Here is a 65,450-nt window from a genome sequence, read left to right on the forward strand (position 1 = left end):
AGCTTCAAGGAAGAATGCAACTTCCACTGACATCTTGATCTTGGGCCAAAGACACCTATTTTGGACTTCTGGTCTCCAGAACTCTAAGATAATAAATTTATATTGTTTTAAGCCACTGAATTGTGGCACTGGGAAACTAATACAACCACATTTAGTATTTCCTTTTTCCAAACACTACCTATTGTTAGTATGAAGCATTATTTTAAATGCTAAGAAGATAAGACTATGTCTTCACCTTCTACCTTGTGCACAAGCCTCCTGACTGTCTCAGGTGCAATCTGGGACCAGTCAGGCTGGTGGACTTTAGTTTGGAGAGGTCCCTGAACCAACAGAATCTATGTCACCTGAGAATTTTCTGCAAATTCTTAGCCACACCCTAAATCAGGAGCTCTGGGACCCAGTAATTTTACCAAGCCCACCACATGATTCTGACACTTGCGCAAGCTTGAAAAGCACTGTTCTAGGTGGGAGCACTATTCTACATTGAAGGAGACCAAAAAGATGCAGAAACTCGTCACTGCATAATTCTGAACTGAATATTTTTTTTTCCAAAGGACATTACTGGACAATTAAAGAAACTTGGACAGGGTCAGGACATTGGATGGTCATACTTAGTCAATGTTAATTTTCTGATTTTGTGATGGTGTTGTAGAAGATCCTTGCTTGTACAAAATATACACTAAAAGTCTTCAAAGGTGATAGGGTACCTTGTCAGCCACTTAGTTTTCAAATAGTTCAGGAAGAGAAGAAGTCTTACATTGTACTTTCCATTCTTCTTTGAGACAGTTTTCAAGATAAAAAAAAAAACAGTAGAGGGGTGCCTGGGTGGCTCAGCGGGCTAAGCCTCTGCCTTCAGCTCAGGTCATGGTCTCAGGGTCCTGGGATTGAGCCCCACGTCTGGTTCTCTGCTTGGTGGGGAGCCTGTTTCCTCCTCTCTCTCTGCCTGCCTCTCTGCCTACTTGTGATCTCTCTCAGTGTGTCAAATACATAAATAAAATCTTTAAAAAAAAAACAGTAGATACCATTTTTCAAATATCAGCCTGTCAAAGATGAAAAATGTCGATAGTACCTAGTGTGGGTGAAGGTGTTCTACCCCGTACTGTCGGAAGTATACGTTTTGCGATATTTTTGGACAGCAAGTGGATGCTATCAAAAATTTAAGGCAGGGACGCCTGGGTGGCTCAGTTGGTTAAGCGGCTGCCTTCGGCTCAGGTCATGATCCTAGCATCCTGGGATCGAGTCCCACATCGGGCTCCTTGCTCGGCAGGGAGCCTGCTTCTCCCTCTGCCTCTGCCTGCCTCTCTGTCTGCCTGTGCTCACTAGCTCGCTCTCTCTCTAACAAATAAATAAATTAAAAAAAAAATTAAGGCAAATTTTGACTCAAGAACTCTGTCTCTAAAAAAAAAAAAAAAAAAAGAACTCTGTCTCTAGAAATGTAACCTTCAAACATAGCCAATGATATTGTAAGAGTGTTTTGTGGTGATACTTGCAGTAAGCATATCGTAAGGTATAAACTTGTCAAATCATTATGTTGTAACCTCAAACTAATGTAACATTGTGTGTCAACTATATTCAGATTTTTAAAAAAAATTTTAAACCGGGGGCGCCTGGGTGGCTCAGCGGGTTAAGCCTCTGCCTTCGGCTCAGGTCATGATCTCAGGGTCCTGGGATCGAGCCCCACATTGGGCTCTTCTCAGCAGGGAGCCTGCTTCCTCCTCTCTCTCTGCCTGCCTCTCTGCCTACTTGTGATCTCGCTCTGTCAAATAAATAAATAAAATCTTAAAAAAAAAAATTCTAAACCGAAAAAGGAGATTAATTTTTATGATTCTAAAAAAAGAAAAAAATAAATGTATCCTTCAGACAAATTTCTGTAAAGGTGAGAAAATATATTTTATTGCAAAACTGCTTATACTAGCAAAAAGAAAGAACACAAACAAACAAACAAAAAAAAACTGGAAAAAACCCAAATATTTATCACTAGGGACTGGATAAATTATGGTATAACTACACAGTAAGTTACTAGGAAGCCTTTAGAGACAATGCAAAAGATGTCTGCGTCCTTTCGCAGAAAGGAGAACCACCACATTAATGCATGTATGGTAAGGTTCCTTTCTGTGAAAAATCAGAAGTGAATGTTTGGAAGCAACAGTACAAGCGCTATTTCAAGTTCACTTCCCTTCATGTGCTCCCTGGTGCTGCTGGGTCCAGTTCTACCAGCGAGAGCCTCTTGTCTGTACAGAATCTTGAAAGTATAAATGCACAGCTTTTTGGTTTGGATTCCAAAACAGATTGAGTTTAAAATGGCTGTGTCCTGACAAGAAAAAATGTGCTCCAGATCTGGTCAGCTCTTTGGTCAGAACCTAGCTGCTCAGGGATCCTGGGCACTGCGGTGAACATCCCTGTGAGGTACTGAATCCTGCCCAGATGCTGTCTTGCTTCTGATAAGATTTTGAAGCTGGTTAACTAAACAAGGAGCTTATTCTAACCCTACTATGGGTGTATGTTTGTGGTACATTTACACCAGTCTGCAGCCCACCCGAAATACTGCAGTTTGGGAATGGCTAAAGAGGTGAGTGGGGATCCCCAGATGGGGGCCTCATTTAGTCCTCAAGACTGTGTTCTGTGCAGAAGGTCTAGGATGGTGTTTATCTGCTGTCCCTTCCCCCTGACTGATCAGGCACTGAGGCACTGTTAGTTTTCAGACCGGTCTACGTCAAGGGCTGGTGTGCCCAACAGCAGATCTCCCCACAGGCCATGGGAGGGTCAGTCAACCTCAGAGAGGGCTAAGGGGCTGGGGAAGAAGGCCCTGAGTTTGCTCCTCAAGGCCCCGCTAGTCAGCATATCCCCAGACAAAATAAACTAGGTAACCACCAAGATTCTAGATTGGGGAGGGGAGGAGTGAGAGCAGAACTGGGAAATGATGTAACTCTTCCCATTAAATTGGCTAAAAAACCTTTTTTTGATGGGGGAGGAGGGAGGTAAGGTCACAGAAAGAAATGCTAGTCAGAGTATTGCTATTATAGTATTTCTGTTGTAACATGTTTTTATATTTATTTTTTTGGGGGGGGACTTCCTGATAAAGAAGCTGGGACCTGGGAGCTCTGAGGTTTGTGTTCACTGAAGTGTTTTGTTTTAATTGTATCTTCAGAGGACAGGCTCTAAGAAAAAAAAAAATTTTTTTTGGAAGAAGTGACTTCTGACTGAAAAATTTTAAATACGTAATTGAGATAGCTTCAGGATGACTTAACTATTAGTAAATAACTAACATATGTGTCTCAGATATTGTTTTGTGGAAGGGGAAGATGAACTTGCGTGATAACAGGCCAACTGAAACAAAATTGGGGGGATGGCAGTGTGCCCCCCAAAAAATGTTCCCCCAAAATTATTTACTAAGGGTAGGAGTCTTTGAGAAGGGATTCTTTTTTCCAGTTTGTGTTCACTTTAGACCCCTGGCTTTAGACCACAAATTCTGTAACTCCTTAATCAAGTTTCCTTTTGCTAAAAGTTAACAAAACATAAAGAGGAGCTGGAGGTAGTGAAAAAAAAAAAATTGTAGAAAGTGGTAAGGCCCAGGGTTGAGAGCTTGGCAGATAGCAGTGTATCAGTCAGATTCCAAGCAGGAAAACAGAAACCACTCTAAGTATTTGGGCAGAGGGAATCTAATGCAGGGAACTTGTGACACACAAAGAGACCAGCAGCAAGGGAAGCCCCTGCTAGATGTCATCAGATACAGCTTTTAAAATAATGTTTTAGAAAAATAAAGACATGTTTGGCATACTATAAAAAAGGAAACAAATGGAAAGTCTCCAGCTGAAAAACAGAATATTGACTTAATGGCAGATTACACAGCCAATGAGAGACTTAGTGAACTGAAATATAAGTTGTATCCAGAATGAAGCCTGGGCAGGGAGGGGGGACAAAGGGATGAAAACGAGTGGGTAAGGTTACTACTTAACCATAGGGGTTACGGTGATAAGGTGTAATATGCCTTTGCTGGAGTCACAGAAGGAAAGAGAAAGAGAATGAGGGCACCCAAATGGCTGAGAATTTACCAAAACTGAAGATACAAATCCACGAATTTAAAAGCCCAAAGGATCTGAAGCAGCATTACTATTAAAAAAAAAAAAAAATCCACACCCAAACCCAAAATCATGGTAAAACTGGAATAATCCAAAGACACAGAGGAAAAAAAAACTTAAAAGAAGGCATTAAACAGGAAGATGAACCACTCACCAACCAGTATGGAAGTCAGGAATTGGTGGCTTGATGCCTCCATTGGGACAAAAGATGCTCAACCTAGAATTCTATTCCTAGGAAAAAATATCTTTTAAGAATGAGGTGGAATAAAGCTATTTTTAGGCAAACAAAAATTGGAAGGTGTTACCTCTAATAGGACAGATTGTCCTACAGGATGTTTTTCAGACAAAAGGAAGGAAAATGGCCCCATATGGAAAGTTGAGGAGACAGAGAAGTAAGTAGTAAAGAGGAAGATAAATCTCAATAAATATTTGGTATAGAAAACAATAATACTGTATTTCCATGCATAGCCGTATACCTTTATATGCACATAATTAAAGTTCACAAAAACGACGGCATGTAAGATAACAGGCACGTGAAGCTGAAGTGTTCTAAGACCCTTCAATGGTGTAGTACAAAGATAAAACTGCCAGTTAACATCAGGCTTTGGTAAATCAAGAATGGATCTTTTAAGTCCTTGGCCAGTAAAGGAGGAGAGAAAGCAATATAACTTCCAAACCAGCAGAGAGAAAAGTAGAATAATAGAATCCTAACGGAAGAATTCTAACCCAATCTGAAAGAAGCCAAGAAAAGAGATAACAGGGATGCCTGGGTGGCTTAGTCAGTTAAGCGTCTGCCTTCAGCTCAGGTCATGATCCCAGGGTCCTGGGATGGAGCCCTGTGTCGGGCTCCCTGCTTGGCGAGAAGCCTGCTTCTCCCTCTTTCTGCCCTTCCCTCTCTGCTCGTGCTCTGTCTCTTCTTTCTCTCTCTCTCAAATAAATGAATAAAATCTTGGAAAAAAAGAGAGAGCGCAAACATAACTTATACCAGGAAAGCAGTGAATAATATATAAGCCCAAACATAGTGGAAATTATACATGGAAAGCCTAATGTTCCTGTTAAAAGACGTTACCACATGCTATTTCCAAAAGACACATCTCCAAGAGACACATCTAAGCACATCTTTGGGCTTTTATTTTACTTACTTATGTATTTTTTAAAATTTATTTGACAGAGAGAAACGCAACTAGAGAGGGAATACAACAGGGGCAGTGAGAGAGGGAGAAGCAGGCTTCCTGCCGAGCAGGGACCCCAGGACCATGACCCGAGCCGAAGGCAGATGCTTAATGTCTGAGTCACCCAGGCGCCCTATTCTTTGGGCTTTTAAATCTAGTGAAAGAATGAAAAGAATATGCCATGTAACAGTAATTAAAAAGAAGCTGATGTTATTAATATCAGAAAAAAATAGACTTTAAGCGAAAGGCATCACGACAGAGAAGAGGCTTTCTTCTTACAATTTCAATTCACCAGGAGGATATAATAATTCTATATCTACATGCATCTAATAACACAGCCACCAATATACAAAGCAAACTGCACAGATCTATTAAGTCGAAATGGGGAACTCCACAATTACCTTGTTCATTGACAGAAAAAGCAGCTAAAAATCCATTGAAAGCAGAGAGGATCTGAACAATGCATTACGAAGGTGATCTAATGTGTCATCTAAAGGAGTGTACCCAGCATCAGCAGAACACAGATTCCTTCCCCAGCGCCCATGGAAACTTCACGAGATCAAACACGGGCTGGACCATAAGCAGATCCCAAGAGATGTCAAAGGGTAGCAATCACGTGGGATGTATTTTCTGACCACAATGCAATAATAAAATATAACTAGGAAGTCCTTGTACATTTTAAAAGCATACTTCTAAATAATCTATGGGATCTGCTGTGATTATTTGTGATTTTTGTTCTTTCTTTATTACACCAGAGGTTTGCCAATTTTAATACTCTTTCCAAAATAACCAACCTTGATTTTTGATCCTTTCTGTGGTGTCATTTTGTTTCATTAATCTTTGCTCTTATTTTTATCTCTTTCTTTTAACTTTAAAAAACAAGACCATTCACTAGTCAATTTAACAATGATGTTCATATGGAGATTTTCAAAATACAAAATGCTTTTTCATGAATCTTTAAAGCAACCTTGTGAGTTGGGTCATTTCCCTTTTTCTAGATGGGGAAACTATAAACAGGAAAAGAAATTCATAGTTGTTGCATTCCCTGAAATGCTGACCCTAAGGTTTGCATCCAAGACCAGAGGAACCTCTGCTTCCCTCCAGGGCTTTGCCCTGCCAACCCCTGGATCTTCTCTTATCCTTTGAGATCCTAAGGGACTCTCCCCCCTCAAACAACCATGGTTAAGATGGTGGAGGCTTGGCTCCCGCCAATCCTTTCTGTATTAATTTCCAGCCTATCTATTGCCAGGAAAACGGGGAGAGGGAGAGAAGCAAAATGCATATAGTACGAGTGGGCAGGCTGCCTAAGCTGTGAAGTAGCGTTGGTCCCAGGCAACACTTTACTGGAGTAGAGCTCGAAGCTTCTTCTGCGGACCCTTTTTCCAGCCTGAAAAAGCAAAGCATTTTCGTTTAGAAACAACGGATTGCTTGCTTAGAAGCAAGATACTGCTGAGTAGCCAGATTCAGACAATCATTTTTCTTGAATCTCATCTTCAGTTGTATCTGTGTGTAGGGTGGTCATTCAGCTATTTTCTTGGCTTTCAGATGGGACTGCCTTCTACCACCTGACTGTCGGGTCGCTAGAGTCCTGGGACATGGACCACCACATGGTGAGACTCACTTCACACACTTTTATGCTAAAGCTTCTCATTCCAGGCACACTTCTAAGGGCTCTAATAACCCAACTTCTCCAACTCACTTCTATTATTATTCCAGTAAGAGACCGCTGAGGACACACAGCATAAAACAGAAGATTTAATTACTTGTCTGAAGTCATCTGGGGTAAGTGAAACAGCTCTTATTTGCATCTGGGCTTTGTGGTGGAAAGACCATGTTTTGGCCACTATACTTTCTAGTCTGTCTACGTGGGATTCACACAAACTGAGCATAACCAACAAGCTCCACACCCTGAGAAGAACTGCCAGGTCTAAATAGAAACACCCTGTAGAAAGAATTGAGTTAAAATTTGTGACTTCTTTCTCTGAGTCTCCAAGCTGAGGCTGGAGAAACTTCCCAACCCAAGTAATCCCTTGGAAGCGGTTATACCCAATTTTTTAAGGTCCTGATGCAGACGGACTGCAGGTCCCCACTGTCCGTCCTCAGCTAACTGGTCCTCAGTGGACCCTCTCTTGTTTTTGAAACCCATGATGGAAAAGTTCTCTCACATTGCACGACTGGTACTCAGTACCTCTTCACTTCTAGAGTGTCCATACATAAACACAGATGAAATTCTTTTTCAGAGGGGCGCCTGGGTGACTTAGTGGGTTAAGCCTCTGCCTTAGGCTCAGGTCATGATCCCAGGGTCCTGGGATCTAGTCCTGCATCGGGCTCTCTGCTAAGCAGGGAGCCTGCTTCCTCCTGCCTCTCTGCCTACTTGTGATCCATCTGTCAAATAAATAAATAAAATCTTAAAAAAAAATTATTTTTCGGTTTTCACTTTCAAATTCATTAATAGAGAGTGCTATGGAAGGCTTTTCCATACTCACTGTTGATTAAGGTTTTGCCTTTCTGCTTTTTTCCCTCCCTCCTCTCTCCTCTGTCCTCTTGCTTCTCCATCAAGTTCCCTAAGGACTGTAACTCACTCCATTATCTTTCCCATACACTCCACATCTTTAAGATGGGAGACCCTTAGTAAGTTTTGGTAAGTTACACTTTTCTAGGATTTTTAAAATTTCAAATAACATTTCTGACTTATTGTAATAAAATTGTAACATCTTACTGCTTTAATACCTCTAGCATTTGTAACATCAAACATTAGAAATCGCTGAGACTTCAACTCCAAGGGACAGGGTGCTTTATTCAAATGGTTGCAACAAGGGAAGTTCTCAAAGGAACTGTCTCTCCAAACATGAGGAATGAGATGGGGTTTGTAGGGGAAATAAACGAAAGCCACAGTGTTCACTGCGGTTTTGGTGGGCTTTGGTCGTGTCGGTACTGTAATCTTGCAGAAATGGATTGTGTTTCTTTGTGACTTGGCTCACTTATTTTACAGCCTGGTCTCAGAATTGTTGCTCAAGGAATTTGGAGGGGGTGGGTAGTTCTCTCAGTAGCAGGGAGTGGGGAGGTCAGTGCCTGTTCACAGAGTGGAAAATTTCACAGTTCTCCTTATTCTGACTTTGGTGTTCTTTTTTCTTCGATCAATCTCACCAGAGGCTTGTCAGTTTAATTAGTCTTTTCCAAAATACACACACACATTTGGTTTTGTTGATTCTTTATATTGTGTTTGTTTTCCTATTTCATAAAAGTCTACCTTTTATTACTTTATTTTAACTTCTTTGGGATTTATTTTGATTGTTCTAACTTTTTGAGACGGTACTTAGATGATTAATTACTAGGTTTTCTGATTTTCTAAAATATCTTTTTTAGGCTATAAATGTCTCTCTAAGCACTGCTTAAGCAATATCCCACTGGTCTTGATTACAGTATTCAGTTCAAAATATTTTCTTCCTTGACCATGATTAAGAAAAGTATTTGTAAATTTCTGAATATAATGGGGATGGCCTAAGTATCTTTTTATTATTCATTTCTAACTTAATTGCATAGTCAAGATAACATACTCTGTATGATTTTAATTCTTTAAAATTTGTTAAGGTTTACTTTATGATCCGGCATATGGTCAGTTTCTTCCCCAGCTTCATTGAGATATAATTGACATCTCACATTGTATAGGTCAGTTTTTGAAAATGTCTCATGTGTGCTTGGAAAAAAAATTGTATCCTTAATACAATGGTGCATGGTTCCATGTATTAGATTGCTTGCTAAATTATAGTGTTCAAATCTGTAACTTTACTAATATTTAATATTCTTGTCCCACTAATTACTGAAAGGTATCAAAAGTCTCCCATCATGATTTTGGATTTTATATTTCTCCTTTGAGCTCTGCATATATTTGCCGACTCTTGAGCTATGTTATTAGGTAGATACTAACTTAAAACTTTTATATCTTTCCAGTATATTCTCTTCCCTGGACCTTTTGTCTTAATATAATGAAGTTTTAGTTGTTTTATCCCTTTACCTGTAGGAATAGTTTATGACTTAAAGTATTTATTTCATCTAATATTAGTAGAGCTACACCAGCTTCTAATGGTTACTATTGGCTTCAAATAACTTTTTTCCCATTCTTTCACTTTCAAAATTTTGAATGTCCTCATTATTTAAGGTGATTCTCTTGTACATAGTATACAGTAGAGTTTTATATTTTTGTCCTGTTACAGTGTGAATGTTCATATTCCCCCCAAATTCACATGTTGGAATCTTAATGCCCAGGGTGATAGTGTTAGGAAGTTGGGATTTGGGAAGTGATTAAGTCATGAGAGTGGAGCCCTGATGAATGGGACCAGTGTTATTGAGACCCCAAAGAACTTTCCAGCCCTTTCCACCACATGAGGGTACAATTAGAAATCTGCAACCTGGAAGAGAGCCCTCACCCAACCATACTGATCTCTAACCACTCTGACCTTCAACTTCCAGGCTCCAGAACTGTGGGAAATACAGTTCTGTTGTTGATAAGCCACCCAGTCTATGGTATTTTGTTATAGTGGCCTGAATTGACGAAGACATTGTGTGACAATCTTTGTCATTTAAAAAGAAATACTGGTATTTTTGGCTTAAGATCTACCACTGTTTTTCCTTCTCCTTCTCTTGTTTTTTTCTTATGTTTTTTATTGATCTTTTAAAAATTCATTTTTTCCAGGGTGCCTGGGTGGCTCAGTGGGTTAAAACCTCTGTCTTCAGCTCAGGTCATGATTCCCGGGTCCTGGGATCGAGCCCCGCATCGGGATCTCTGCTTAGAGGGGAGCCTGCTTCCCCCTCTCTCCCCCTGCCTGTCTCTCTGCCTACTTGTGATCTCTGTCAAATAAATAAATAAAATCTTAAAAAAAAAATTCATTTTTCCTCTACTAGTATTAAAAATATACATTCTATTTCATGATACCCCTAGATTTTACAACGTGTGTGATATTAACCAAACCTTTACCTCATATTATACTTGAATCCTTTTTTACTCTCTCTTGACAGATATTGTTGTCTGGTATTTTGAGTCTGTCTTAACAACTTTAAATCTTTATTGTTTTGTACAAAAAATGTTCATTTACATTTGCCTACATAGTTCTTACTCTTTGCTCTTCCTTTTTGCATTTCAGAACATCGTCTGGGATCACTCTCTTTCTGTATTAAAATGCCTTCTTTAGAATTGCTCTTAGTGAGGGTCGGCAGGGGAAAACGAAAACAAGTTCCGTTCTAAAATGTATTTATTTTGTCCTCACTCTTGAGAGGTATTTTCACTGGGTGTGAATGTTCGGGGGGTGCTCGCTTCGGCAGCACATATACTAAAATTGAATGTTCGGGGGGACGGTCATTGTCTACCTTTACACTCATGTTTTCATTCCACTTTCTTCTGTTGTTGCTGAGAAGTCTCCTGCCCTTTGAAGGTAATTTCTCTTTAGCTGTTAATTTTTTTCTTCTTTTTCCGCAGTTACACTATGATGTGTGTAGATGTGATTTTCTTTTAAAGATTTTATTTATTTGACAGACAGAGATCACAAGCAGGCAGAGAGAGAGGAGGAATTAGGCTCCCTGACGAGCAGAGAGCCCGATGCGGGGCTCAATCCCAGGACCCTGAGATCATGACCTGAGCCTAAGGCAGAGGCTTAACCACTGAGCCACCCAGGCGCCCCGAGATGTGATTTTTGTAAATGCATTCTTTGGGCTTTACAATCTGCGGACTTTTGTTTTTCATCAGCTCTGGAAAATTCCCAGTCCCCGTCCCTTTGGCCCTCTTTTTTCTGTCCTTGCATTCTGAGACTTTAACTTTACATATATTTGTATGTAAAACTTTCCACGGAAACCTTCCCTTCCCTATTTCCCATATTTTTCTAACCCTGTACCATGTTCTGGATAATTTCTTCACCTTCACCTTTCAGTTCACCAACTGTTTTTAATTTTGTCACAATCTGTAGCCAAATACATCTTTAAATATTTTAAGCATTTTTTTTAAACAAAAGAGCCCCCCCCCAAAAAAACCCAAAATAGAACAAAAAAAATTTTTTTTTTTTAAAGATTTTATTTATTTATTTGACAGACAGAGATCATAAGTAGGCAGAGAGAGAGAGGAGGAAGCAGGCTCCCTGCGGAGCAGAGAGCCCGATGTGGGGCTCAATCCCAGGACCCTGAGATCATGACCTGAGCCGAAGGCAGAGGCTTTAACCCACTGAGCCACCCAGGCGCCCCTAGAACAAAAATTTTTAAAAAGTAACTGATAGTATGTGAAGTCTATGTAAATCTGTTCTTTTCTGGTTTTGTCATATTGCCTTTTCCCCTTGTGCCTGATTATCTTCGCTTACTTATTAACTGCTCCTGAAAAATGACCTTTAAAACGTTCCCTGCGGTCCAGTTGAAGAAGTCCTCTTCCAAAGATGCCTTGTGTTGCTTTGGCTGGGGCTCAGGTTGTGTTTACCTGGGTCATAAGGGTTGGTCGGTGACCACAAGGTGTTGGGGAGATTTTCTTTCCCCTTTCTTTTCTACTGCTCTGCTCAGGCACACAGCCACTTTCTCTACAGCCCCCTGGGACGGAGGGATGGTTTCTCTGGAGGATGTGGCACTTTGGGAACCTAGCTTAACTTCAGAAAGTTCTTGTATAAGACTCTCCAACGTGGGTGGGCCTGGCCCTGACCTTGTCTCTCTCACTCCCTGTGACTGGTTAACCCCAGGGTTACCCTGGGGCTGGTTAAGTGGGACCCAGCTCTGCAGCATCAGCTAACAGTTTAGGACAGAAGTTGCTTTGGTGTTCCCCTCTCTGGTGATCTCATTTTTAAACTGCCCTGTTTAAGTCTTTTTATCCTCAATGCTCTCTTGAGAGGAAGGGTGGCACGCCATCTACATTTTTAAAAATGTAGACTTTCATGGTTGTTGGTATGAAACTGACCCAACTAACCTAGCCTACCTTTTCCAGAAGGTACTGCCCTGCATTTTCAGTGTTGTTTTATTCTCTTTCCAGACTTTGAGGTTCTCCAGCCCAGATCTTTAAATCGTACACTTGACTTCTATCCTTCTGGTTTGCCCATAACATTTTACCACACATAGTTAATGTAACAAAATGCAGGGCTTAGAGCATCTTGACCTCCTCAGAAATAATACAAGCACTTTAGGCCACTTTCATGCAGATCTTCCAGCTTCCAATTTAACCTACTATGGTCCAACATTTCTTTTTTTTTTTTTTTTTTAAGATTTTATTTATTTATTTGTCTGAGAGAGAGGATAAGCAGGGGGAGTGGCAGGCAGAGCCAGCAGAGGGAGAAGCAGGGCCCCGCCGAGCAAGGAGCCCCATGTGGGACTCGATCCCATGACCTGAGTTGAAGGCAGCAGCTTAACTGAGCCACCCTGGCATCCCCAACATTTCAATTCTATGTTTAGTCCTTTGCATTAGACTCTTTGCCTTTTAAGAGTGTTTTGATTTACCTACATGTTGGCAAGTTTTTCTTCTTGCACATCAGGCATTTTCTCCAGAAAGAGGTGGTGGATGGTGCTCCTGAAACATGCTCCAGTCTGAACAGCTCATTGAATCTGTGCCACAAAGTCCACCTGGCACAAGTGGAAATCATCTGAGATCAGCGTGAGCAGCATGTTACTGGCCCTAGGGGGACTGGAGGCCCAGGCCAAGAGGCCCTGAGGCCCATCTCCTGTGGGTCAGTCAGTGGAAGCCTCAGCAGGAGCATGTCCTAGTGCTTGGCAGGCGGGAGCACTCAGAATTCCCATTTGAGTGGTAGCCATCCTTTCCCTTATTTCATCTGTTTCCCCATTGTAGGTGGCACATTGGGTCCAGGTAGAGCTCAAGTACATGGGTGTGTGTGTGCATGAAGGAGGGATGTTCAAGCCGCTGGTGGCCTCGAATAAATGAAAGATGGAGACCTGGTGACTCCTTGTAATTGGTATTCTATGGCTTCCTTTCTGCCCATTACACACCAACCCTGAATGACCAGCCCCTTTTGAAGATGTGTAAGCTTTTCTGATGAGGCCTTTAATCAAACCATCCTATTTCCCGCTCCTTCCTCTTTAAAAACCCAACTGTCCCACCCAGATATCACCCCTGCCTCCCTCTTCCCCTTTGGTGGTGGTCACTCTCCGCTCAACACTGCACAGTTCAGTTCAGTAACCATTAGTGTGGTTTTCTTGTGGACTTTCTCCCTTACCTACCCTTTACTTACTCCTGCCGCCTAGCTCCTAGGAGATGGGATTGTGCCTAGCAGGTCCTCAGCGAGTAATTGCTGAATCCATTAATCCAAGTCTGTGGAGAGGGTCAGTGTTCCAAGACGGACATAACAAGTGTGGCAGTGACCTAAGTGGAGCTGAGTGGCAGAAATACTCTTCCCCTCTTCCTTTCCTAGCTCTGTCCCTCCCCTTCTATCAAAACTTACTGGTGGAGGCTGGAGACAATGTTAAAGAATTATACACCTAGAGAGGGTCAGGGAAACCAAGGGAGACTAGAATGTGGCTAGAGACAAATCCTAGAAAGCCAGGAAACTATCAGTTAGAGAAGACTGCTCTCTGGTAAGGAGAACGGATTTTGGAGCCCCAGACAAGACCAGGATTCAGCCTCTACAGACAGGCGCTATCTGAAGTATTCTTGGACAGCTTACTTAACTCTTACTTAACTTTATCCTTTGAGTCACCTAGTTAACAGCCTTAACACATAAACCACATTTTGTTAAGTTCTGTTCCCAAAGGAAGTATTTGTGTGAGGTGACAGATCAGCCCCATAGCCTGCCCACTCCCAGGAGCTATGACCCAGGCCCATATGAGGATCAGTCTATTCTGCACGTCTCCTGGTAGAGACGCCACGTAATTTCTTGTGAAACCTGAGCTACTAGCCCTGTGGGATAAGTTCCCTGCTGCCCTCCCTGCCTCACATCTGGTCTCACTTACCTCACAAAGATGTGACACACAAACTGTTTGCTCTGTGTACCGTTCCATCTAAAGTCAGTCAGAGCCTGTTTACTTTTGAGGAGTTTCTTTATTGGACTTCCACCTTACCTCACCACAACTATCTATCTGGCTTTTCATGGCCAAGACAGAGTGAGCCCTGAACAAAGTATTCATAACATTTTACAACAGACAATACACACATGTAGTGCATGAAATCTTTACAATAACACATTCCAAAACAACAAACATTTAACAGGATTATTAAGAATCATGAATTTCCTCCAATCCCTCAATTATCAATAGGTACTTAGCTTTCTAGCTTTTCCAATAAAATCTCTTTCTCAGCATTCCTATTCACAGGAATCCCTGAATCAAATATTTTTGTGTAGGTGCAAATTCATGTTGAAGACGTGTTCCATTAGTTATTTAATGTGCTGAATTTCTGGCTATGGTAAAACCTTGTATTTGTAGCATAATGTGTGATGTTTTCACTCACCACACTTCGTCATTCATTGAGGGGGTTCATTTGAAAATTTTTAAAAAGTTTTGCCCTTTCAGAGTATTACATTACAACCGTATAGTCCAATCAACTTACATTTTTTAAATTACTATTTCCTGCTAGATTCATGTCTATACTTTTTATTCTTCCTACAACAAATCCAATTTTGTTTCAAAATTTATCATCACCCCTCACAAATTACTCAATTATATGAAATTTATACTTTACTATCACCATTATCAAATAAATTTTTATTTCCTGAAGCCTATCTCTCTCCTGAATTTGCCTGTTGGGAGGCCCTCCTTGTATTTTTCCCACCGACCAATGTATAATTAGGATTCAAAGCTATACCTGAATTTCCCCTATTTCTATTCACAAAATTTACCCAAATATGAACTTTCTGATGGTAATTATATGACCTTAAGTTCTTTTCTCATCCATGTGTTTTATGTCCAGAAATGTCTGCTTGTTTGGAAGGTTTTTAAATCACTGTTACTTGGATCGGTTTTATCCCCAGGATAAAACTGTGTCCCATACAGGCTCAACTACCTTGACACTGTAGGCTTCCTTGCTGGCTATGATGCAGATCACCCCAAAGAGCACTGGCAGTCTCATGTACACTATGTAAATTACAAATGAACAAAGAGCTCAGATGTTCATACATTCATAAGGTTTTTCTTCCATTTGAGCTGAGACCTGGTAAGCTCGGCCGCCTACAGATATGCTCATGTTGGTCATATCCAGAGTACTCCCTCCCTCGTAAGTTCTCTTCTGTGATGTGTCACTGTGACTTCCCACAGCGGTCACACTGAAAGACTCCTCTCCAGTATGGATTCTTTTGTGCTTGGTGAGATTCGATCGGATATTAAAAGCCTTCCCACACTCATTACATCGGTATGGCTTCTTTCCAGTGTGGATCCTTTTGTGTTGGTCAAGAACTGATCTGTAATTGAAGGACTTCCCACACTCGCAATTATAGGGCTGCTGCCCACGATGGACACTTTTATGGTTAATGAGACTTGAGTGTGAGATGTATGCCTTCCCACACTCATCACATTCATAGGGTTTCTCGCCTGTGTGAATCCTTTTATGTACTGTGAGGCCTGAGCTGTTCCTGAATGCCTTCCCACACCTATCACATATATAAGGTTTTTCCCCTGTGTGGATCCTCTTGTGTTGAGAAAGAAGTGAACTGTAATTGAAAGATTTCCCACACTCGATACATTTGAAGGGCTTCTCCCCAAGATGGACTCTTTTATGGCTTAGAAGAGTTCTGCTTGAGAAAAAAGCTTTTCCACATTCATCGCACGTGAAAGGTGTCTTGCCAGGGTGGGTACTTTTATGGTTAATAAGGCTTGAGTGTGAGATGTAGGCTTTTCCACATACATCACACTCATAGGGCTTCTCCCCAGTATGGATTCTTTTATGCACTTTAAGGCTCGAGTTGTTTCTGAAGACCTTCTCACATCTGTCACATTCATAAGGTTTCTCTCTAGTGTGGACCCTTTTGTGTTGAGAAAGGAGTGAAGTGTAATTAAAAGATTTCTCACATACATCACATTTGTAGGGCTTCTCCCCAAGATGGATTTTTTTGTGGTTTATAAGGGTTCGATATGTGATGAAGGCTTTTTCACACTCGTCACACTTATAGGGCTTTTCCCCAGGGTGTACACTTTTATGATTTATAAGGCTTGAGAGTGAGATGTAGGCTTTCCCACATTCTTCACATTTGTAAGGTCTCTCCCCAGTGTGGATCCGTTTATGTACTTTAAGGCCTGAATTATTTCTGAAGGCTTTTCCACACTCATCACACCCAAAAGGTTTCTCCCTTGTATGAATTCTTTTATGTTGTTCAAGGGCAGAGCTGTAATTGAAAGACTTCTCACAATAGGTACATTTATAGGGCTTTTCCCCAAGATGGATTCCTTTGTGGTTTTTAAGGCTAGAGCGTGAGATATAGGCTTTCCCACACACGTCACACTTATATGGTTTTTCCCCAGTATGGAGCCTCCTGTGGACCTTTAGGCCTGAATTGTTCCTGAAAGTTTTCCCACATAAGTCACATACATAAGGTCTCTCTCCAGTATGAATGGTTTTATGCTGAAGCAGAAGTGAGTTATAGCTGAAGGATTTTCCACACTCCTTACACTCATGAGCTTTCTTCCCGGGGTGAATGCTTTTATGAACTGCAAGGCCTGAGCTATAGCTGAACGCTTTGCCACAGACATCACACTTGTAAGGTTTCTCTCCTGTGTGGATCCTTTTGTGCACTATAAGGCCTGAGCTGTTCCTGAAGGCCTTCCCACATTCGTCACATTCATAAGGCTTCTCTCCAGTGTGGATCACTTTATGCTGAATGAGGAGAGAGCTGTAATTAAACGATTTCTCACATTCATCACATTTGTAAGGTTTATCTCCAAAGTGGATGCTTTTATGGTTTAGGAGTGTTCTGCAAGTAATGAAGGCCTTCCCACACTCATCGCATTCATAAGGTTTCTCACCTGTGTGGATCCTCTTATGGACCCTAAGGCCAGAGCTATTACTGAAAGTTTTCCCACAGATGTCACATTCGTAGGGCTTCTCCCCTGTGTGAATCCTTTTGTGGACTCTGAGACCAGAGCTGTTCCTGAAAGCCTTCCCACACTCACCACATTCATAGGGCTTTTCTCCTGTGTGGATCCTCTTATGCTGGTCCAAAACAGAGCTATAATTGAAGGATTTTCCACACTCATCACACTTACAGTTCTTTTCCCCAGAATGGGTGCTCTTGTGGTTTATAAGGCTGGAGTAGGACATGTAGGCTTTCCCACACTCCTCACACTTATAGGGCTTCTCCCCAGTATGGATCCTTTTGTGGACTCGAAGGCTGGAGCTGCTCCGGAAAGTCCCTCCGCAGTCATCACACTCGTAGCGTTTTTCCCCAGTGTGCATAATTTTATGTTGAACAAGGCGGGAATTATATTTGAATGATTTCCCACACTCATCACACTTGTGTGACTTCTTAACAGCACTGGTTTTCTGCTGCAGACCAGGGTGAGAGGTTCCATTAAAGTTCTCCACACATGTGTCTTGTTCACGGCTTATCTGTTCTACAGAGACAGTGTGGTGTATAACGTGTTTTGAACTTGGATGTAAGCTTTTCTCAGATGCCTCGTCTTCCCGTTCCGTCTTTATACTCGCGGTGTTCTTGGCTTTGTCGATCTTTTCCCTGATGCCACTTTTGTCTTCCTTCATTCTTTTTCCCTCAGGATTTTGCAGCCGATTCTCTACCTTGCTATTCCAATCACAAGTTTCACCAACCTTATACTCCTGTATACGATCCTTGTGAAGACCTTCCACTTCTGGCCACATAGATTCTGCATTTCCAACATTTTCATCCTCAGCTGATTTCTCATCCTCAGTGCCCCTCGTCTTCAAATGTGACACTAAAGCAAGAAAATGAAAATGATACCTGTTCACTTTGTTTAGAGGAAACTGGAAGAATTACAACCAAATTTACTCATTCACTTGACAAATGTTTATTGACTGCATGCTGTGTGATTAAGTACCATTTTTAACTGCAGGGGATATAAGATGGGACATGCCAAAATTTTTGCCCCTTTGGAGTTAATGTTAAAATGTTAGAGCCCTGGATTTTCAATGGAACAAAGAGTTTTTCTATTCTTGCATAACCGTTTAGCATAAGGGCAAGTTGAAATGATGCACAGAACCAAGGACAACATTGATCAGTTTTTGAGAATGATCACCTAGTCGTGAAAAAACAAAAAGCAGAAGAAATCTCTGAATAAGAAGCAGAAAAATAATAAATAAGACAAAAGAGACATAATTAGCAGAACTAAAGAGGCAAAGCTAAAAGGAAGCAATCGGTACCTAAGAGGTGGCATTGGGGCGATGGGGATGAAACCATGAAGAGAGTCATGACAGACATGAGAAAGAAAGCAAACTGCAGCTTCCTGGAGTTGGTCTGGCCTCCTGGACTTCCCCTGCAAGGGAAACCTGATCCTGGAGACTGGGCAGTCGGGGGGAAATCTGTATGCAACAGCATGCTCCGGCGTGCCAGGCAGAGGCTTCCATTCCCACTTTATGAACAAGCTAACTGCAATCAGAGCATATCAAAGATTAGAAGCTAAAATATAAATCGCCAAGCAAAGGAAACACTACCGCCTGGGTTCAAATACCCAGCTGCGTGACCTTGAGAAAGTTATTTAAAGTGTTGTGAACAATGCCTACTACTTGGTGAGTGCTAGATGCCTAGTTATTACTATTCATTATTTGAGGATGGGTTATCTGATCCAGGTTGGAACATAGGTATAAAGCACAGGACTCAGGAAAGGTAAACTCCTTCCTAAAACAGATTTTAGGGCTCAGGCAGGAATTCTTTGTCCCCCCTGAAAGTACTCCACTTGTCCACGTTGCTTAAATGTGAGGGCTACTGGGCAGGCAGTGGAATTCCATAACCATACACAGCAACATGCCTTTTATCTGTGCTCTGAATCCTGCTCCCACACACATCAGGGTCCACGCTCCATTAATTCCCTTTGGCCTTGGCCCCTCCACCTCTATTCATCCTTGGCCCTCAGGAGAGAAAGATGTTCAAGTTCCTACACCCATAAAACCAAATCCTCTAAAATAAATATACAAGGGGTGCCTGGCTGGCTTAGTCAGTGGAGCACAGGACTCACAGTCTCAGGATCTTCGAGTACAAGGTCCATGCTGGGCCTGAAGCCTACTTAAAATTAAAAAAATAAAACACAAAAAAATTACTAGAGAGAAACATAAAAGGGCTGTGAGTGGGGACTAGCCCCATTAGGTATTAAAATATACCACAAAGCCTCTACAACAAAAGCAGCATGGTACCAGTGTACAGACCAAAGGAAAAGAACAGAAGGTCCAGAAGTAATCCTAATCGCACACAGAAATCAAGCAATGATAAAGATGATGTATCAACTTCTCGGAGCAAAGATGGTCTTACCTGGAAAAAGACAAAATTATATCATTCTTCACACCACACTCAAGAATGTTACTCCAAATGGAGCAGAGCTCTAAATATAAAAACGTGCTGCCATACAAATACTGGAAGAAAACATGAGAGAATGCCTCTATAACCTGTGTACAGAAAAAGCTTTCAAACTATGACTCACATGCAATAAGAAAGAATGGATAAATTTGACTGTATAAATATAAATTACACGGCAAAAATGCTATAAGCAAAATTGAGAAATGACAAATGAAAAAACATTTGCAACGTGCATCATATATAAGCACTAATATCTCTTATATAAAAACTTTTCAAAAGTTGAAAAAATATACTAAAATTCCTATAGAAAAATGTGCAAGACAAAAACAGACAATTCACAAAAAGAAATATTAAAATGTCCCTTAAACATGTTTTAATTCCACTCATAAGAGAAATGCAAATAAGAACTACACTAAGATACCACTTCTCATCTGTCATATTAAAAAGCATGACAACACACATTGTTGGGGAGGCTATGGCGGAAACAGGCACTCTCATATATTAATGGCACGGTAAAGCAGCATAACTTCCTTGAGGGGCATCTGCCAATAGCTAAGTGAACTAGTATGTATTTACACTTCAATCCAGAAATCCCATCTAGGAATTTATACTGAAGATCTACTTCCAACAATACAAAAAAGTACATGTGCACAAAGCTATTCATGGTAGTACTGTTTGTAACTAGAGAATCCAGAAAACTACCCGAGTGGCCTAGCATAGAAGACCAGTTAAATAAACTATGGCACATATATACAATGGAGTACTAAGAAGAAAGAGGAACAACTCTATCAATTGACTGAGAGGGAGCAAATTCCAGGATACCGTGTAAAGAGAAAAAGAGCATATATGCTCTGCTTTTCCATAGAAAGAAAAATATGAAAACAAAGATTTAACTGCTTATCTTTATAGTAATGAGAGAAACGAGAAATGAAGAAAGCCCCATTCTCTGTAAGTGGTGAAGTGGGGAGAATAGAACAGAGGGACAGTACAGCTTTCTGCATAGTTTTTACTACGGAAGCATGATAATGTTCTGCCTATTCAAAGAATAAAATTAAATCAATGAGAAATAGAAAAAGGAAAAGCAGCTAAACCACAAAGCAAACGGCAACAAATGAACTCAATTGTGTTTCACATGGATACTGTAACCATAGGAAGGGAACAAAAAGAAACAAAGAACTAACCCATAATTTAGACATATAAAATCACAGAACATGTAACCATACACATATTCTCTCAGTCCTGGGAAGGACGGAGAGGGTGGTGGTGAATGCCTGAAAACAAATGAATTTTTAAGCAGCTTTGTCTTCTGCAGAGATATGAACAAAGTAATTTGAAACAATTTTAGATGTGTTGGGGGACTGAGTAAATGTGTTGATTTAGTTGCAAGCCAGGGCTCTTCTGGAGGAAGAATCAAATTCCAAATATGGAATAGGGGAGGGCAAGAAAGAACCCTGTGGGGATGAATCAGATATATCGGTGTGAATTCATGATTTCTAAATTACCTGTGTGCGGACACACATCTATGCATTCATGTGTGTGTATATTTGTATGTGTATATATGTACGCATATTCCCTAGCTGTCCGCTGAAAAGCTAAGAAGCAAAAAACACCATCCAGCACCCTGTTCCTGGTCTCTACTCCCATTGCCTACTAAAAGGAACCAGAGATCTTCAGAGAAATGGCATATTCTAGGCTGGAGCATAATACACACAAGGTGAACAGCATCTTGTTACTTCAACAAGTAAGGAGATAGTTAAAAATGAAGGGGCATGTCACAAGACCACAAGCCAGCTTGACCACCCAATTTAGGCTCCATAATAATTACGTACAGTAAGAATTATAAACCACTGAAAATACGATTTTGTGAATCCATACATATACAAACAGGGGAGAAAGAGAGGCCGCTTATTTACAGCAGAATGCCAGGGCTAGCTGGTAAATGTGGGGAGAGCAGCAGAGTTGAAAAAAGAAAAAAACAAAATCAGCATTCTGTAACTATCTGAGCAGACTGGATCAGGGGAGAGCGATCACTGGATTCTAAGTGTGGGGGGAAATTTTGAGAACGGGCAGTATATACACATGAGCTTGAAATATTCCCCCCAGAATGAAAGGGGAAAAAACAGTAATTACACAGTGGAAAAATTAGACAATGCCTTGGCCAAATGTTCTAAATTAAGATCAGCCATGGTGGCAGAGGCACATCACACGCTCCAGAAGTGACATCCTGAGGACATATCACCTATGAGAATGCACAGCTTCAGAATCACAAGCAAACATCAGGTAATCCAAAATGTAGACTATTCTACTCAAAGTAGTATTTGTAGTACTCTTCAACAAAAGTATCACTTTCATAAAAGACAAGAGAGGCTATAGAAATGTTCCAGATTAAAGAAGGCTAAAGACTAGACCACTACACTTAATACCTGACCTGCAGTGGCTCTGTACTGGAAGGAAAATTATAAAAGAATAATTGTGCCAACTGACAGAACTGGAATACTGACTGCAAAGTATCAACTTTAAATGTGCTGAAGTTGACAGTTGTATTGTACTCAGGAAAGAGAATATCCCTATCCTTAGTAAATGTATGCTGAAATATTTAGGGGCAGGAGGCCATAACCTATATTATCTTCAAATGGTTTGGAAAAAAAATTACATTTATGAAAGAGCAAAAGAGAGAAGACAAAATGAAGTAAAATGTCAGCTATCAGTGAATATGAGTAAAGGCTATCTTTTTACCATTCTTATTCTTGACTTATTTCTATATATATTTAAGACAATTTTCAAATAAAAAGTTTTAAAAAAGTCAAAAAGTAAATGTGAAGTTCCTTTAACTATACCTTCCCCTCCAGGTACCGCTTTTACCATCTGCCTCCTGCTTAGTCATCTCTTGAAAAAGTGGTCTTCATGTTCCATCTCCCCTTATGCCTCATCTACTCAATCTGACTTCTCGCACTCAGACCGCACCACATTAGCTTCTTTGGGGCCAGACACTCACTCCCCCACCTGCTGTCTCTTAGATATTCCTGGCCTCCCTGTTCCACTTTAAACCTTTCCCCTTCTGACTCTACATATTCTCCCTAAGCATTTGGATCTATATGGGTGGTTCCTACCATTCCTACAAGCCACCTCTCAGATCACCTCTGGTCCAGACTGCTCTCTTCAATTATAGACCCTCATGTTCACCCATCTTCCCCTTTGCCTAAATTAGAAATGGGTTCTTCTCTTCCCCTCACCCTTCCGCATCCAAAAGAGCCCACAACACCAGCTGATTCTGTTACCTCAACAGTTCTCAAGTCCCTACCCCTAATTCTATTCCCACTGCTAATGGCCTTAGTTTAAGCCTTCCTAAATTATCCTTCTGAACTTTTGCCATAGTCTCCCTATCTTAAGTATTGAAAACTGCACACCTGGTCACTCCCCAATATCAAGTCTTCCCAGGTTACTTAGTTGGCACTTGAAGCTTTCTGTATCTGGCCACCTCAGGTGACTTGCTGGACACCAAATAGGCCACGCTAACCCACCCCTACTACTGCATTCACTGATCCTTGGCCTGGCTGGACCCTTCCCCTGACCTTCTCTCATAGATAGGCTAATTCTTCATCTAATTCACACTCCCTGGGATTCCTTGTGTGGCTGCTGACTGGCCTGGGTTAGTCTGCACCACACGTATTTCACTGTTTATCGTTCTGATCTAGGCAGACACCAGGAGTCTCCCTGTTAAAAAAAAAAAAATAAATAACCCCCTGTTTGGATGGAGGCACAGTGTACTATATCACCCGATATAGTTCACCCAACCTCTTAATGACTGAAGTCAAAGCAAATTAATATAAATGTGCCTCTTCACTGAAAACTGATCATTTGCAATGAGATTCATATTAATCAATGCTGAGTCTAAGAAAAGGTCAGTCAAAACATAGGCAGAGATGTGCCAAGACATGACAAGTCAGAAACAGGGTAAATGCTACTGCTTTGGTCCTAATGTTTGTGTCTCCTCCTCCCAAATTCATGTTACAATTGTAACCCTCAAAGATTATGGTTTGGGGGCAAGGGCTATGAGAGGTGCTTAGGTCATGAGAGCAGAATCTTCACAAATGGGATTAGTGTTCTTATAGAAAAGTCATCCCAGAAATGACTTGGCACCTTGATCTTGAACTTCCCAGCCTCCAGAACTATAAGAAATAAATTTCTGCTGTTTATATACCATCCAGCGTGTACTCTGTTATAATAGCCCAGATGGATTAAGATATCTGCTAAAATATAAAGACAATCAAGAGTTTCTAATAAAATATTAAGTTATCTTTACAAACAATAAAATGTATTCTAGTATCTGTTATCTTTGAGGCTTAGTATTGCCCAAGAATTTAGAGTATGATCCATATCCTGCTTTTTTACCCCAGATACTGGGCTGGTGCTAGGGATATAGAGATAGGTAAGATCTTGTCATCAAGGAGCTGGCAGACTAGCAGGTTTGTAGGAAATAAAAAACTGGCAACAACAACAACAACAACAAAAAACTAACACATGATAAAAATGGCAAAGGACACACATGAGAGAGGAGAGGGAAGGGGCCGGCTCTGCCTTGAAGGACTAGGAAAGCTTCAGAAACAGAGTAGTTCCAGCAGAGGGAAGAACATGTACAAAGGAACCAGTGGTCACTGCTCTGAAGCAGAGGGTGGTGGACACAGCTGAACAGGTGGGCAAAAGTAAGGGCGGCACCAGGGTCTGCCCTTCACACTAAGGAGTCCAGTCTTGATCCTGAGGAGTTTTAGGCAAAGGAATAGCAAACTCAGATATGCATTTTGGAAGATCACATATTCTTTTGAATCAGGGGTTGGTAACCTTTTCTGCAAAGGAAGAAAAGGAAAATATTTTAGGCTTTGTAGGCCACATACGACTCTGTCACTAACTTTTGTTTGCTTTTAAATATCCTTTTATTTTTTAATTTTTTCAGAGACATCAAGTGTGAGGGGCTGGGTGACAGGCAGGGGGAGAGGGAGAAAGGGAATCTTAAGCTGGCTCCACGCCCAGTATGAGCCCAATATGGGGCTCGATCTAATGACCCTGAGATCATTACCTGAGAAGGAATCAAGAGTTGGTCGCTCAACCAACTGAGCCACCCAGGCACCCCTAAATATCCTTTTAAAAATGTAAAAACAATTCTTAGCTTGCAGGTCATACAAAAACAGCTATAGGCCCAGTAGTTTGCCAACCTTTGAATCTGAATTCTGAATCAAGGAATCAGAATTAATTTAGGATGATGTGACAAGGGCACTGTGGCTATGTTAGAAGTTTCTATTTTTTTTCCTTCTTTTTTGGTAGACTGAAGTATGCCAGGATGAAATGGCATGATGTCTGAAATTTCCTTTAAAATACTTTAATAAAGGGGTGCCTGGGTAGCCCAGTCAGTTAAGCATCTGCCTTCTGCTCAGGTCATGATCATATGGTTCCTGGATCGAGCCCCACATCGGGCTCCCTGCTCAGCAGGCAGTCTGCTTCCCCCACTCCCTCTGCTTCTTCCCCTGGCTCACATTCACTCATGCGTGCGCTCGCTCTCTCTGTGTCAAATAAATAAGTAAATAAGTAAAATCTTTAAAAAAAATTTTTAAATACTTTAATAAAGAAAAAATAAAAAGGGAAAGGTGAGACAAATGCAGCAGAATCATAATAATTATTGAACCTGAGCTATGGGTGTATGGGGTTCATTGTATTATTTTACTTTCCTGTGTGTTTAAATTTTTTCATAATAAAAAATAAAAGAAATAAAGATCACTCATACTAGCTGCAGTGAAATGAATTGAAGAGAAAACTGAGTCCTGGAGTCTGGAGGAGGTTATTATAAGCCAATCAAGACTGACGTGCCCTATCAAAATACCAGCAGCATTTTTCACAGAGCTACAACAAATAATCCTAAAATTTGTACGGAACCAGAAAAGACCCTGAATAAACAAAGCAACCTTGAAAAAGCAAAGCAAAGCTGGAGGCATCACAATTCCGGACTTCAAGGTATATTAAAAACCTCCAAGAAATAAAACAGTATGGTACTGGCACAAAAACACAGACACATAGACCAATGGACCAGAATACAAAACCCAGAAATGAACCCAAAATTACATGGTCAATTAATCTTTGACAAAGCAGGAAAGAATATCCAATGGGAAAAGACAGTCTCTTCAACAAATGGTATTGGGAAAACTAGCCAGCAACATGCAAAGAATGAAACTGGACCACTTTCTTACTACATAAACAAAAATAAATTCAAAATGGATGGGGCATCTGGATGGCTCAGGTGGTTAAGCATCTTGATTCTTGATTTTGGCTCAGGTCATGATCTCAGGGTCATGAGATGGAACCCCGTGTCAGGCTCCCTGCTCAGCTCCCTACTCAGGGAGTCTGCCTGAGATTCTCTCTTCCTCTGCCCCTCCCTGCTCTTATGTGCGTGCTCTCTCTCTCTAAAATAAATAAATCTTTTTTAAAAAATGGATAAAAGACCTAAATATGAGACCTGAAACCATAACAATCCTAGATGAGAACACACATAGTAACTTCTTTGACATCCGCCAGAGCAACTTCTTTCTCAGTATGTCTCCCAAGGCTAGGGAGACAAAAGCAGAAAGAAATAACTGGGACTTCATCAAAATAAAAACCTTCTGCACAGGGATGGAAATAATAAAATTAAAAGGCAACCTACAGAATGAAAGAAGACATCTGCAAATGACATATCTGATAAAGGGTTAGTATCCAAAATATATTAAGAACTTATAAAATTCAACACCCCAAAAACGAATAATCCAATTAGAAAATGGGCAGAAGAGATGAACAGACATTTTTCCAAAGGAGACAGATGGCCAACAGACACACAAAAAAATGCTCAACATCACTCATCAACAGGGAAAGACAAATCAACAGTACAATGAGATACCACCCTACACCTGTCAGAATGGCTAAAATTAACAATACAAGAAACAATAGGTGCTGGTGAGGATACAGAAAAAGGGGAACCCTCCTCCTGCACTGTTGGTGGGGATGCAAGCTGGTACAGCCAGTCTGGAAAACAGGATGGAGGTTCCTCAAAAAGGTAAAAGTAGAGCTACCCAATGACCCAGCAATTGCAATGCTAGGTATTTACCCCAAAGACACAAAAACAGTGATTTGAAGGGGCACATGCACCGCAATGTTTATGGTAGTATCATTTACCACAGCTGAGATACAGAAACAGTTCAAGTGTCTGTCAACTGATGAACAAAGAAGTGGTGTATATATATATATATATATATATATATATATGCGCATCTATGTACGCACGCACACACACACACCGTGGAATATTACTCAGCCATAAAAAAGAATGAAATCTTGTCATTTGCAAGGACATAGATGGACCTATAGTATTACGCTAAGTGAAATAAGTCAGTCAGAGAGGGGTGCCTGGGTGGCTCAGTGGGTTAAAGCCCTCTGCCTTCAGCTCAGGTCATGGTCCTAGGGTCCCAGGATCAAGCCCCGCATCAGCCTCTCTGCTCTGCAGGAAGCCTGCTACCTCCTCTCTCTCTCTGCCTGCCTGTCTGCCTACTTGTGATCTCTGTCTGTCAAATAAATAAATAAAATCTTAAAAAAAAAAAAAGTCAGTCAGAGAAAGACAAATACCATATGAATTCACTCGTATGTAGAATTTAAGAAAGAGAACAAATGAGTAAAAGGAAAAAAAAAAAAAAAGAGAAGCAAACCAAAAAACAGACTCTTAACTCCAGAGAACAAACTGATGTTTCCAGAGGGAAAGTAGCTGTGGAATGGAGGGGGGCAATAGGTGATGGGGATTAAGGAAAGCGCTGGTTGTGATGAGCACCAGGCTTTGTATGGAAGTGCTATACTTCACTATACTGTGCACCTGAAACTAGTATTATACTGTATGTCAACTCACTGGAATTTTATTTTTTATTATGTTATGTTAGTCACCATACAGTACAGCATTAGTTTTTGATGTAGTGTTCCATGATTCATCGTTTGCGTATAACTAACTGGAATTTAAAAAACAACTTAAACAAAAAGGGGGGGGGTGCCTGGGTGGCTCAGTTAGTTAAGTGTCTGCCTGCCACTCAGTTCATGATCCCAGGGTCATGGGTTCCAGCCCCACATCAGACTCCCTGCTCCGCAGGAAGCCTGCTTCTCCCTCTCAGGCTGCCCTTGCTTGTGTTCCCTTTCACACTATCTTTCTTTGTCAAACAAATAAAATCTTTAAAAAGAAAAAAAAAAAAAAACCTGATGTGTTGGCTAAGTCACACATCCCCGATGACACAAGAAAACAATCACTCCGAAAGCACAACTTCTGTATAGTGCCGACTGGAAAGGTTTAATTTCTTAGAAGTTCTACAAGCTGGATGGGAAACTGCTCTTAACTCCTCTCTAGTTGTCAGTAGGAAGCACGACTCAACAGCCAGCTTTAGAATGCCATCCACTCCTTCCAAATTACACATGTCCCACCACCTCTGGACACCTCTGTGCCTGCTGTTCATGTTCTACTATCAACGCTCCAAAAGCCTGTGTACAGAGTAAGAACCTGCCCCTCATTCTTGCTGTCCCTGCCCCAGGAGTCAGGAGCCAATTCTCCCGAGCATGGACAATCCCCAGAAGAGCTGTGGCTCATTGTGGCGGAAAAGCCCTGCCCGTTCACAGGCTGCAACAAGCAACACACGGGCAGCTGCTCCGTTCCAGACTACCAAACACACTCCACAAGTCAACCTGCCGACAAGGGTGACCCCTGGATTCTGTACCGTAAGTCCTTGGATGTTCCGTTTGAACTGGAAGCGACCAGAGAAAGAAAACGAAAAAACAGGGCGTGTGGGCACACAACGCTTACTAATTCAGAAAGAAGGATACCGAGGACGTTGGAGGATGAGACAGATGAAAGACGGAACCAAGAAATGAGAGATGTACAGATGGACAGGGCGAGAACACCGTGTGGGCTGTAGGTATTACTGCACCTAGCTCACGAATACACTAGAAATGGTTAACAGGACTGGGTTCTATTGCTTAAAAGTAGAAATAAGGACTACAGGTGATTTTCCCTTATAGTAAAAAACGGAAACAGAACATTCCCATACCTGGTAGCGGTGAAGAGATTTCTAGTCATCCTGGGGGAAAACGTAAGCAAAGGACACTCAGAAAGGGAGGCTGGGGGATTTTCGGAAGCTAAAGGGGCAGAGAAGGGCGGGAAGGCGGTCAGTCCCAGAGTCAGTCGACGAGGCTCGCCCACCCGCTCGGCATACGAACGCAAGAGCTGGGACGGAGAACCCACTCGGCTCTGCTGGTTCTTGGAACACTCGGGGAGCTGCCGCGGTCACGACCGGGCCTACTGACCAGCCCATCAGTCACTGGCTGAGCTGGGGCAGGACACACACGGCCCTGGTCGACCCCCTCTGCACAAACCCTTGCTGACGCATCCCCTAGGGGAACGCCGCCGAGCCAGCCCCTGCTGAAGTAACAGCAAACGGGAAACGGCCCGAAAGGCTCCGAACGGAGCTGAAAACTCATGCAACATTCGAAACATCCAAACAATAGCCAGGCCGCTACCCCGGCGCTGTTTTGGGGTCTGTCTGCTCGTTTTCGAAAGCTGCGTGTGTTCGGAGGCTCCTAAACACAGCGAGAGAAAGGCAGGCAGGGGACGGAGTCCGGGGCGCACCCGCCGCCCGCGCGGAGAACCGGGCGCTCGCCGCACTGCCGCTGGCCGGGGCCGGCGTCGGCGGGCCGGCTGCCCGCGACCACAGGGGACCGTCCGGGGGTCGGGCTTGGGACACGAGCGGGGGCCAGCCTCGCTCTGCACAGGCATCCGCTTCTGTGTTTCAAACATCTGCGCCGCGGAACTACCGAACAGGTGAGCCCGCAGACTTGGAAATCCCCTAACGCAGCACAAGCCTCGCGCCCTCCGAAGGAGAGCCCGGGCCACCGGGTCCAGGGCCGGGGAGCGCGCCGCGCACGCAGCCGCGCACCTCCCCACCGGCCCCGCGTCTCGCGCGCTCCCCACCGAGGCCGCTCAGCCGGCGGGTCCTCCGCTGCTCCCCCCGGCCAACGCCTGGCAGCGGCTCCCCGGGGCTCCGAGCCTCGGCACACCATGCCCGCAACCGGCGGGGAGAAGGGAGAGAGGCGGGCGGCTCGCATCAGGTCAGCCCCCGGGGTCCCTGTAACGCCCACCACTGTCCAGCCCTAGGGCCGAAATTCACGGCAGGGGCGCCCCGACGGCGAATCCGCAGCGCTCCCGCCCGGCGCTCGCCCCCGACCCGGGAAGCCGCGAACAGCGGAGACGGGACAAGCGCCAGGCCCCAGCCCGTCTCCGGACACCGGGCGGCCGCAGCCCGGCCCCGGCCGCTCCCGGACGGCCCGAGCGGGGGCCCACAGCGAGCCCGGTCCGCACCCGGGGCCCGCCCCGCACCCCTCGGCCGGCCCGAGGTCCTCCCTCCGCTCCGCTCCCCCGAACGTGCCTCCTGAGTGCGCAGGACGACGGGGGACGCTACCCCCCGTATCCCGCCCGAGACCCGAGGGGCAGCCGGAGCCGGCCACCAAGGGAAGGGCGTGACAGGCGAGGGCCGGGGGCGGGAGCGCGGGCGGCCGCGGACTCACGTACTGGCTGTGGCGGGGCCGCGGGAGCCCGGCCGCCGGAGGGACAAAAGCGCGGACGGCCCGGCCGGAAGGGCCCGCGCCAGCTGCAGGGCACTTCCGAGTCCTCTCTGGGAGGTCGGAGGACGGACTCGATGATCGTTCCCGGTCTGGGCACGTGACCCGCGGCGCGCGGGGAGGGCGTGGGCGAGGAGGGACGTCGGCCCGTGTGCAACGTGCCGGCCCGGCCTGGTGTCTGGCTTCGGGCCGCTGCCCGGGACGTGCGGGCGAGGCGTCCGGGTTGCGGGGACTTTATAGTCCGGGGTGGGGCGCACAGCAAGGCACAGTGGCGGGTGGAGTAACACCGAGCAGCCCAACACTGCAGAGTGAGGCCGTGGGGCGCGCGCGGGAGGAGGAAGCGGAGCGCGGGGTGCTGTGGGCCCGGCCGGCCCCTCCGAGAACCCGGCCACCCCAGGCGGCGGAGGGCGCCCAGAGAAGAGCCCGGGGTGCGGGAGCGCCCCGGGTCCAGACTGCACCCCCGGCCTTGGCGCCCCAACCCCCCGCCTGGAAGGACGTTAAAAGTGATTTTTTTTTTTTTTTAAATGAAATAACATCTAGATTTTTCTGCTCTTAAGTCTTAAGCCATTGCAAAGAATCTGTTTGGGCAGCTGTGAATGCTGACCTCTATTTTTTATTTTTAAACTTTATTTTTTCAGTGTTCCAGAATTCATTGTTTATGCACCATACCCAGTGCTCCATGCAATCCGTGCCCTCCATGATACCCACCACCAGGCTCACCCAACCTCCCAGCCCCCGCCCCTCCAAAACCCTCAGTTTGTTTCTCAGAGTCCACAGTCTCAGAGGGTTCGTCTCCCCCTCCAATTTCCCTCAACTCCCTTCTTCTCTCCATCTCCCCATGTCCTCCGTGTTATTTCTTATGCTCCACAAGGAAGTGAAACCATGAGATAGTTGACTCTGCTTGACTTACTTCACTCAGCATCTCTTCCAGTCCCATCCATGTTGATACAAAAGTTGGGTATTCATCCTTTCTGATGGAGGCATAATACTCCATAGTGTATATGAACCACATCTTCCTTATCTGTTCGTCCCTTGAAGGGCATCTTGGTTCTTTCCACAGTTTGGAGACCGTGGCCATTGCTGCTATAAACATTGGGGTACAGATGGTCCTTCTTTTCACTACATCTGTATCTTTGGGGTAAATACCCAGTAGTGCAATTGCAGGGTCATAGGGAAGCTCTAGTTTTAATTTCTTAAGGAATCTCCACACTGTTTTCCAAAGTGGCTGCACCAACTTGCATTCTCACCAACAGTGTAAGAGGGTTCCCCTTTCTCCATATTCTCTCCAACACGCATTGTTTCCTGTTTTGTTAATTGTGGCCATTCTAACAGGTGTAAGGTGGTATCTCAATGTGGTTTTGATTTGAATTTCCCTGATGGCTAATGATGATGAACGTTTTTTCATGTGTCTGTTAGCCATTTTTATGTCTTCTTTGGAGAAGTGTCTGTTCATGTCTTCTGCTCATTTTTGGACATGATTATCTTTTTTGTTTGTTTATTTAAGATTTTATTTATTTATTTGACAGACAGAGATCACAAGCAGGCAGAGAGAGAGAGGAGGAAACAGGCTCCCTGCTGAGCAGAGAGACCAATGTGGGGCTCAATCCCAGGATCCTGGGATCATGACCTGAGCTGAAGGCAGAGGCTTTAACCCACTGAGCTACCCAGGCACCCCATGTTTTTTGAGTCTTGAGTTTGAGGAGTTCTTTATAGATCTTGGATATCAGCTCTTTGTCTGTAGTGTCATTTGTGAGTATCTTCTCCCATTCCGTGGGTTGCCTCTTGGTTTTGTTGACTGTTTCCTTTGCTGTGCAGAAGCTTTTGACCTTGATGATGTTCCAAAAATTCATTTTTGCTTTTGTTTCCTTTGCCTTTGGAGACATGTCTTGAAAGAGGTTGCTGTGGCCGATGTCAATTACCTCTTTCAAGACATGTCTCTGAATGCTGACATTTAAACAAAACTGCTTATTTCAAACTTATACAATGGACTCTAAATCCACAACTTAATACTATCTTTTGCTTTTTTTTTTTTTTTAGACTTTATTTATTTATTTGACAGAGATCACAAGTAAGCAGAGAGGCAGGCAGAAAGGGGGGGGGGGGGAAGCAGGCTCCCTGCTGAGCAGAAAGCCCAATGCAGGGCTCGATCCCAGGACCCTGAGATCATGACCTGAGCTGAAGGCAGAGGCTCAACCCACTGAGCCACCCAGGGATCCCTATAATTTGCTTTTGACAGAGATTTTACACCATTTGGATTTGAAATGCTGTAAATTTGAAACTTTTTCTTTTATGTCCCTCAAATATTTTCATTCTCACTGAATGTTAACCTAATGTAAAATAGTTTAATGTCTTAAGTTTTATTGTTTAGGATATGTCTCTGTAATGAAATTAGAAGTTTCCTTTTTTTTCTCACTTGAATGTTCTTTTCTGGATTTCTAGCAAAATTACATATAATTGCTAAATTTTAATATCAGGCCTTAGACAAAGATGAAATGTTTGGGAGCAAACTTTTAATAAGATGTATTTTTAAAAACAGTTCAAGTTATGCAAAGTACTTGGGTGGATTTCACTTCTCGCTGGAGTGAGGCCATGCTCAGCATTAATTCTGTGTCTAATTTTCGCTTTTTATACATGTAGGTGCAGGGTAAATAGAGGGGATAGAAGGGGTTTCCTTGGAGCTATGGGTTCTTGATCACATTTGGCTCATGCCAGAACTCCAGACATCTCAGAGTGAGTCTGAGCCAATGTGAGGAGGGGTGTCCTGTGTTAGAGGAGACCAAGACAGCTGGGAGACCCTAGGAAGAAGCGAGACCCAGGCCCTTCTCAAGCCTTGCAGTTTTAGGCAAAAGCACATGCAGGGATTGAAGTTTGGACATGGATTCCCTTAGAGCTTCCCCAACAGGTACTCTGGCCAACATGTAACTAGACAGAGCCCTTGAAATGTGACTAATGCAGTTCTATTCAAATATGCACATGGAGTGGTGCCTGGGTGGTGGCTCAATCCCTTAAGCGTCGGACTCTTGATTTTGCTTGGGGTCATGATCTCAGGGTTGTGAGATCGAGCCCTGCATGGGGCTCCCTGCTCATTCCTGGAGTCTGCTTCCCCTCTCCCTTTCCCTTCCCCCACACCGTGCATTCTCTCTCTCTAAAATAAATAAGTCTTAAATAAATAAATAGGCACATGTAGGTAATGCCCTCCATACAGTGCTTCTAGCACAGCTCTAGAAGTTGCTTCAGGCAGTCCTCATGACATGCTGCCGGAAGAATTCACATGATGAAAGGCTGTAGTGTTAGTTGCCACTTATGGCAGAGAAGACTGGGTTTTTCTTTTTAGGCAGCAAGGTGCCTAATGCTTATGTCCAGATTGGGAAGTTTTCCTTACTGAAAGGTTGTATGTGTGTGGGAGGGATCAATGGGAAGCCACATAAATCTTAATTAAAGTGATTTTTATTCTAGATGGTAGTTTTTCCTCCATGAGCGTTGTCATACTTCAGGCACCTTTGTTTGGTCTTGTCTCTACACAGACAGGCTAGCCTTCTCCAATACCTGTCTCTTCTAGATAGCTACAAATCAGAGCAAAGTGTCTAGCCCTGCACTGATCAGTATGCAAGCCATTTTTTACATGTGGGTATTAAGCACATGAAACGAGAAAAAAAAAGCACATAAAATTTGCCTAGTCTAAATTGAGATGTGCTGCAAATATAAAATCCACATCTGATATCTAAGACTTAGTGGAAAAAGAGATTGTAAAATAATATTTTAAAATGTTGACTACATGCTGAAATAATAATATTTGGGGTTTTATAGGGTTAAATAAAATATATCATTAAAATGAATTTTACATGTTTCTTTTTATTTTAGGTGTGTTTACCAAAAAATTAGAAATTGTTTATAAGGCTCACATTACATTCTGTTAGATGGTACAGCTCTAAGAGCCCAACAGGTACAGCAATGGCTTTGTCCTGAATTTGCTCTTCATTTAGAGCTCATCTACCTCCTTTGAAGTAGTTCAAGTACAGATTAATGTTAAGCGCCAAAGGGGCTTAATACCAACTCCACTTTTAGTCATCAAATTTGGTCAGTATTATTAAAAATCCCCCTCCACTCTAACATATGTATCAAGCTCATTATGTAAAAATTGGAAGAGAAAGAAAAATTAGAAACACTAACCACTTTTAATCCTGTTACCTAGTGACAACTACTGTTAACATCTTAATAAACTTCCTTGTCTGCCACCAATTTGCAGATGTTTTTCAGATGGTTGTAATAGCACTACATCTGCAATTCTTATAGACTCTTTTTACAAATATTATACAAATATCATTTTCATTTAACAACTCTTTGTGATATTCCATTGAATCTCCTTAACTCTTCTGTGGTTGGTCTTTGAGGTTCTTTCCAATTGGGTCTCAATCAGTAAATCAATGCTGTGATAAATAGTATACAAGAGCTTTTTCTGTGCTTTCTTTGGAACAGTTGGCAAGAAGAATGGAGAATCAGACAAGGATGTAACCCATCACTACCATTATTTCCTACTGCAGCTGGATAAGGGGGGGGAAGCAGAATATAAATAATGGAAAGCAGGAGTATAATTATCCTATTTGTAGATTAAAGGGTTTTATTTAGGGGCGCTTGGGTGGCTCAGTGGGTTAAGCCTCTGCCTTCAGCTCAGGTCATGGTGCCAGGGTCTTGGGATCGAGCCCCACATCGGGCTCCCTGCTCAGCAGGAAGCCTGCTTCCCCCTCTGTCTCTCTGCCTGCCTCTCTGCCTACTTGTGATCTCTGTCTCTGAAATAAATAAGTAAAATATTTTTTTTAAAAAGGGTTTTATTTATGGAAAGCCCATAAGACTCATCCAAAAAAAAAAAAATACCTAGAATAAACAATAAAAGAATTCTGTAAGGGGTGTGGTTTCAAAATTATCATGAGAAATCAATATTTTCCTTATGTACAAGCTACAATTAAAGTAATGGAAGGAAAGATTACATTTACAACAGAAGTGAACAAGCAAAAGACCAAATACCCAGGAATCAAGAAGACCTATGTGAAGAAAAGTTGCAGTGCTCTAGGAATCACAAAAGATGAACTAAGCTTATGGAAACATTCTTGGATGCACAATTTGCATGAATGGAAAGAGTTGTTATCAGAATGATGTCATCTCTTTCTAAGTTAATCTATAACTAATAATAGCAACGAAATCTTCAGCAACACACAATTGATTCTAAAATTCATGGGGAAAAATGAAGATTATTTGTTTTTAGCTAGAAAATGCCTTAAAAAATTACAAGTGATGGGGTTGGGGCACTATTATAGCATATTAACAAGCTGGTGTAATTCTGAGACACAAAGTCTAAAAATAAACCTGTCAGGTATGTAGTATTTGACAAAGGTAGCCTTTCAAATCAGTGGGGGAACAGAGGGTGTAAGGACAACTATGAAGAATTAAGGAAATATAAGGTTGGATTCAAACCTCACTCTTTATATCAGGATAAACTCCAGACGTATTGAAGACATAAACTCTATCCACATTATGGGGCGCCTGGGTGGCTCAGGTTATGAGCCAGGGTCCTGGGAACAAGCCCCACACTGGGCTCCCTTCTCAGCGGGGGACCTGCTTCTCCCTCTCTCTCTCTCTTCTCCTTCCCTGATGCTCACATGCTCATGTGATCTCTCATGAGTCAATAAGCAATTTTTAAAAAATGTGCCCACATTAATGATCCATAAGAGTAAAAACATACTGTTGCTTCTACCACCTCCATAAAAGAATTAGGGGAAAAAGAACCAGAGACACACATACACAGGAGATTTCTTTGATCATTTTGGAGTGGGGAAGTTTTTGTTTTCTTTTCTTCCCTGCTATAAACACAAAATCCAGAAACCATAAAAGTAAAAACTAATTAATTCATATGCATAAAAATAAAATGTTTTTGTATGGCAAAACCACCATAAGTTTAAAAAAAAAAAAGAATAACTAGGAAAAAACATTTGGGTCTTATATCGAAAAGGGTAAATTAAAGAGTTTGGGAAGATGTCGGACTAGGAGGACCCTGAGCTCACCTCTGCCCACATTTAGAACTAGAGATCATCCAAATCCAAGTCAATCAACCAGAAAGCAATCTGAAGACTAGCAGAATAAACTCCACAACTAAGTATCAAGAAGATGCTGCAGCTGAAAGGTTAGAAAGGTCAGTGATGTAGAGGGAGGCTGCCTGCAGGAGGGAGGGAGCTGCGTGCATGGAGAGGGCAGAGAAATGGGCCCCAGCAGCTGGCAGCTCGCATGGGTTAGATTACTCCCTGTAATGTTTGGCTGTAAAAACCAGAGGGGCTGAATTCCTTGAGTTTGTAAAAACAGTGGGACTTGGAACAGGGAACTGTAAAAAGCTCACTCAGCACTGGGCAGGCGGGGAGGGTGAGTGACAGCTGGGTCACCACTCTTTAAGAGACAGCAGAATGTGTGGAGAGGCCTTTGCAAGAAGCCAGGGGCAAACAGGAGACAGATCAGAGAGTCCGGAGACTTCTCCAAAAACTGAGGGAACTGGCAGGTGCCACTCTCCTCTCAGTCCCCAGCACAAACACAGAGCCATCTAAGGGAGGCAGGGCTGCGGACGCGTGCTTCCTAGCTTGCCAGCAGTGCACCAAGCCCACCCATTCTCCTAAAGACTCACCCAGTCAGCCCCGGGCTCTGGGTAACTTTTTTTAAAGCTGTGCCAGCATCCGGACCTGTCACCTGGTGCACAGCTGCTATGCCCAGCATGCCCTGCCCAGCTTCCATGCCTCACCCAGCTGGGCCTCCCCAGCCACCACCCTGCACCATGCCCAGCCATGCATGTGCCCCACACCCAGCCCTAGCACACAGCCTCCACCCACTGTAGTGCTTTGGGGGATCTGGCACAGGACTAGGGACCCAACTCAAATTTTGCTAACACTGTGGCCCCTCTCCCAAATTCCCCAGCAACCGTGCCCCCTCAGAGCTGGCCTGCCTGAGTCCTCCTAACGCCACAGAAAGCAAGCACAGCCCCCAACAGGAAGACAGTACAGAGAAGGGCACTGAAAAGAAAAGTGACTCGGGCACATCAGCAGGGGGTAAGCAACACACACAGGCTCTTCTCCTGAAATGCCAGGTTCTGGGGGACAGGGCACACCGCACACCAGAGCACTCTAGGACCACTTCTTCATAAAGTCATCACTTTCAAGAGTGGAGACCTAGCTGACTTTTTTTTCTTTTTAAGATTTTACTTATTTGTCAGAAGGAGAGAGAGAAAGTGAGCACAAGCAGGTGGAACAGCAGGCAGAGGGAGAAGCAGGCTCCCTGCTGAGCAAGGAATCCTACGTAGGACTTGATTCCAAGACCCTGGGATCATGACCTGAGCCGAAGGCAGACGCTTAACTGACTGAAGCACCCAGGCGTCCCATATCTCTGACTTTCTTGACGTATATAAACAGACAGAGAGGCAGACAAAATGAGGAGACAGAAATTTATCCCAAATGAAAGAACAGGATGAGGCCACAGCCAGAAATCTAAGTGAAACAAAGTAACTAACATGCCTAATAGAGAATTTAAAGCAATATAATAAGGCACTCACTGGACGTGAGAAAAGACTGGAAGACATGAATGAGACCCTTAACACAGAGATAAGGAAAAACATAGCAGAGATAAAGGGCACAATAAATGAAAGGAAAACACACTTGATGGAATGAACAGCAGACTGGAAGAAGCAGAGGAAGGAATTAATGATCTAGAAGACAGAGGAATGGAAAGAAACAAAGCTGAACAAAAGAGAGGGAAAAAAGAATTAAGCAAAATGAGAATAGACCTAGGGAACTCGGTGACTGTACCAAATGTAATAACATTTGCATTATAAGAGTCCCAAAGAAGAAGAAAGAGGGCACCTGGGTGGCTAAGTTGGTTAAACATCCAACTCTTGATTTCAACTCGGGTCATGGTCTCAGGATCATTAGACAGAGCCCCATGTTGGGCTCCCTGCTCAGCAAGGAGTCTGCTTGAAGATGTTCTCTCTCCCTCTGCCCTCCCACTCATGCTTCTCTCTTTCAAGTAAATAAATCTTTTTTTAATGGGCAGAACACATGAATAGGCATTTTTCCACAGAAGACATACAGATGGCCAACAGACACATGAAAAGATGCTTAACACTACTCCTCATCAGAGAAATGCAAATCAAAACTACAATGTCACCTAACACTTGTCGGAATGGCTAAAATTAACAACACAAGAAATAAGAGGTGTTGGTGAGGTTGCAGAGAAAGAGGAACCTTCTTACACTGTTGGGGAGAATGCAAACTGGTGCAGCCACTGTGGAAAACAGCATGGCTGTTCCTCAAAAAGTTAAAAACAGAACCACCTTGGGGCACCTGGGTGACTCAGTTGGTTGGGTGTCTGACCCTTGTTTTCAGCTCAGGTCATGGTCTCAGGGTCATGAGATCAAACCCTGCACTGGGCTCCTTGCTGCTCGTGGAACCTGCTTGGGATTCTCTCTCTCCCTCTCCCTTTGCCCCTGCCCCGCTCATTCTCTCTTTCTCTCTCTCTCTCTCTCTAAAATAAATAAATAAATAAATAAATAAAAAGAACTATGTTACAGTCCAACAGTTGCACTACTGACTACTTACTCAGAGTACGAGAACACTAATTTGAAGGGATACTTGCACCCCTGAGTTCACAGCAGCATTATTTACAAGAGCCAAGATATGGAAGCATCCCAAGTGTCCATCAATTAATGATTAGATTAAAAATATGTGGTGTGTGTAAATATGCATATATATGATGTAATCTTATTCAGCCATAAAAAGGAATGACATCTTGACATTTGCAATGACATGGATGAAGCTAGAGAGTATTGTGTTAAGTGAAATAAGTCAGAAAAAGACAAATACCATATAATTTCACTCATACATGGAATTTAAGAAACAAAGCAAACAAGCAAAGAGAAGGGGGCGGGAAGAGAGTAAGAGAGAGAAATTTAAAAAAAAAAAAAAGACTCTTAAAGAAAACAAACTGATAGTTACCAGAGAGGAGAGGGATGGGGAAGGGAGGATGGAGGGATGACGGAGATTAAAGAGCACACTTGTCATGATGAGCACCAGTTGGGTGTGGAATTGTTGAATCACTAAATTATACACCTGGAGCTAATAGAATACTGTTTGTTAACTAACTGGAATTAAAATAAAAACTTAAAAAAAAAAGGGCAAATGTCCCCAAATGTGTCTGAAGCACAAAGAGCTCCTCCAAAACTGATAAGCAAGACCAATGACCCAATAGAAAAATATGTTCACAGGAAAATATTCAAATGACTCATAATAAAAAATGCAAACCCAAAAAAGCACAGAGATACCATTTTTTCCTCTTATCAGAATGGCCACTATCCAAAAGTTTGATAACAAGCTGTGGTCATCAGAACAGAGGGAAAGCCCTGTCTTGGCCGGCTGGTGGGAGTGCCGACTTTCTGAACCTCTAAGGAGGTACTTGGCAGAAAGGATCACCACACACACACACACACTCTTTGCTGCATCAGTTCTACTCTAGAAACTCACCATGTTGGTGTAGTTACACACCCATGAAATGGCATGTGGAAATATTTTTCACTGAAGCATTGTTAAAAGTAAAGATTGAAAAAAACCCAAAACCTCTGAACGACCAAGGTAAGGAAGTGATCAAAGAAATTATGATACTTCTGAGTGTATTAGGTTGCTCGTGATGCCAGAACAAAGCGCCACAGACTGCATGGCTTAAACAACAGAAATGTTGTGACTCAAAGTTTTGGAGGCTAGAAGACCAAGAGCAAGGGGTCAAGAGGGCTGGTTGCCCCTGAGAGCTGTGAGGGAGTGTTTGTTCCATGCTTCTCATCTAGCTTCTGGTGATTTGGTGGCAGTCTTTGGCATTCCTTGGCTTGGGTATGTAACAACCCAAATTTGCCTTCATCTCCGTAGAGCATTTTCTCCCTGTATGCATGTCTGTGTCCAAATTTCCCCCCTTTATAAGGAAACCAATCATGCTAGATTAGGATCAACTTCCTCTCAAATGACCTCATCCTAAATAATGATGCCTGCCGTGACCCTATGTCCCCATAAGGTCACATTCCCAGGTACTCATTCTCAGGTACTCAGAGTTAGAACTTCAAAATAGGAAATTTCAAGGGGACATGCAATGGTGTCATGCCATAAAAAGAAAGGTGAGGCTCTTTATGAAATGGTATGGGAAAATCTCCGAGATGCAAAGAAATCAATATTCTAAATTACATTATGCTATACTTTGTGTAAGAAAGGATGAAAAGGACATGTACGTATTTCTGTATGTTCATGGAAGTATCCATGAAAGTTTGCACCAGGAATCAGTAGTGTATCCTGGGATGCCTGGGTGGCTCAGTTGGTTAAGTGGCTGCCTTCGGCTCAAGTCATGATCCCAGTGTCCTGGGATCGAGTCTGCAGGGAGGTATCTGAGTTGCTGGAGGAGAAGGGTGGGAAGGAGAATGTTTAGTGCATATCTTTTTAATACTCCTTGCATTTCGAACCATAAGAACGTACTATTTATTAAAAAATATATTTAAGCATAATAAAACAAATCGAATCAAATTGCTAAACTACTCTCAAGAAGAATTATACCAATTTACGAAGCCCCCAACCATGAGTGCAGAGTGTCTTATATGCTTGCCTCCCCGGGATTGGGTTTTAGCAGATTTTTTTCCCCTAAATTTGCAGACTATATATATATATATATATATATATATATATATATATATATATATGATTGTTTAATTTGCTTACCCTTACAGCAATATCCTCCAAGGACCACCTTCCCTCCTTAGGTCAAGTATAGCCTTAACCCCTTTTGTGAAATTTTTATCTGTCATAGGAACACATTCTGTAGCAAAGAGCTTCACCTTTTGAATTTGCCATAAACGCTGCTAAGGTTTTTAATGTCAGTGAGTTCCTTTCACATATGAAAGATTTAAAGAGATATGTAAAAACTGTCCGGCTGCCTGAGAGAGAGGAATGAGCCTGGAGTTCCCTGAATTACCAGCGGTTCTTAGGGATTGCTCACAATCCCTGGAGAAAGATCTAGAAGGAATAGCAGCCCAACCACCATTCTCATTTGTGGGCCCTATGCTAAAGGGGATGTGTCTTTTTTCCAGAAGTCTTGACTGAAACTGTATCTACGAAGCTAATTAATAGTAGTGAGCACTTTTTGGTGCCTATTTTGTGCCAGGTTCTGTTCTAAGTGGCCTACGTATATGGATACACTACTTCTTTCTTCTTCTTTTTTTTTTTTTTTTAAGATTTTATTTATTTATTTGTCAGAGAGAGTGAGCACAGGCAGACAGAGTGGCAGGCAGAGGCAGAGGGAGAAGCAGGCTTCCCGCTGAGCAGGTAGCCCGATGTGGGACTCGATCCCAGGACACTGGGATCATGACCTGAGCCGAAGTCAGCCGCTTAACCAACTGAGCCACCCAGGCGTCCCAGGATACACTACTTCTTAACACCCCTATGATGAAGGCACTGTCTATACAACCTGTCTATAGGTGAGGAAACAGAGAAGGTAAGCAAATGCCCAAGGACACACAGTTGGGCAGTTTTGAAGCTGAGCTCTTTCCTATCTTTCAGGGGCGCCTGGGTGGCTTGGTTGGTTAAGCATTGGACTCGGTTTCGGTTTAGGTCATGATCTCATTGTGAGATCCAGCACCACATTGGGCTCCCTGCTCAGCACAATGTCTGCTTGAGATTCTGTCATTCTCCTTGTGCCCCCCCCAATCAATCACTCAATCAATCAGTCAGTCATTAACATCTTCCAAATGCTCTGTCTTGAGAACGTCTTTGGCACCTGCTGGTCCAAGCCCGGCTGTCTGGTCTCCTCTTGGAGGTGCCATTATTCTCCAGTTGTCACTCACAGACCACAGGGTACCAAGACCAAGAGGCCACGGAGAGGCCAACTTGGCAGGAGGAAGGAAATGTTTTCTAAAAAGAGGCAGAACTGAACTTCCTGGGGTATACGTGGGTCAACTCAGTTATAGAAGGCTTTGGAGAAGTTGAAAATCAGAGGAATTGTACTTCATTTCCCTAATTTGGAGGGTGAGCTCTTGGAAAATGGCATCCTGCTCTAAGGTATTTCTCTTGAATCAGTGTTGGACTCTGGGTTTCTTTTTTTAAAATTCTTTATTTAAATTCAATTTAGTTAACATATACTGTATTATTAGTTTCAGAGGTAGAATTTAGTGATTTATCAGTTACATATAGCACCCAGTGCTCATTCCATCAAGTGCCCTCCTTAATGCCCATCACCCAGTTACCCCATCCTACTACCCACCTCCCCTCCAGCAAGCTTCAGCCTGTTTCCTAGAGTTCAACATCTCTTACGGTTTGCCTTCTTCTCTATTTTCATCTTACTTCATTTTTCCTTCCCTTCTCCTATGATCCTTTGTTTCCTAAATTCCACAAGTGAAATCATACAGTATTTGTCTTTCTCTGACTTATTTCACTTAGCATAATACCCTCTAGTTCCATCCATGTTGTGGCAAATGGCAAGATTCCATTCTTTCCAATGGCTGAGTGATATTCTGTTGTACCTATGAACCCCATCTTCCTTATCCATTCATCTGTCAATGGACATCTTGGCTCTTTCCATATGAGTTCTGGGTTTCTTATGCGCTAGGTAGCTGTGTAAACCAGCACTGGTATGTCACTTCCCTGGGTCTCAGCTTCCTCATGAGGATAGGTAGCTGTTCTACCTTATACGGTTGTTGTGAAACAACCTACTTTATAGAGTTGTGGTGAAAATGAAATTAGTATATGTAAAGCACTTACACCAAGACCCGCCATACTGTAAGCATTATATCAGTATTAACTACCATTGTTGCTGTGGTCATGTTCCTACAGACACTGGGTCTGGAGGGGAGTGGATCATCCCCCTCTGTCCCCTGGGGAAGAGATGGAACCCAAGGACTCAGAGGAGACACTTTATGCTGGGTAGTTGGTTGACTTCTTCTCCCTGGATCTGGTTCTTTTGGAATCACATAGGGGAGCAGGCCAGGAGCTAGCAGGGGTGCCCTGTAGGGATCCCTTAATACTGCCCAGGGCCTGGGGGTGTTGAATCTTGTGGAACATGATAGCCTGGTCTTGGCTGGGCTATAGAGAATCTTGGTCAAGGCTCAGGTCCGTATTTGTGCCTGCACAGTGGGCACCATGATCCCTGCAACTCTGGTGATAATCTGTCTATGCAAAGAACTGTAACTAAGCTGGAGGGGACACCAGTGTAGACATACACACAACCTGGATGGACCCTGGGGGATATAGGGAATGCCCCAGTGACCCAGAGACAGGTTCTACAAAGTACTAGTACTAGAGGTACTACAGGTACTAGAGGTACTAGAAAGAGGAAATGGTTTCATCAGGATGGGCTAGACCAAGTGACAGTAACACATAAACCCTCTATCTCCATGGCTAGACACAAGGTTTACTTGCTGTTCATAGAGAGTTCTGTGCAGACCAGACTGTCCTTCTCCACCTTGCAGCCGTAACATCTGGAATATGTGAACTTCAGTGTGTTCACTTTAAGGGGACAGGAAGCTGAAAGGGCCTATGGGATGTTTTTAAGGGACAGGCCCAGAGGTGCCTTATATCCCTGAGCCCCACGTCTCTCGCACCAGAACCAAGTCACAAGGCTCCCTTCTAAGTGCAAAGGAGGCTGGGAAGTGGAGGACCTCGTGGATATTTGGCGAACACTAATAATCTTGCCACGGTCAGGGAATCACAAAAAGGGGAAGGAGAGAGGCCCTGTGGCCACGCTGAACTCTCGATTCATGCAGCAAGTTAGTCAGGAGGCCTCATCCATTACGTGGGCTGGCTACACTTCCATTCAGGTACTCAGGAATCTTTCATTAGACTGCAGAGGGTTCGTTCCCCTCCAATGCCCACTTATGTTGTATTTTCATTTTTAAAAAAAATATTTTATTTATTTGACAGACAGAAATCACAACTAGGCAGAGAGGCAGGCAGAGAGAGAGGAGGAAGCAGGCTCCCCGCAGAGCAGAGAGCCCGATGCGGGGGCTCGATCCCAGGACACTGGGATCATGACCTGAGCCGAAGGCAGAGGCTTTAACCCACTGAGCCACCCAGGCACCCCAGTTGTATTTATATTTTTAAAAAATATTTTGCTGTTTATTCTTGGTTTTAGTTGTGTGTCGCTGTGTGACGCACTACTTCTCCAAACTCAGTGGGTTAAAACCACTCACATTCGTTATCTCACGGTTTCTTTGGGTCAGGAGTTGAAAGCATCTTAACTGAATGGTTCTGACTCGTTCTCTCATGGCACAGTCGCACAGTCAGCAAGTTGTTGGCTGGGGCTGCATCCCCTCGGGGGTGCGCCCTGGGGTGGAGAATCTGCTTCCAGGATGGCTCCTCACGTGGCTGTTCTCAGGCAGCCTCAGCCCCTCACCACGGGCCTCTCAGTGGCCTGCTGGAGTGTCCCTCTGACACGGCAGCCCGTGGTCAGAGAGAGTGAGCAAGGCAGAAGTCCTGGTGCTTTTCATGCTTTGGTCTCTGCAGTTGCACTAGGCTCTTAGTTAGAAGCAAATCACTAAGTCCAGCCCACCCTCAAGGACAGGAGACTTAAGCTCCATTGCTTGAAAGGAAGCCTATAAAAGAACTTGTGAACATATTTCAAAACCACAGTGGTCTTCCTAGAATTCATTTAAAATATGAATTTCTTTCCCTTTCCAAGAGCTGATTGCCACGTTGTTTGTATCCCCTATTGATTTGAAATACTTCATTTTATCACACAAATTATTCTTTAGCAGGGCGCCTGGGTGGCTCAGTTGGTTAAGCATTGGACTCTTGGTTTCGGCTCAGGTCGTCATCTTAGGGTCATAAGATTAAACCCCACGTCAGGCTCCACAGTCAGTGGTGTGAGTCTGCTGAAGATTCCCTCTCCCTCTGCCCCTCCCCTGCTGTATCTCTCTCTCTCTCTAATAAATAAATAAATCTTTAAAACTTAAAAATAAATCTTTAAAAATTATTATTTAGGGGGCAACTGGGTGGCTCAGTGGGTTAAAGCCTCTGTCTTCAGCTCAGGTCATGATCTCAGGGTCCTTGGATCGAGCCCCGCATCAGTCTCTCTGCTCAGCAGGGAGCCTGCCTCTCTGCCTACTTGTGATCTCTGTCTGTCAAATAAATAAAATCTTTAAAAATTATTATTTAGAAAAGGGTCTGTTATGGGCGTGGACCAGCCATTCTCTTGTTCAAGTCGCATTAATTATTGAAGCTGTCCTAAAACTAACCCAGACCACAATTCCTAGTATTCTAGCTTGAGACGTATAAGTGACTGCAACATACAGTACTAAGTACCATAGTAAAGTGGTAGCATGGGGTATTAGGAGGGGTGGATAGTAAAGCCTCCCCAAGAGAGAAAGTTAACACCAAATATCCTTGAGGGATTGGTAACTAGAGCAGGCCAGGCAGTGATCATGCCCAGGGTCAGGTAAACCATGTGGGTGCACGTGTGTGTGTCTGTGTTTTGAAGGAAGAGCTCCACAGACAAGACTTGGTGATAGATCAGACTGTGGGAGAGGTGGCAGGAAGAATTGCAGTTGGACTCCATCTTTTGTTATAAATCCTAAATTTTAGGTCCTGGGACTTCATTCTTCAGGTGTGGGCACCATAAACGATCTGAATCACGAAAGCAGCAACATCTCATCTACATCCTGCAGAAATGGGCCCTGGTCCAGTCTAAGACAAAGCACTGCGTGGGGCACTGGGTCAGAAAATGGGATGGGAGGGGAGGAGGGTAGCACAGGCATTACTGTGAGCATATCCAGGCCATTTGACAGAACCAGCATGGGAAGGTAAAGTGAGAGTCTTTTAATTGCAACGGAGAGGGACCTGCTCTGGAAATGAGTGGTTTGCCCTGGGATCTGGGCAGATCAACAGAGCCACGGAGACCAATAGTCAGTGCCAGGACCCCATCTTCCATTCTGAGAAGTTCCAATTCAACCATACAAAGGGTCCATGGCAGGACACCCTCCCCCAACCCCAAGAGACATAGAAACAGGAGAAAGAAGGCTGCCATCTGGGAATGAAACTATTAAAGTTCAAACATAACAATTACAATAATAAAGTTTTAATAGTTTGTTTTGTTTATGTTTAATAAATAAACGTAATAATCAAGTTTTACAAGCCAAGAAATCGTCTATACAAATGTGATTGAATTTATAAACATCCCAAGCCCTAAAGAAGCCAAGGATGCAGTCTCAGAGAGGAAGGGCTGGACTGGGATTTCCGTTTGAGAACTATGTCTGATACTGTTGTATGCCCCACTCCCTCCCTTCTCAGCTAATGGAGCCCCCAGATTATAAGGGGTAGCAATAAGCCCAAACCAATCATGATTACTGTAAGATGACCAAACACAATGATTTTTACTCCCGTTTTCCTGATATTCAATTTCCTAACCCAACTCCCCCTTCTTGCAACCAAAGGCCAGGTGACCATTTGGGGCCATTGAGGTGTGTGAGAAAGTCTGCTGTGGACTTCAGGAATGTTTTTTCTTAAAATAGAATAATAATAATAATAATAATAATAATAATAATAATAAAAGAAAACCAGCACAGAAGAGAGCTGGCTGGTATCGCCTGTTTCCTCTTCCTCCTGTTTAAAGATCCTACTGTGCCTAGAGCTCGTCCTGTCTTCCTCTAACCATAAAGCAGCATCCAGGACGATCTAAAGGCGACTTCCTGGTGATGGGGTGTGATGGTTAATTTTGAATTTTGGGTCCACTTGACTAGACCACAGAATGCCCAGATACTTAGACATTACTCACCTGTCGGAGAGGGTGTTTCTGCACGAAATTCACATTTGAACTGGTAGACTGAGTAGAACAAATTACCCTTCGTGATTTGGATGGGATCCATCCAATTCGTTGAAGGCCTGAATCGAACAAAAAGGCTGACGCTTCTGCAAGTAAGAGAATTCTTCCTGCCCGGTGACCTTCAAACTAGGCCTTTTCCCACCCTTTGGGTTGTACCTAAAACGGTGGCTTTTTCTGCATCTTAAGTGAGCTGACCTGAGCTGCACATCTTGGGACTTCCTGGCCTCCATCATTGCATGAGCCAACGTCTTACGTCTCTCTCTGTTTCTCCCCTGTTGTTTCTCTCTCTGAAGAACTCTGTCCAACACATGGGGCAAGTCTGACTCTCCACTCACGCAAAGATAAAGATGCGCAAGGAAATGTGAAAGCTCTAGACCTCGGAAGTGCTGGGAGAGCAGAGGCTTTCCATGGAAATGCAACCCAGACTCTGCAGATACCAGGGGGCTGTCTAGCCTTCTCCAGGGCGGATGTGGCCCGTGAGCCTCCGAGGAGTCCTTTGTGACTCACTCTGAGCTGGTAACGGTGCAGGTCAACTCGCGAAGGGCAGACCCACAGGAGACAATGGCACACAACTGTATTCAAGTTCTGCACACAGGGGGATGCGCAGAGAAGAAGTGGGACTGCGGGACGTCAGCCACGGGAGCACAGGCACGGCCCTCGCGAAGGGACGGCTTCGGCTTCAAGGACGTCCCCAGGAGCCGCGTGGAGGAGCGGACCAAAGGTGCGGGCATTCAGGGAAGCCCGCTGGCGCAGACTTACAGGGGTGCCCGCTCCGTCTCGGACAGGAGTCGCTCCTCCCGGCACAGAAGCACGCCTTCCCGCGAGGACAGTCGTGCCCCGCTCCCGGGCACACAGGCAGGCGGGGATCCTTCCCCCACGCGGTGGCTCCCTGCGGCCGTGGGCGCACATACTCCCCACGCCAAGGGGCCCGTGTCGGGGCGGCACAGGCTACCTCCCTCCCCATCCAAACAACTCCTCCCCGCAGGTAAAATGCATCAAATGCCACCCTGCCACGTGCAGTGCTCTCCGGACCGCGCGGGGCGCGCAGAGCAGGGGCGACTCCGCGGACGCCCAGCCGGGGGACGCAGAGCGGCCAGGCGGAGGCACACTCCCGGACAGGCTGCCCCGCCCCTGGCCCGGCGCACCGACCCGCAACCGTCGGAGTGCGCAGGGGCCCCGCGAGGGCTGTGCCCGCGCCCTTCCTCCGCAGCCCCGCAGCGCTGCTGGCGCCCCGGGTGACCCGTGGTCGCCATCCCCGTTTTTGCGCACCCGGAACCAAGGAGAAGGGGCTACTGCAGAGGGTCGCTCCCGAGTTGCCCCAGCGCAGTTCCGGTTCCGCTCTAGGAGGGTGGGCGGACTGCCTCTCGCTGGTTCCCGCAGCCTTTGACGCGGAGAGCTTGGGTTCCTGGTCAGAGCTCTAGATGAGGGTGTCCTAGAGTTAAACCTGTAAGGGCCTATGTAGCCAGAGCAGCTCCATCTGGTTAAACAGTGATTTTGTTGTTTATGCAGTAAAACTTAAACTGTCCCTGCCCCCCTCCCCCCCAGGGGACTCTCTTAAAAACAAGTCCTGGAAACCAGTCCCAGGTAACAAAGCCCAAATACAAGGGTGGGTCAGGCCAGGTGGAGACATCCGATCAGTGCCGGTCCAAAACTGTCTCCCTAGCTACCAAGGAGTATGGGCCCCGCCCTTTGGGCGCCAATTCTGACCAAGGTGATAGGCTGGTTCAAATATCTACTATAAGGTAAATTGTAATTCAATTGAATCAATTGGCCACCTGTGCGTGGCCAGGCCCAACCACATAGCCTTTGCCCTTAGGAGCTGGTCTGTAAGGCCGAGAGAGGTTGCCTCTTTGCAAGAGATGGCCCTGGAGGGTCAGTTTGATTCTTGATGCTTGGAGTGAAATAAAGCTTTGCTTGACCTTTGCTTTGTATCAGTCTTGCTCCTTTAATCGTGGACCCATTATTGGGGGACCTTTTAAAACCCAGAACGGAGGGTGGCCGCAACACCGTTAGGACTGGTAACGGGAACAGGGAGCCGAGAGGTCCGCAAACAAGGATGACTATATAAATCCCATGTTGCACACAAAGGAGCTGGGGTCTCCAGGAGCAATGACTGATTGGGGGATGAGCCTGACACCACCCCCCTGTCTAGGCAAGAGGAACTGGGGTGACTCTGACCGAGCTCCCTTTGGGCGAGCTGATTGGAGCTTCAGCGAGCATGGTAAGTGCAAAGGACGGAAACACATCTAGTGCGTTTAAATCTACCAACTCACAACCGCCCTAAAAAGAGCACCTGGAACCTCATTTGGGGCCAGGGAACCACGTCATTTAGAAGACTGGTACATGAAGGGAGAAAAAGATCAGGCCTTTATCCTGTACATGAGTATAACCAAATACTGAACCGGAAGTTTCTTTTACAAAGGCTTTCCTGATAATCAGGAAGGGAAGGATGAGGTTAGGATGTTCACGAACCAGACAGTCCGCTGCTTGCGGGACATCAGCTAATGGACCAGCCCAAGTCTCCTGGTTTGAGCAAAACCTTTTTTTTTTTTTTTTTTTTTTTAATGTGCAACAAGTAAGGAGGCAGGGAAACAATCCCGAAAGCACTGTTTTCTTTTGGGGTTCGTGCAGGAAGATTTCATTCAGTGTGCTGGGGGTGCTTGATACATTAGGGAACTTCTAAATACTTTGTTAGGTTGTTTGCTTCATGTGGCAAACTTAGCTTGTCAACAGGCTAGTGCATACACTCTATGTTCAAAAAACACCATAAGACCTTGCCCGTAAGAGATCTTAGTATTAAAAGCCGAAGGGCTCATGCAAGGATGAATCCGTTGGAACACCTGGCCATAGGTCTCCTTGGTGGGAGCTGCTTGTTCTGCAAAACAGACATTCTTTCTCCGTTTTTGTCCCTTCTCCTTCCTCCCCTCTGCAGACAGCCTTCTGATCTTAGTAACCTCCCACTGCAAACAAAAACAAAAAACAAGACAAAATAACAAAAAACAACCAACCTGTTATGCCCCAATAATGGGTCCGTGATTAAAGGAGCGAGACTGATACAAAGCAAAGGTCAAGCAAAGCTTTATTTCGCGCCAAGCATCAAGAATCAGACCAAACGTTCGGGGCCGCACCTCTTGCAAGAGAAGGCGACCCTTCTGTTTCACAGACTAGCTTTTAAGGGCAAAGGCCATGCCGTTGGGCCTGGCCACGCACAGGTGACCAATTGAATTACAATTTACCCTAGTAGACATTTGAATCAGCCTATTACACCTTGATTAGGATTGGCGCCAAAAGGGTTCCCAAAGGGCGGGGGCCCATACTCCTTGGTAGCTAGGGAGACAGTATGCAACCCCCTACTGATCGGATGTCTCCACCTGGCCTGACCCCCCTTTGTTTCTGGGCTTTGTTACCTGGAGCTGGTTTCCGGGACTTGTTTTTAAGTGAATCCCCTGGGGGAAGGGGAGCAGGGACAGTTTAAGGGTTAAACAACAAGGTTTTTGTTTAACCTCAATGAAAGCCTCTTGCTAAAATATATAAATATAAAATAGGTCCTTACAGGAAGGTGTGGTTAGGGCAAGGAACAGACCCTTGGACCTTGTCACAGCAATCCCTGCTCTGTCCGCTAGGTAGGTTGTGCAGCTCGGGTCACTCCCGGCCGGGATCGATGAAGGTGAAGGCCTTTCCTAAGTCCAGGAGCTTCTGAGGGTGTGTTCAATGAGAAAAGCCTCAGTCACATTTTGGAAAGGGGAAGACAGAAATGAAAGTATTTAGTGGATACATACACAGACTCTGCACCTTCACCCTCAGGCCTCTGGGCCTCTGCTCTCAGAGCCTCTTTCAAAACCACAGCCTGGGGTGCTCTTGTCAAAGCAAAAGGAACAAACCTTTTAGAATTTCTGAAGAGAAAGGACGAGAGTTTTATGAGATCACAAGTGCAAGTGAGGACAGCGGCCCGGGGATACACAAACTTCACAAAGAAGACAATGCTCCAGAGAAGGAATGTTTAATCCTGTGTTATATATGTTTTTTTCTGTTACCTCAAGAGTTACAATTTATCATGATGAAGGACACTTCAGAAAAATACACACTTGATTTTTGCTTTTAGCAGGTGCAAGGCTGCAGGCTTTGAAGGTATGGGAACAGAACTGTCAGGAGATTTTTACTCTTATCTTTAGCTTGAAATGTTTCTTTTAGGTCATTGGCTAATGAAGCAGATGTACAGTGTGTGCTCAGGGCAGAAATAGAGCCCATATTTTGAAGTGTGGTGAAGACATTTTGACCTTGGTAAAAGTGTAGCTTCCTTGGGAGACCAGGAGCAGGGCCCACAAACATTAAAACTTGAAAATTTCCTTTATCACACTCAGGGTTCCAGCTGGCCGAGGGTGCCACATCTCTGCAGCAGGAGGAACACCCACTGAGAGGTGGTGAATGGCTTGAGGGGCTGCAGGGCTTCCCAGAGCCGAGTCCCATGCCCCTGGTGCAGGGACCTTAGAATAAGGGACAGAGGACCCTGCGTGGGACACACAGAAGCAGCAAAGAGGGTCTTTGGCTTTGCTCAGGAGACACATCAAACTCGAGCCAGGAGGAAGTGAAAGCAGAGTTTATTAATTATTATTATTAAATGATAATTATTTTAGTTAGTTAAAAGAGTTAATAATTACTATTATTAAATATTATTAAATTGTCATCATTAATATTATTAAATAACATTATTATTAAATTAAATATTATTAATGATAATTATTATTAAATAGAATATAGCAGGTAGATTGTTTGGGAGACTTGGAAAGGAAAGGAGAGTGAGTGTCTGTGTCGCTCGGGGCTAGGTGTTTGTATTGGAAAGGGGTCTAGGGTACCTGTTCATTCAGGAATCCAGGGTAGGTTCTGGTCAAGGGCAAATGAGAGGTAAACAACAGGAGTTATTTATTAATCATTGTAATTTATTAATCATTCATTAATCATTGAAGGTCCTGGGTATTGATGCCATTGTCAGTTGCGGTCTTTTGGAAGCTAGTGTCCTGGAACGTGTTTGGGATCCAGTTCTTAAATGTTATCAGGGGCTTGGGGGCCTAGAATGAACTCAGAGAATGACTTAACTTTCTTGCTCTCCCTTTGGAGTGAGAACATAGCTTCTCGGGTTTCATTCAGATGCAAGGTGACATATAGAACATGAGTAAATGGGGTCTACTGCAATTGCACTGCTGGGTATTTACCCCAAAGATACAGATGTAGTGAAAAGAAGGGCCATCTGTACTCCAATGTTTATAGCAGCAATGGCCACGGTCGCCAAACTGTGGAAAGAACCAAGATGCCCTTCAAGGGACGAATGGATAAGGAAGATGTGGTCCATATACACTATGGAGTATTATGCCTCCATCAGAAAGGACGAATACCCAACTTTTGTAGCAACATGGACAGGACTGGAAGAGATTATGCTGAGTGAAATAAGTCAAGCAGAGAGAGTCAATTATCATATGGTTTCACTTATTTGTGGAGCATAACAAATAACATGGAGGACATGGGGAGATGGAGAGGAGAAGGGAGTTGAGGAAATTGGAAGGGGAGGTGAACCATGAGAGACTATGGACTCTGAAAAACAACCTGAGGTTTTTGAAGGGGTGGGGGTGGGAGGTTGGGAGAACCAGGTGGTGGGTATTAGGGAGGGCACGGATTGCATGGAGCACTGGGTGTGGTGCAAAAACAATGAATACTGTTACGCTTAAAAAAAAATAAAAATTTAAAAAAAAATGAGTAAATGGGGTCTAGCATAGAAACGGCAGAGAGGGAGCCTTTCTAAAAATGAAGTCCCGTCAGTCTCCAGCCTCACAACAGCAGCATTCCTCAGTCTACACCAGCCTTCCTGCTCCCAGAAGGGACAGACAACCCCAGGAGCATGGCCTTTTTCGGTCATGCATCCCCCTCTTGGATTCATGGTGTCATTAGACTACTCATTGGCTTTGAGAATCCTGCAGTAACTGTAATTTTATTTAACTATTTCCCAATTTTTCCCCCCATGGAAACCTCTTTTGCTTAGGGCACCTAGTAGTGCCTCTTCACCCCTTGGCCGTCTTATCTAAAATCACCTCCCCAATCCCGCCCTGCGACAATCCAGCCTGGAACTCTGCTGTACTGTTTCTTTAGCATGTATCAATACCTGACATCATGTTGGATATTTGCCTATTTGTTTTCCCTTGGTCTTCAGTAAACAGCACTACTGCTGAACCAGTTGCTCGGGCACCAAACCTGAACTCCTTGCTTTCACTCATACCCCAAGGGCAATCCATCCAAACATCCTGTGAAAAGTGTGAGAACAAACTTGCAGCCAAGGTCAAGGCTCCCATTCCATTTCTGATACCCGTTTCTGAAACAGCATGTTGCTACGATCCCCAGGCATTCTCAAGACCCTCAAGGTGATGACGGAACTAAAGCTGGGAACATGAGTGTTTACACGTGTATGTATTTTTAGAAAATGTGTATTAAACAATCTTTTTATTTTGAGGTGATTGGGGAGTCACATGTAGTTGTAAAATATAATACAGCAATATCAACCCAATGGTAACATCTTGCAAAGCTCTAGTACAATATCATAGCTGGGTTGTTAACACGGATACAGACAGAGCAGAGAAGAGGTCTGTGATCACAAGGATTCCTTCTGTTGCCCTTTCATAGCTACAACCACCTCCCTCCCTGATCCTCCCATCCCTAACAACTGGGAAACACCAAAATGCTCTCCATCACTCTAATAGTGATATTTCAAGAATATTAAAACAATTCAGCTACGTGCATGGTATATAGTAGATGTTTGGGGAGACTGAGAGCACAGCATTTCTCTTTTCTCGAGCAGTTGTAAGATGGTATTATATTTTACATGTCAGTGCCTACTTGTTTATTGAGACGTATCCTAAGGAATCTTAAGAAAGAAGAGCAAAACTACAGATTATCACAAGACATACTACAAAACTATAGTCATCAAAACATTATGGTATTGGCATAAAATAGACATACAGATCAGTAGAATAGAATTGAGATCCCAAAAGTAAACCCATGCTTATATGGCCAATTAATTAATCTACAACAAAGGAGGCAAGAATATACAACGGTCTCTTCAATAAATGGTGTTGGGAAAACTCAACAGCTACATACAAAAGGATGAAACTGGGCCACTTTCTTTTCTCTTTTAAAAACTGGGTCACTTTCTTTCATGATTCACAGAAATAAACTCAAAAATGGGTTAAAGACCTAAATATGACACCTGAAACCATAGAACTCCTAAAAGAAATCACAAGCAGTCATTTCTTGGACATCACCCTTGGCAATGCTTTTCTAGATACGTCTCTTCAAGCAACAGAAACATAACCCAAAACAGACTATTGGGACTACACCAAGATAAAGTCTTTTGCACAGTTAAGGAAACCACCAGCAAAACAAAAAAATAACCTACTGAATGGGAGAAAATATTTGCAAAGCATATATCTGATGAGGGGTAATGCCCAAAACATACAAAAAACTTATGCAACTCCAAAAAACAGACAAATTGATTTACAAACGGGCAGAGGACCTGAATGGACATTTTTCCCAAAGAAGTACAGATGGCCAACAGACACACAAAAAGGTGGTCAACATCACATCATCAGGGAAATACAAATTATAATCACAATGAAATATTACCTTATACAAGTCAGAACAGCTAGTATCAAAAAGATAAGAACTAGTAAGTGTTGGTGAGGATGTGAAAAAAAGGGAACCCTCGTGCCTTGGTGGAGATGTAAATTGGTGCTGCCACTGTGGAAAAGAGTATAGAAGTTCCCCCCGAAATTAGAAATAGAACTACATATGATCCAATAATTCCACTACTGGGTATTTACCCAAAGAAAATGAAAACACTAATTCAAAAAGATACATGTACCACTGTGTTCATCACAGCATTATTAACAACAGCCAAGAATTGGAAGCAACCTAAATGTTCATCAGTAGATGAATAAAGAAGATCACACACACACACACACACACACACACACACACACACACACAAATATTACTCAGCCATAAAAAAGAATGCAATCTTGCCATTGGTGACAACATGAATAGACCTAGAAGTTACTATGCTAAAAGCAGTGTATTGAATTGTCAAGTCACTATGTTGTACACCTGAAACTAATACAACATTTTATCTTTTGATAATAATAAAAAAATATTTTGGAAACTTTATTTAAGTAGACATATTATTAAAAATTATTGTTGAATTAAAGTTTGTTAGAATGACATTACTTGATTACAATCAAATTTATAATTTTTATAGTCTTACACATCTAACAAATATAATATTCACTTATTTGATTAGTAAGTTTAAGTAGAATAAGAATGTACGCCTGTATTTTGTTTAATGCTAACAATTAGGAAGACATGGCTGTTTTTTAGTAAAATCTACAATATCAGAATAATTGTGTTTATCCAAGATTTATTCAAATCAAGTGAATTTGAAAAAATTTCCATATTCCCAGGAATTTTAGGAACATTTAATGTATATAAGCACTTGCTTTTTATCTAAACCAATTAGAATAGAGTTTCCTTAAGGGATTTTATAAATTAATTTGGTAACACCATCTGAGGGAAAATATCACATACACATAATACACATATAGACAGACACTGTAAGGGCCTATTCAGCCAGAGCGGCCCCACCCCGGTTGAACTGCCATTTTGTTGCAAAACTTAAATTGACCTTGCCCCCCCTCCCCCAACTTATTTAAAAGCAAGTCTGGGAAACCAGTCCCAGGTAACCGGTCAAATACAAGGGTGTGTCAGGCCAGGTGGAGGTATTCAATCAGTGGGGGCGCATACTGTCTCCTAGCAACCAAGGAGTATGGGCCCCACCCTTTGGGCACCTTTTGGGCGCCAACTCTGAACTAGGTGATAGACTGGTTCAAATGTCTTCTAGGGTAAATTGTAATTCAATTGGTGGCCTAGCATCACTGTGGAGTTTCCCGTGTGTGTTACAATCTCATTGGCCACCTGTGTGTGGCCAGGCCCAACCACATGGCCTTTGCTCTATAAAAGTTAGTCTGGAAAGCAGGGAGGGGTCGTCCTCTCTGTAGGGGTGGCCCCGACCGGTCTGTTTGTCGGTCGGTTTGATTCCTGATGCTTGGCGCAAAATAAAGCTTTGCTTTTCCTTCACTTTGTATCAGTCTCGCTCCTTTAATCACGGACTCATTATTGGGGTACCCAATTTTGGGGGGACCCAACAACACAAGCAGAGATTTTATGGTTTTCACACTAAAATTTTAACCATGAGTCAGGCATAAACACACTATACAAAATTCACTAGTGTGTATAAGCGCTGGTCCTTGCCACTGCCCTTCTTTATATTTTCATCAGAATTGTGTTTCTGCTAGATGGAAGAAGTTATGGTTACAGGCTCAATATGGGGGTTAAACTCTTCACTTTTGTGGGAGGCAACTTTTAAGATTGCCTTTGCCCCAGTATGTAATCGTAACAGAAGCTGTGGACTAAATCTGGGCTGAGGGACTGAGGAGACATTGGATATTTGGGTGTCTCCAAAGCCCATATGAGTGGGCAAAACAGCTAGTCTACCTCCAGTTACTTTTTTTTGCCTTTCAACCTCAAGTGGTTGCTTTAGGGGTCCCTGGGTCCTTGAGACCCCTGATGGGGGAGCGTGGATTTTGAGTGACTACAAGGAGTTGAGGGTCTAGAATGGACAGGGAAGATCTGACAGGGGTGAGCAGAAGGATTCAGGAGGTAGGGGTATGAAAGGTGACATATCAAAAGGTCTAAGGGAGCTGAGGGGAGGATTGGAGGTGGTAAAAGGACGGAGGCATGAAGGGGATGAGAGAGGATACATCTTAGAGGAGTCGGTTTGGGAAGATACTGTTTCCCAAAGAAGCCCTTGAAACGACAAATTACTTGCAGTAACGTAATGCCAAGAGGAAAGAAAGTAAACAGAATGAACGCCATAGCAATGAAGCATATAGTTAGGGTTTGGGAAGGGGGGATTTCAATGGACTGAAAAGCTGTCATGGTCGCAATGGTATCTATCAAACAAAGAAGCTTGCCTTTAACACAGGCTTTCTGTCTTAAGAACAGGGCCACCTGGGACTCGACCCCAGCCTCTGTTTGCCTGGGATTCCAATTTAGCTTCTAGAATATACTCAGAATCTTAAGAGTCCAAAAATCTGCTCTTCCTGGCTTCAAGAGACTTTTTTTCCTAGCACTGAATCAGGAGTCAGCCTCACCAATAAATTCCCAATCAGTTAATCAGGAGTGAAGACAAAGCCTTCAAAGTTATGCAGCTGGGGCCACTAGCTAGCTAAGTCAGTCACATATAAAATCTGACTTCACATACCAGATCTGGTTGGAACTAAGAAGCTCCTTTGTATTTTTCTTTGTATTTAGAAAGACTTATTATAATGAAAGTAATGCCTGCTCCTGATTGAAGAGTGAAATGGGACAAAAGCATTGTAATAAAAAGCAACTGTCCCCTAAACTCTTTCTCTCCTTTCCTCTATCCCTCCTAATCTTTTTGCCCAGAGGGAGAACTCTGTGGCTTTTGATTTTGATTTTTCTGTAGTTACTTCCTTGTGTCAGTTGAATGAGAAAAAAAGGAAGAGCTGAAATAAAACAAAAGCATTTATCTGAGGTCTCAGAGTTACAATTTGGGAAGCCTAGACTTGAGGAGCAATACAAATTGTGTTTCTCTAGCAAGCAGAAGTCAAGGATTTTCAAAAGACAAAATGAAATGTTTGTATGTGGACTCTGAGAAACAAACAGGGTTTTGGAGGGGAGGACGGTGGGGGGTTGGGTGAGCCTGGTGGTGGGTATTAAGGAGGGCACGGATTGCATGGAGCACTGGGTGTGGTGCATAAACAGTGAATTCTGGAACACTGAAAAGAAATTAAAAACATAAATAAAATTTTTTAAAAAAGAAATGTTTGTATGGGTTGTTTCCAAAGACTTTTGGTTGAGGTTGGCAGCGGAAAACTAAGGTTGGCTGAATATAGTTGGCTGTTAAGGCTAAGGCTATCACTAAGTAAAGTCTCTTACTGTAGCAAGTTGCAGATGTTTGGGTAGAGTCCTAGGAATATTTGCAGTTTAGGCCAGTTCAAATTTTATGGTTTCACCTTGTGAGAATGTGCATAAAGCCTGACTCCTTAGTGACCTCTAGTGGTCTCTCGGCGCTCTGTAAAAACTCCTTGACATAAGTGACTGCCTCACTTACCTCTTACATGTCTAAACTGTGTTTTTGCATTGCGACTTCCTGTCGGTTGACTCTGCTTTGAGGGATCAGAATCATCTCTTTCATCCCACCCTGTACCTTCCCACTCCTCTTCCTGCTTGACTCTCACGATCCTCTTTCCTCCCATGGTGACACCCACATTTTTAAACAATCATCTTCCAATTAAGAAAGTAAAAGAAAATCTTCAGAGAAGAAGAGAGTCAGAGAAACGACATTTCCAAAAGAAATGTATTGAAATAAAATACTGGGGGATTTTTCAAGCAAAATAAACCCAAGGAAAGATGGACGAGACATGTGACACAAGAAACAGAGATGAGCAACAAAATTTCCCCAACGGTGATTGTGCCTTTAACTGCTGCTAATGCACCTGTGATTTTTAATGTAACTCCTAGAAAATAGTTCCTAAAATGGAAGGAAAGTTGTATGTAAGAGCATCTGAAACAAAACTTTCAGGTGGTTTCAACCAAGCCTGGGAGGAAGAGCAGATATAAAGGCAAGCTCAATATTTTGTCTCATTCAGAAGTTGACCAGCACTTCTAGACATTGAGAAAAAAATATATATGGGGGCGCCTGGGTGGCTTAGTGGGTTTGAGCATCTGCCTTCAGCTCGGGTCATGAACTCGGGGTCCTGGGATGGAGCCCCGGGTCAGGCTCTCTGCTCGGCGTGGGGCCTGCTTCCTCCTCTCTCTGCCCGCCTCTCTGCCTACTTGTGATCTCTGTCTGTCAAATAAATAAATAAAATCTTTAAAATATATATATATATAGAGAGAGAGAGAGAAAGAGAGAGAGAGATGTATAAATTGTTAAGGGTACTTATAGATTAAAAAAATAGGTTATAGAGCTTTCAAACCACTAGAGGGGGCAGGAAGAAAGAACTCCATGACCCACTTAGTCAGGAATGAAAATAAGAAAGAAGCATGTTTCATAGGAACATAAAATGAAGGGAGAATAAGTCCAAGAAAGTCAGTGACCACAATAAATGTGACTTAAGTTCTCTTATTAAAAGATGGAGACTTTGGGACGCCAGGGTGGCTCAGTTGGTTAACATACTGCCTTTAGCTCAGGCATGATCCCAGGGTCCTGGGATTGAGCCCTACATCGGGCTCCTTGCTCAGCGGGGAGCCTGCTTCTCTCTCTGCCTCTGCCTGTCTGCCTGTTGTTCTCTCTTTGTGACAAACAAATAAAATCATAAAAAAAAAAAGATGGAGACTTTATCTTGTGGCAGAAAAAAATCTTATGTTTCTTAAAATAGATCATAATAATGATGAAAACAGCATATGCTTATTAACTATATGCTTGACACTGTTCTACATACATTGTATGGAGTAACTTATTTAGAGGACTATCTAAAACAAGATCACAGAGAAAGTATATAAACAAAGGGGGGGCAATCGAAAGTATTCTTCTAAATAATTCTTGCATTAAACGGAAAATCAGGGGCACCTGGGTGGCTCTTACAGTTTCAGCTCAGGTCATGATCTCAGGGTTCTGGGATTGAGCCCTGCTTCAGGCTTCCCACTCAGCAGGGAGTCTGCTTGTCCCCCCCACCCCACCCCCACTCTCTCTCTTTCAAATAAATAAAATCTTTGTTCTTATTGTGCTATGTTAGTCACCATACAATACATTAGTTTTTGATGTAGTGTTCCGAGATTCATTACGCATAACATCCAGTGCTCCACGCAATCCTTGCCCTCCTTAATACCCATCACCGGGCTAACCCATTCTCCCACCCCTTAAACCCTCAGTTTGTTTCTTGGAGTGCACTGTCTCTCATGGTTCCTCTCCCACCCCAATTTCTCCCCCTTCATTCTTCCGTTCCTTCTCCTAATGTCCTCCATGCTGTTCCCTATTATGTACCACACATAAGTGAAACCATATGATAATTGACTCTCTCTGCTTGACTTATTTCACTCCGCATAATCTCCTCCAGTCCTGTCCATGTCAATGCAAAAGTTGGGTATTCATCATTTCTGATGGCTGATAAATAAAATCTTTGAAAGAAAAGAGGAAAACAAAACTAAAATTACAGACTACTCAATAATAAACAAAAATGAATAAACTATCTATAGGATGTGGGTCGGGTGATACACAGAGAATAGTGACTATTCTTACATGTACCTATTAGAAAGCAAGAGTTCCAAAATAAATGAGGTCACAGGCAGATCAATCAAAATGCCAGGCAGGACAAGGATAATAAAACGACCTCCCCCAAAAGTAAAAAAAGAAAAAAAAATCCAAAAGATAAAAACAGCTATCAAAGAAATAAGCTCAATGAAAACAATAGCTTTTTCTTTCAAAATGTCAATAAAATAAGTTTTTTAGCAAGACTTCCAAAGGAAGAAAGAGGGGAGGAAAAAAGGAGGAACACATTAATATCAGAAACACCAGGTATAGAGGTTTAAACATCACAAGATTATCCCACAGAGTTTAAACCAATAGATATGAAAACACAGATGAAAGGAATACTTTTCAAGGAAAATATAAATGACCCAAATTGATTTGTTCATTCTGGTCTATTCAGGTACTGAACAGACACTATCAGCATACATTTTTACAATAGTTATGCATCCATTGTCCCCAAAACCCTTGTCCAGATGGTTCTGAGTTAATTCTAGCAAAACAACAGTTCTGTGACCCATAAAAAAAAAGTTCTTAGCGGAGATGATGCAAAGTTTTCTTACTTGTTCTAAGTTAGCTGCACAATCTTTTTTTTTTTTAAAGATTTTATTTTTTTTTTAAAGATTTTATTTATTTATTTATTTATTTGACACAGAGAGAGAGATCACAAGTAGGCAGAGAGGCAGGCAGAGAGAGAGGGGGGGGAAGCCGACTCCTGGCGGAGCAGAGAGCCCAATGCGGGGCTCCATCCCAGGACCCTGAGATCATGACCTGAGCTGAAGGCAGAGTCTTAACCCACTGAGCCACCCAGGCGCCCCTAAAGATTTTGTTTTTTTAAGTACTCTCCACACTCAATGTGGGGCTCAAACTCACCACCCTGAGGCCAAGAGTCCAGCTGAGCCCAGCAGGAATCCCAGCCACAGAACCTTTATTCCAAACTGAATGAGAATCACACTGGGGGTGGGGCCGGTGAGAGAGATAAATGAAGGGAAATTACATGCTACCGCACTAATGAATATAGAAGAAACACTGATGTTCAATATGATTGTACAGAGAAGAATATTATGAAAATAATGCACCGCGACTAAGTGGAATTTATTCTAGGAGTACAAGAATGGCTCAGCGTTAATGTCAATGACACAGCGGAGCCCACTCAAAGCTGGGGTAGGAAACACAGGTTGGGGCCCAGGGGTGGGAAGCACCATCTTTAAAAACAGCCTAACCTTCCCCCCACCCCACTCATTACAACCTCTTTCTATAATTCAGTCTCTGTCCAACTGTAAGTTTGAGCTGGTTCTGTGAAAAAGCATCATCCAGGCATACTAACCGGAGTTCATCCACTTCCTTCCTCCAAATGGAAAGGACTCATGTGGACACTGTTCTCACAGCCTGCAATCGGCTGGTGGCTTCTTTACAGCCAGTCCTCATTCTACGCTGTTCTGCGTGTTATGAGAGGGTGCTGGCTAACTCTACTGCAGAGGAAGTCTTCTGAGGTGGGAGTGCCCAATGCTGATGCTCTCCAAGTGACCCCAGAGATGCCCATTGTCCTGGGAGACTTTGCTGGTTGGGCAGTTATGGGCAGTCCTTGCTGCTCCATACATACTGCCCCCTGCCTCCCCGCCAGGCCCAGCTAAAGGGAGAGCAACTTACCTCTCCCACTCTCTCAATGTGTGTGTGTGCTTTACCGTTCGTGTGACAAAATTACAAGGGTGGGTGCGTGCTGGCTGACAGGCACAGGACTTTCAGTCTGAGCTTTTTGGAGAACAACAAAGGAAGTTATGTAATGAGGAAGCCTCGGGGTGGGGGCAGGCTTTGGGCTGAGTGGGGTGAGGGGAGGGAGTGATGAGATATTAGCAAACCCGTTCTTTCTTTTTTGGAACTCCAGAAGGGATTTTTTAAAAAAAGTTCAGTTAGCCAACATATAGTACATCATCAGTTTTTGTTGTAGTGTTCAACGATTCATTAGTTGTGTATAACAGCCAGTGCTTATTACAACATGTGCCCTCCTTAATACCCATCACCTGGCTACCCCATTCCCTTCCCCCCTCCCCTCTGAAACCCTCATTTTGTTTCCTGGCATCCAGAGTCTCCCATGGTGTGTCCCCTTCTCTATTACTTCCCATTCAGTTTTCCCTCCCTTCCCCTGTGGTCCTCTGCTTTATTCCTTATGTTTCAGCGTATGATACCATATGTGACACCATATGATAATTGTTTTTCTTCTCTTGACTGATTCCACATAGCATAGGTAGAAGACATGAGCAGACACGTCTCTGAAGAAGACACACAAATGGCTAACAGAACATGAAAAAATGTTCAAATCCATTCTTTCTGCCCCTGAGGAGCACAGAGCAAAATGCCTCTCTGTCCATAACTATCTCTTCTTTTGTATGTCAAGCGTCCATGCAACTGACTAGTCTTTTTGTAAGGAGTCATTTGCTGGTGTCTGAGAATATGCCAAGGGCCAGGGAGACTTGATCCCTAAATTCCAAGGGCCAGAACTGTAGATGAAAATACAGTCACATAAAGACGTTTGCCCTGTGTGCTCTTATAAGACATTAGCACATGTTCAAACTCAAGGCGCAACTTGAGTAAGAAGGAAGAGGTTCATCCACCAAGAAAGGTGGACTTCACCCAAGACGACGCTGGAAGAAGGAGTCTTGAGCAGGATCTTGGGGGAAGAGTACGGACTGGCAGAAAGACCAGATGGGTGGAGTGGTGGGTGCAGGTGCTGACTGGTGAAGAGCAAGAGAGGGAATGAAGAAAGAGAAGACTGGGAGGAGAGGTGGAGATGGAGGTGCCACACACTCCCGCATGGACCTTGAAGAGGAGGGAAAACAGGTTTTTCCAAATCCGGGAGAGGAGGGAGCTCCCCAGCCTTCCCAAGCCTGCCTCTGCACTCCCAAGTTCATCCTAAGCTCCTCTTACTGCCGTTTTTTCTGCTCTTTCCAGAGAAGGATTAACTCATCCACTTGCAAGTTCAGCATGACTTTTTGCGTTGTCTCCTCTGGTGCCCCATGCTGTGTTTGAGGACGGTCCTTGTGCTGCGGAGGGTGTTCTCTCACTCCCCCACCCCCAAGTCCCCTCCAGACAACTCCCTGGGGAGGGCTGGTGTACACCAAGGAGAACTGGTCTAAATGACTCAATGGAGAGGCTTGAACGGGGTGGGTTCTCCACCATCAGAGGGCACGTTCGAGTCCTTCCCTTCCCACGGACAGCCCTCCAGGAGTCCAGAGGTCATTCTCTTTTTGGATACAGGCCTTTGTGTGTTTCCTGAAGACTTTGAATGGAGGTAGCCATAATCAGGTGGTGGGATGGAGCACAGGGTCCTGTCCCTGCTGGAGATGCTGTGTAGGCAGTAGCAACTGGGGTCTCCCTCCCACATCCCGGCAGGTCTGTGTCCAGAACCACAGAAGAGGACTCTCTGGTTTTGGCATTTCTTGTGGGACAATCTCTCTTCTCCCCAGGCAATGAGGAGGACCTCAGGGAAAAGGCAATGAAAAGATCAAGATCAACGTCTCCAAATAGCCCATCAGTATGGTCACCATTTTTCTTCTCCAAACTGAATCTTTAGGTTCTTTCAGCTTCCAAATGGCTCTTAGATGTCCATAGAACAACTGTGTAACCATCAGTTTGTGCTCTATAGTTGAGTCTGTTTCTTGCTTTGACTCTCTCTTTCTCATTTTTTCCCCTTTGCTTCTTTGTTTTCTTCCTTTCTTTCTTTCTTTCTTTCTTTCTTTCTTTCTTTCTTTCTTTCTTTCTATTTTCCTTTCTTTCTTATTTAAAGATTTTATTTATTTGTCGGAGAGAGAAAGAGCACAAGCAGAGGAAGCAGCAGGCAGAGGGTGAAGCAGGCTCCCCACTGAGCAAGGAGCCTGATGCGGGGCTCAATCCCAGGACTCCAGGATCATGACCTGAGCTGAAGGCAGACATTTAACAAACTGAGCCACCCAGGCGTCCCCTTTGCTTTGTTTCTTAAATTCCACACATGAGTGAAATCAGATGGCATTTGTCTTTCTCTTATATCACTTAACATACTTCTGTCCAGCGTTCCATTCCACTGGTGAGTTTCACAAACTCTCAGGACAAGCCCATAGCCTTTTCCTACCCTACACAGGCTAACCACCTCCTTCCACTCAGAATGTCTGTCCCCTTCCCCTCACCCTCATCACTTTCCTGATCCTGGTCCTGATCTTGTTCACTGCTCATTTTAAGCTTAATCTGCTCCTGAGCTCTTCTCTGTCTCTCCATCTCCAGGGACCTGCACCACCCACCATGTGAACTCTCCACACAGCCCCTTTACAATCCTAGGAAGTCTTTATGCACGCATAATCCTCTGATGCAGGCCCTAGCCCGCCTGAACATGGAGGGTCACTTTGAGCTCAGTCTTCTCACTTCCCTTTACTCACTCAAAGCCCGAGCTCCCGCACAGGCCCATCCCCAAACATCAGGCAGTCCTGGGAGTCCCTGAGTGTGTCCTGCATGTGAGTGAGCTACCCTGTGCCCCAGATCTGACCTGTCTTCTAGGAAAGATGTCAGTGTGGGGTTCAGCCAGGTGGCTGCACCATGGCCTATGGCCTTAGGGTGATGTGAGGTAGTGCTTGCTTCCTCTTGGTGGAGCTCCACTCCATTCGAGAAATCCCAATACAGTTCCCCACCCTATTTCCAGGTTCTATGTGAATCGCTCTTGCGGGCTTTACTTATGGCAACGCTCTCAGGCTATCTTCTTTACTTCCCCTGCCATGCATAGACGGGCAGAGCTGGTAAACAGTTGATCACCAGCCCTTTGTAGATAGTCCAGTCCAGTCTCTGCATCCTTTACTGTGACACTGAGGAGAGAGGGGCTAGCTGGGGATGGCCGTCCTGTCCCTCCGGG

The 65,450-nt window shown here is 43.7% G+C and overlaps 1 protein-coding gene across 1 annotated transcript; it reads right to left on the reverse strand.

Moving 5' to 3' along the window:
• Window positions 1-12,497: 12,497 nt before the first annotated feature.
• Window positions 12,498-47,441, reverse strand: ZFP62 (ZFP62 zinc finger protein; the record flags this gene model as incomplete). The annotated part of the gene is made up of 3 exons (XM_080804313.1): window positions 12,498-18,094; window positions 30,299-30,834; window positions 47,230-47,441. The coding sequence occupies 3 exons, from the start codon at window positions 47,439-47,441 to the stop codon at window positions 15,318-15,320; spliced, it is 3,525 nt and encodes a 1,174-aa protein (XP_080660439.1). The 3' UTR covers window positions 12,498-15,317.
• Window positions 47,442-65,450: the final 18,009 nt, after the last annotated feature.

The sequence above is a fragment of the Martes martes genome (genome assembly GCF_963455335.1).
Source record: "Martes martes genome assembly, chromosome: 5".
Taxonomy (NCBI): domain Eukaryota; kingdom Metazoa; phylum Chordata; class Mammalia; order Carnivora; family Mustelidae; genus Martes; species Martes martes.